This window comes from Pteronotus mesoamericanus, unplaced genomic scaffold, assembly GCF_021234165.1.
Source record: "Pteronotus mesoamericanus isolate MK-2021 breed Mesoamerican mustached bat unplaced genomic scaffold, CSHL_Meso_final contig_52, whole genome shotgun sequence".
Taxonomy (NCBI): domain Eukaryota; kingdom Metazoa; phylum Chordata; class Mammalia; order Chiroptera; family Mormoopidae; genus Pteronotus; species Pteronotus mesoamericanus.
The window spans coordinates 18,956,049-19,016,996 of NW_026555189.1; the positions used below are offsets into that span (position 1 = coordinate 18,956,049).

General features: G+C 49.2%; 2 protein-coding genes across 2 annotated transcripts; both read left to right on the plus strand.

Annotated features, from left to right (window-relative positions):
• Window positions 1–23,550: 23,550 nt before the first annotated feature.
• On the plus strand, window positions 23,551–41,556 carry GOT2 (glutamic-oxaloacetic transaminase 2). The gene is made up of 10 exons (XM_054579364.1): window positions 23,551–23,800; window positions 29,051–29,207; window positions 30,519–30,647; window positions 32,484–32,543; window positions 33,078–33,239; window positions 33,474–33,578; window positions 34,742–34,892; window positions 36,403–36,568; window positions 39,619–39,769; window positions 40,351–41,556. The coding sequence occupies exons 1-10, from the start codon at window positions 23,712–23,714 to the stop codon at window positions 40,471–40,473; spliced, it is 1,293 nt and encodes a 430-aa protein (XP_054435339.1). The 5' UTR covers window positions 23,551–23,711; the 3' UTR covers window positions 40,474–41,556.
• Window positions 41,557–44,623: 3,067 nt separating this feature from the next.
• Window positions 44,624–57,104, plus strand: SLC38A7 (solute carrier family 38 member 7). Its single transcript, XM_054579365.1, has 12 exons — window positions 44,624–44,666; window positions 45,162–45,379; window positions 46,669–47,046; window positions 47,701–47,899; window positions 48,138–48,282; window positions 49,158–49,256; window positions 49,882–49,939; window positions 50,157–50,271; window positions 51,744–51,891; window positions 52,412–52,611; window positions 53,416–53,470; window positions 55,280–57,104. Exons 3-12 carry the CDS (start codon window positions 46,777–46,779, stop codon window positions 55,380–55,382), a joined length of 1,392 nt encoding a protein of 463 aa, XP_054435340.1. The 5' UTR covers window positions 44,624–44,666; window positions 45,162–45,379; window positions 46,669–46,776; the 3' UTR covers window positions 55,383–57,104.
• The last annotated feature ends 3,844 nt before the right edge of the window (window positions 57,105–60,948 follow it).

Consider the following 60,948-nt stretch of genomic DNA (forward strand, 5'->3'; position numbering starts at 1 on the left):
CAAGCTTCTTTTCCCTCTGAACCTTAATTTCTCCATCTGTAAAGTAATTATAATGGTAACTATAATTAAGTGTTCTTCTAAATAATAAATGTGTTAATATATGTGAGGTGCCTGGTGCAAGGAGAGAAACACATTAGGTTGTTATATTATTGTTAATAAAATATTAATTATAAGAGTAATATCTCGTTGGCCTCGCTGATCTCTGATTTTGGTTCACATTTGTTGACTCCATTTTGGTCCCGCTCTTAGCAGCTTCTGCTTATTCAGACATGTTCATTGTGTTGGCTTGTCTCTGCTCTCTCTTCTTCCTGTCTAACCAATAGTTGCTGAGCACTATACTGTGCTTCAGACGTTGTGCTCACCTTACTCTATAACTCTGCTTTGCTTCTCTGAGCATATTTAGTGTTCCCCGAAGTACCAGAAAGTCATTGTTTGTATAAATACCACTCACAACTCACCCCTATCCCGCCCGCACCATGCGACTACTTTAGTCTTGCCATGCCACGTGGTGGAAATGCAGCAAATAGACCAGAGTTTACGTAAAGATGGGCATTGTTCCTCTTAAAGTTTCACAGTCCACCTCATCTCCCTTCTCCACACAGGCAGGCATTTAGGGAACAATACAGAGTTGGCACATAAAGTCTAATGAATTTGAAGACAAAAAAAATATTTTTTGTTTTATTTGTAGGTAAAAGCAACAACACAGAGGAGCACATAATGCTAAAGAGCACATCTTATTCTTCCTTTGCCACCCCCACCTCTTACCTAACCTAGTAACTTCCACTCAGTAAGTATATAATAAGTATTAGCTACTGTATTCAACCATTTATCAAATATTCTAAGCACCTACTATAAGTTAATTGATGTATTAAGAACTGATGAAGGACACAAAGGTAATTAAAATATGATTTATGATCTCCAGATCACTATGGTCTAACAGAGAAGGTAATAGTAAATGCCTCCACCAAAGGACCTTCGGAGAGTTTCATGAATGAAGATGAATTGAAAGGCGGGTAGGCCTTCAGTAGACAATAGCGTGGAAGAACGAATGCATCCCTGCTGGCGGAAATAGCACAAGCAGAGGCAGGGGACACTTAGGTACCATATTTTGCTGTGTATAATGTGCACCCAGACATTATACATGTTTTTGGCCCCAAATATTCAGGAAAAAAATCTTTCGTTGTAATTTTTTAATTCAATTTTTGTATTCATTTATATTTAGACACTTGTTTTTTGTGTTATAAAGGAATTTTAGCATTTACTTTTGAACATATTACGGTCCAAGAAATTTTATGGTAACAAATGATTACAAAACACAAGAATATTCAAAGTCACGAAAGGCAAGGACCTGCATCCAAGAGTACTCTATCCAGCAAAGCTATCATTTAGAACAAAAGGGCAGATAAAGTGCTTCCCAGATAAGGTAAGGTTAAAGGAGTTCATCATCACCAAGCCCTTATTATATGAAATGTTAAAGGGACTTAGCTAAGAAAAAGAGGATGATCAAAACTATGAACAGTAAAATGACAACAAATTCACAGCTATCAACAACTGAACCTAAAAAACAAAAAAGGAACTGAGCAAAAGACTAGAATAGGAACAGAATCACAGAAATGGAGATCATATAGAGGGTTATCGGCAGGAGGTTGGGGGAAGAATGGGGGAAAAGGTAGGTACAGGGAATAAGAAGCATAATTGGTAGGTACAAAATAGACAGGAGGAGGTTAAGAATAGTATAGGAAATGGAGAAGCCTAAGAACTTATATGTACAACCCATGGACATGAACTAGGTGGGGGGAATGCTGGTGGGAGGGGGGATGCAGGGTGGAGGGGGAGACAAAAATGGGATGACTGTAATAGCATAATCATTAAAATATACTTTAAAAAAAAAAGAACAGATACAAGGTATTTCAGGTACTACCCATGTATAATGCTCATCCTTATTTTTCCATCAAAAATTTGGGCAAAAAAAGTGTATATTATGCATGGCAAAATATGGTACATTCTAGGATAAGAGTATCCAGTAAAATGGGAATTTAGAGTATTCATCGGGGAACAGAAGAATAAGCTCCCACTGGCTTTTTGACGTATTATTTCCAGGTATTTATGACCTGATTTTGTACTCTTTTGATATTCTTCCACCCTTCTTCGTCTTAGTTCAACCATGCTTGAAGAGTATTCACTCCTTGAGTAGCACATAGTGATACTCGAAGCTGACAAAAACTAAGGGAAAATAGAAGGAAGCAAGGACAGAAAGAAAGGTCCTTGACAAAAAATGGCTTTCATTTGTGAGGCTGTCATAAATTAATGTCAGTTTTTTCTGAAGCACTCAAGTATCCAGAGAAGTTCGCTTGGTTCCAAACCTGAAGATCAGCAACAACAGCTGAAAAGCAAAGAGGGCCCAAAATTTGGGTAGGTGACATCTCTGTTCCCAAAGGGTCACCCAGTCACTGGGGGATTAAATCTGATATAAGAAACTGCAAAGGACCTAGGCTGGCCAAGGAAAGAAAGAAGAAAAACTTAATGCTGAAATAGGCAGATAAGGATTTGAAATGAGCGTGAAGAATGAGTAGACTACTTGGGACATTCTATGAAGACAGGTATAATACCAAAGGTACCTAAACATGATGTTAAAGCCCGCTTCCCATAAAACTTTTTTTGAGAAAAATGCAGCCTAAAAATTTGAAAAATGTTCATCACCAAAGAATTCTCGAGAGGAGTTGGAAAATCACCTGCCTGCAGCTGGTACTTTGCTCTGTTAATGATTTGTATACATGTGAACAAAAGGTTCAGTGCTCCTGTTAATTACCTAAAACATGATTAATCTCCTTTTCTACTATTGAATTAGGGAATCAAGAGGTAGGTCACCGAAGTCTTGTTGGTGCCACAGGTATCAAAAATAAGTATCCTTCCCTGCATGCTCACCACACGCTTCCCCCGTTCTCTCTCCACTCCCATCCTGTGCACTCGGAGAGAACATGGCGAAGAAATGAAATTCATGTTCACCTTGGTTTTGCTCAGAACCTGGAGGGAGACATGGTAGGGGGAGAAATTTTCCAACCCAGGGCACATATGCAGCCAATCATGCCTTTCAGATCGCCATCAGAATGCCCCTTCTCTTGGCAGTAAACGCCCAATGTGATATACAGATAATGTATTGTAGAACCGTAGTCTTGAAACCTATATAATATTATTAACCAATGTCACCCAAAGAAGTGTAGTAAAATGTTTAACAAAAAAGAACGTGCCCTTCTCCTGCATTCTCCCATGTCACTCCCTGCACAGGGATTTCACCTACATTTGCCACGGAATCCTGAAAGTTTCCACATTCTTTTTTTTTTTTTTTTATATACTCTAAGGTGTAACCTGCCTACTTTGTTTATGATTGGGGCCTTAACTCTGGCAGCCTCTAGCCTTGCAATTCACCTTCCCGCTTATGACCTCCACGCTAAATTGTAATTTGGACTTTCCCTATTTTCATTGCCCTGTGCAAACGTGTTACTGTTAGTAATATCAGAGGAGACCTTTAATTCTCCTTATTCTTCAAGCAGGAGCCATGTCCTCATTTGTAATCTGTTTCCAGGAAAAGCAAGTCCTGCCTTCTCTCAAAGATCCCCTCCAGCAGAGGTGGTCACGACACTCCAAACTCCTTTCCTAGGGTAACAGGAGGTTCTCTCTGATGTTTCTCGTGCGTGGGCCTGCTCCTCGGACCTCAGCAGGCTCACAGAGGGACTCAGGAGTTCAGGTAACTAAAGCAGAATCCCACAAAAGCTGCCCTGGCCATCTCATCGCCAAAACCTGTGACTGCAGAATGCAAGAGTCGCCATGGGATCACAGGTCAGGAATCAGGCTGACCAAGATAGCATCAGATTTCGGCAATAAAATTAGAATACTGTGAGGGATCTTAGAGCAGGGCCAGCAGAGGCTGATGGGAGAGGAAGCCACCAGAAATCTAGGAAGGACGGAGAGGGAAGAAAAGAGCCTCAACAGGCTCTGTTTCTCTGAAACCTTCTAACGAGCGTATGAATTAGGTGATCACATCCCTATTGTGCAGATGGAGCTACCGAGGATAGACTATCCCAAAGTAACCACCCCACGGCTGAAAGGACAGCCCCATTTTCCCAAGGCCTGCTGGATTCTAAAGCCCGGGCCTGTGGCATGCCAGTAGTTCTCAACGGACAGGTATTTTGCCCCCACCTCGGGGGATAGTCAGCAATGTCTGATGACATTTTGGGTTGTCACAACGGAGGGCAGAGGGGATGCAACTGACACGTACTGCATGGAGGCCAGGGATGCTGCTCGCCATCCTATACGGGGCAGGATAGCCTCCCACAACAGAGAACTGCCCAGCACAAAATGTCAGCAGGGCCAAGTTTACAAGGCCCCGCATTATGCCACGGAAGGTAAAGAAGCACAGTGTCTCCAGGAGAGCCTCTTCCCACAGTCTTGGTCCTGGTGGCCTGCCTGTCCCAATGCTACAGACAGAAGCCTGGGGTCACCATGCGTCTGATGTCTGCCCTTCGGAAAAAGGAGGTTGGGGCGATACAGAGGTGGCTTTTAAAAATACGCCGCAGGGTGACTGTGTTGAATTGAAAGAGGGATTTTAGAATGCGTGACCCCAGTTCAAGAAGGCGACACACGGAGCCTGTAACTGACGTATGGAGCAGCATGAAGCGCTGAGCTCCTGGGGCAGGGCAGGCGAGGGGCTGGGAATTAAGGCCCCATTATCCACAAAGTGAACATTTTTCTAACAATAACACGGTGATTTCAGAAGCAATTTAAAAAACAAGAATCTTTCCCCCAAACTCCAGAGCTTTTCTGATTTTTGTCAGCAGCAAAAGAGTTCAGCTTCCAAAAGCAGGCTGCATCTCTGAATATTAAAACTCCCACCTTGGGAAATTTTTTAAGCCTTCAGACAACCCCTTTTAAAGTTCTAAATGAAAGTCACTGAACAGATTATAGTGCTCATGGGCCCCTTTTATCTTCTGAAGAAAGACAACAGAGCGCAAGCTTAGGAGCCAGAGACCGTTACTGACCTTGAGCGACCTTCTGTGGCACGGTGGGCCCAAACAAGATAGGGAGTTAAAACCTTTAACTAGTAGCGAGAGCAAATGATGTAATCTGATGATATAAAGAAATCCATCAATGGAGAATAAGTGGACTAGATTGTATTATTCACAGAGCTCTTCGAGTTTAAAAAAAAAAAAATAACACGCTAAATTTGCCTTCCTCTAAGCCGTTTCATGCTAAAAATTAAACCATTCCACTTCCGCACCACCGCAGCTCCGTCCAGAGAACAAGCAATCCCAGGACCAAAGAACTGGCCCCTAGGCTGTCCTAATGGGTTTGTTAGGTATCTGTCAGGGGCTGCACAGGGGAGCCCCTGTGTCACTCCCCCAGCTCTGTGGCTCTGATTTCCTTCTTTTAGGATGGCTATTAGTATGCCACGCTGATGCCTACTCATCCACATCTCCAACAGGAGCCCCTGTTTCCTCCACCTGAGGCGCACTGCCCGTGCATCCCCACTGCAAAGCTTTCTGAATCACCCCTCCTCCATCCAAGCCCCAAGAACCTCACGCCCAGAACTGCCACAGCGAGAACGCCCCGCCGCGCTCCGTGGCGCTTTCCCAGCACTCACCAAACGCTCTCTTCGTGCTCCGATCTGCTTCTCCCTGCCCTATTGTCTCCTTGACTCCTGACTATAATCACTAACTATCCATTCTCAGGCACTCATCTCATAGTGATGAGATACGCTCATCTAGGCAGGGTACTAGGTGTTTTACAAATGCAGGTTTATTTAATCCTTGCAGCAACCCATGAGATAAGCATCATTACCTCTATATTACAGACTTAAAAAAAAAAAAAACCCTAAGAATAAAGAGTTTTAGTAACTTATAAAACAAAAAAAATAATTAGCAACAGATTTAGTCCTAAGTCTATCTGACACCAAAAACCATTTTTACTACACAGCATACAAGCTTTATGGAGAGGAAAAAGAAAATAATAGAAAGTATTGCTAAAATATAAGGTGATGGATAATTTTATGTCTTAATTACTGCCTGTATTTTTCAATATTTGAAACTGGGTATACAAGAGAGAGTAAGAGAATGGATTTACCCTTATATTTTAAAAAAAAAAGAAAGAAAGAGAGATGAAATGTATGAAACAAAAGACTTCAACGCACTGGGCATCAAGCCACAAGAGAGGAGTCCCTGAGAGACAGAAGGCAATTAGGGGATCCCTACGACTGCCTCTTGTTCCCTCTCAAGAATGTCCAGAACTGGGCAAAGGGAGAAGGAAGCAGGCGGAACCCGGCAGCTCCCCCAGTTGAGGAGGCAAATAGGAGCCCAGGAGACCAAAGCGGCAGCACAGAGAACCAGTGAGGAGTGAGGAACACAGAGGCAGACATCTGCAAAGGGTGCCCTTGCAGTACCTCATGAGTACTGATCAGTGCTCGGGTGTGGAAAACCACCCAGGTGCGGGAAAGGACGATTTGAAAAGATCAAAGTATCCAGTGTTCAGACAGGGCTGGGAACAGTGTCTATTCCCATCAGCCAGACTAGGAAACCACATGACCCAAGGTCACTGGGTAGTGTCCACAGTAGGGTCTTGCCTCAGGAATGGAAAATAATTATCCTTAGCTCTGTTCAAGCCTCACTCAGTATTCCCTAAAAGCAATACCCAAATGGACCAAACTACTTACGTCCAACAACTAAATGGGTACAACAATTGCGGTATATTTATACAATAGAATACAATAAGAAGAAATGAGCTGTTAACATAAACAACATGGATAAATCTCAAAATAATCATGCTGAGTAAAAGAAACCAAGCTAAAAAAAATTTTTTTTTAATTTTAAAAAACCATACTGCCCTAGTTGGTGTGGCTTAGTGGATTGAGTATCTGTCTATGAACCAAAGGGTCATTAGTTCAATTCCTAGCCAGTGCACATGCCTGGGTTGTGGGCCAGGTCACCAGCTGGGGGTGTACAAGAGGCAACCAGTCAATGTTTCTCTCACTCTTCCTCCCTCCCTCCCCTCTCTCTAAAAATAAATAAATAAAACCCAGGTCTTTAAATAAATAAATAAATAGCCATACTGTGCGATTCTGTTTCTATGAATTGCAGAAAATGCAAACTAATACAGTGACAGACATCAGATCCGCGGTAGCAGGGGTGGAAAGGCAGGAAGATGAGGAACAACAGGGGAAAATTACAATGGAAAATAAAAAAAGTCTGGGTCATGACTGACATATTCACTAATTTAACTGTGGTATTGGGTTCACTGGTATATACATAGGTCAAAATTTCTTAAATTGCCTACTTTAAATATGGGCCATTTATTGCATATCAATTATGCCTCAATAGCATGTGATTTTTATGATCATAATGCTTTAAAAACAGATCTTAATAAACCCAAAGAAATAGCTAAAGTAGTAAGAATTTCAGTTGCTATATTAGGGGGACATATTTTAGGGGAAATAGACTCTTCCCTTACTATAAGCTATTAATCAAAAAGTTCAACATGGCCAAAGTACCATACATGCCAGACCACAGCTGCACAGACCACATTCTAGCTTTGCACAGACAAGTTATTTAACTGAACATATTTATATAACAACCTCATAAGATATCATGGGATTCATTGAAATGGCAATATCCTCCTGTTGATTTCCCCCTTAAATGAAAACAAACAACAGAAGGAGGGGGAAAAATAAAACCTAAGCACCTACCATGTGCCAACTCTGAACTAGGTACCATGGAACTGATAATGACTTCATAATACAAAAACAGTGACAAGGTTCTTAGAAAATATAGCATGAGGTAACATTTGATAAAGTCCAGAAATAAGACACAGATAAAGGGTAAGGGAATTAGCAAAGGGACAATATTCTTTGTTAAATTCAGTACACCGAGACCTGTGAGGTGGGACCCTTGAGGTCTCAGAGCTCCAAGGCCTCCCAGAGAGAAGCGCCACTACACCGCAGCCATGTGAGGAGTGCTCCGTGTTCTGCCTTCTGCTCGGAACCTTCCCTTTTATTTCTCAAAAGCACCCAGGAGTGTCCTGCTCACTTCTTACAATTCCACAGTGGCCGCCCAGCATACCTTCTGTGTCTTGAGTAGAGCAGAGAGAGGCTGGTGTGTTTAAAAACAACTCCAATGACTACCAAAGTGGGGAAAAAGTCAGGGAAAGTATAATAGCAGAATGTGACAAATAGCCCAATAGCCAAAGTAAACATTTCTGAGCATCCAAACATCAGTAAAAGCATAAACACGCACGCGGAGTGTATGTAAAGCAGTTGTCATCGTGCCCGAGGACTAGGAAGCCTTCGCAACTGGCAGTTCCGGTTTCCTCAGAACAAACCTATGAGGCAGCTGTATTCTACAGGCGAGGAAACTGAGGCTCAGAATGCTCAAGAGCACGCTCCAAGGCACGAGGCCGGCTGCGGAGACAAAGTTCCAACCAGCGTCTGTCAGACTGCGGAGTCTGAGTTCTCTTCATTAGATGGAGCGGCCTGCCTAGCCCACTGTATTCCCCTACACATGTAACAGATTCTTCTTCTGATCGATACTACCTATTACCTTAAGCTATGCCTGGTAAATATTGATTCCTGCATAGCTTCAAAATGTTTACCTCTAACTGGCAGAGGCCGGCCAAGCTTCAGAAGGAAGATGATCCAAGGTAAATCCATATGCTCTGTGTATTGGTGTCTTTTGTGCCTGGCCCAGTTTCCTAATGCCCACACCTGAGTTACTCCCATGAGCGTTCTAACCTGGCTATTCCATGATGGCAGGGAAGAAATACAACATTGAGGTGCAGAGAGAGAGAGAGAGAGAGAAAGAGAGAGATTGATCTCACTTTGACTGAAATAACCCAAAGAGGGTATGGAAATAATGAGAGACTGTATTCAAAGCCCTATCTTAACTTTCCTATTCCCTGCCGTGTAAGATAGAAAACAGCGATTTCAATTCCCATCACAGAAGACAAAGCATAAACTTTGGTGTCTGAACCGGGAGTTAAAGCTTTGGAACTGAGGACTCTGTTTTCTTTTCTAAAAAAGGGATTGTTATGAGGATTCAAAATAATAAGTATAACTTACCCACAGCATTGCAAGAGAGGTTAAAGAACCGTTATCATTGTGAATATTTGTAATATTGAATATATGGTAGTAATTTTTTTTTAGCATATGGACACAGGTAATAATAGATGCATCTGAGACGTCCTTAATGAATTATACGAGCTCCTGAAAACCATTCCTACATGGGTTTTTCTCCCTTCAGCATGGGACCATGTACAGACAATTTAGACAAATAATCAGCGCTTTGACAAAGCACACGCGCAAAGACTCAGTACAGTCTCCTATTCCTCCTTGAGGGGCTACCAATCTTGTGATGAATGATGAGAGGGAGTGTCGGTAATGAGGCAGAGTGGTGGGAAGCGCTCCACATTAAATATTCAAATCCCAGCTGCCATTCCCAAGGCCCCAGAATCCACATACCCTGAGCTGAAGCAAATGAAAAATAAGAGAGCAAGTAGTAAGTTAACAACCCACTTCAGAAATGACTGCATTCATTCTACTGAGCAGCTACTTAAGTTCTGATGGTTCCTGCTCATTTGCCAGTGTGTAATTCTAATCAAAATGAAAGTCCTTAATCATAGCAACACTACAGAATCTTCTATTCTGAACCTATCAGGTCTCTTAGAAAAGTAAATACCTTGTTGCTAGCCTCCGCAAAGGGAACTGAGTCATCAGCTCAGCTCCTCTGTCGTCAGGCAGCTACTCCTGGTGCTGCCTGGCCACAAAGCAGCCCCCACCTCTTCCCTTTTATTTACTTGGTTTGTCTGACTATGACTCGACCTTCCCCCCGTGTCTTGTGACCAAAGATCATAAAAGTCCTCTCTCCTGCTGACTCAGGACTCTGTGTTGCGCTGGTCATTTAACTTGCTTCTGCCACGTTTTTCTTGTATGTAAAGCAGTTAGTCGAGGCATAGTGTCCCATCGAGCACCTAACACCCTGACACAGGGCGGTCTCCCTTAGGAGGTTAATAAGAGGACGTCAGGATATGGGATGTGGATGGGAGACACAGACGGCTAACGGGGCAAGCCATAGCAGTAACTGGGCTCCGTGTGGGTTTGGCTGAGAGTGTCAGTTCCTAGTCAGACAGAAACCTGAGTAAATTCCTACATCAGCACACCAGCGGGGTGAGCACGTGCGTGGCTACGGCAGAGTGTTTGAACAGAAAGCTACTGGCTGAATTCTTTCCCATTTCTTTATGAGGCTACTGTACCTGCAGAATCAAAGCCCAGGGAAGGAAAACATTAATACAATCTGACAAGATAAGGGCGGGGAGACCCCCATCTTAAAAAAACTATGCTCAACATCTTTGTTCAACAGGTCTCTTCCAAGACAAGCTTGCCTATCAGCTTCGAAGACAGAGACAACCAGGCAGCCTGAGGAAGGGAAGTGGGAAACTTGGATTTTTGGATTTATTGCACCAAGTCAAAGTTGCAAAGGGAAACAGATGGCAGATCGGATGTTCTACCCATTCATTCAGCGAGTGCTGCTCACCATCTGTCTTGGCTCTGGAAAGCTGGGTCCGGAAGCACTTGAGAGTCTCCTTCTGTCACCACGACAGGGTGATGCCAAACGTCTTTCTCAAGCTTAGACCTGGTCTAGTGGAGCCTAGCGCTGTCCCTTTAAGCCTGACAGCCGGTCCCCACCTCAGAAGGCCTAAAAAAGAGTCATCTCTGGCAGGTTTTTCTCTCTCAAGCTGCATCTTGAACCATCACCCTCTTACTTGGTTTTTGCCTCTGTTTTCTATATAGAATCCTGCACGTGTTCTGACTCTACTGGGCACCCATGGTTCGGATACCAAGCTCTCTGGAGCAACCAGGAGGGCTCATTTTCTCATGAACATCCTTCCTTCTTGTTCCTGTGGACAAAGGGACAGTCCCCACTCGCATGGCTGGGCTACAACATCCAGTGTAAACCCTCATAATCCCTGTAATCCCTGGGCACACACATGAGCTCTCAAATGAGGCCCAAACCCATCCGCTGGTCAATATTTTACACGGATCCTTTGAAACAAATGGAAAGGGAAACAAAAAAATATATATCAAGACTATGACCCTCCAAATCGAAGTAGATGCCAATGAAACCGAGTGCCAAACGTTCTTATCAGCTTTCACCCTGCTTTCCATCACGTGAGAAGTCACACCCTCTCCACTAATTTCTGTTAATTCCCGAGGTCCTTATATTCTCACTGTCACTCCTTGCTGCAATTTCCTGAATTCACGGAGCTCTTGTTCCTAATTTTAATTATGCCAGATGTTCATTTACTGAGTCTCAAATATCTTTCTTACATCATCAAATATTTATTGAGCCTTTCTATGTGAATGTAACAAAACCCAGTCACTGTTGTCTAGGACATACGCTCTAGTGAAAGCAACAGGAAAATTAAGAGGCAATTAAACACTGTGGTAAGTGCTCAAGTGCTCCTGCAGGAAGATTAGAATGTAAGCACCTAATCCTGGGGGTGAGCTGGGAGGTCAGGAAAAGCAGCCCAGGGAATGAAGGGGTAGGAGATACCTATATACTGGCTACTCAAAACGTGTGGTCCGTGAAAATAAACATATCCACAATTATAGAAAAAGAGTTCAGTGTCTCTCGCCCAATAATTGGTAGAATAAGTAGACAGGAAATCAGCAGGAAGTAGTCCTGTGTTCCAGCAGCAACGCCCAGGAGGCCACAGGATCTGAGCGAGGCCAGGCCCAAGGGCCCAGCTACACCAACGAGGACATGGGCAGGTTGGCAGAGTCCCCCGTCCTGAGCTTGCCCTGGAAGTGGTGGAGGACCACCTGAGGATGAGAGCACAGGCGCTGCTCAAAGATCCCCTGAGAGAAGGGAAGACCAAGGGTCCCCTCAGCAAACCACAAAAGTGTAACACGCAGCATGACTCTCGGGGGTAGGGGGAAGTGGTTATCATTACCACCACCCTGTCAAGATGGGGGCTTAAAACAGAAAATAATAGCCCAAATGGCAGGGTGGGGGGACACTCACCCCTCTGCCCCGTGGGTCCCCAAAGCACTACAGGCCCAGCAGGGAGACCCCATGGACCATAACATGAAGTTTGTACTCTTTTTCTTAAGGTTTTTGTTGTTGTTGTTTTAATACATTGTTTATACGTAATACATTAGGCATATACAGCACTTTGGTTTTAAAAAAATAGAAAATAAGTTTGTTTTTAAAATAAAGGCATATTTGTTTCACACCCTTGTGGACTGAGATTCAAACTTCCTACATATATACATGCTGAGCATTAATGTTAAATCTAGAAAGAACGATTTATATTGGCTTCCTTTGGGGAAGGAGACAGGGTACGAGGAGGGAAGCTTTATCTTCTTTTCATTTTATCTTATGTCCTTTCCAATCAACATGCCCATGTGAAAATTTTCAAACAGCAATGCATACACATCTGTATTATAAAAACCTAAAACTTTTCTCCAAGTTAACGCAACACAAAGCAGAGCGAAAGAGTTAAACCGGGGTTGGGATGCACGGCCCTAAGTGGCTTGGCATTTCCAAAAGTTGCCATGCAGTTAAAAATACATGTGAGGGAGGGTGTGATGAATGGGTGGAGCTCCGGGAGTTTTATGTCGGTGAAAACGCTCTAGGACATCACAGCGATTGCTACATTTGTGCAAATCCATGGAATGTAAAACACCACGAGAGAACCCTCATGGACACTATGGACTTTGAGTGACAATGACGTGTCAGTGGAGGTTCACCAGTTGTAACACACGTCCCATTCTCCTTGGGGATATTGATAATGGCGGAGGCTGTGCCCACAGGGCAAGAGATGTACAAGGGAAAGTGTCTGTACCTTCTGCTCAGTTTTTCTGTGAACCTAAAATGGCTCTAAACTCTTTAAAAATAAAATGTTTTCAGTTAAACTAAATATGATATATATTTTACTCCAGAATACATCCATTTTTTGTTCCAATTTATAAATGTTTTCAATTACTCTCTCCCAAAAGCAGAATGGGGACGGCTGAGGACCCAGGGCAGCGCCCAGCCCTCGCAGCGTCCTGCACGAGACATTGTCACCTTTACCGCGAGGCGGCGGCTTCTCCCCACAGGCGCTGCCCCAGCCTCGCCCACCTCTGCAACACCAGCGGTGCGTAAGGATTACCCTAGAGCGCCCTGAGCCCTTGCCACCTGCTGCAGAGGAAGAGGATGGTTCAGAAAACATCTCCTGATGGGTGAAGTCCTTTCCACAGGTACATACACACTCCTGCCCTCATTCACTTAGAAGTCATGTTGCCTTCTCTGTCCAGGTGTGGCTACTTTAAACACACAACACATGCACGCACACGCAAAGGCCAAGCTGAGAAAAGTCCCTGAACCACCAAATCTCAACGTTCATAGGGATCCTGCATCTGTCCCTTACTTCCTTTTTTAAACACAGAGGTTGCTGAAGAGGTAGCACATTAAATAACAGATTCAAAAATGATAACAGACTCACCACTATCAACAACTGAACCTAAAACACCAAAGCAAAACCTAAGCAAACCACTAGACAGGAACAAAATCACAGAAATGGAGATCACGTGGAGGGTTATCAGTGGGGAGGGGGGAGAAGAGGGGAAAAGCTATAGGGAATAATAAACATAATTGGTAGACACATAGTAGACAGAGGGAGGTTAAGAACAGTATAGGAAGTGGAGAAGCCGAAGAACGTACATGCATGATCCATGGGCATGAACTAAGGGGGGGGAATGCTGGAGGGAGAGGGGGTGCAGGGCAGAGGGGGATAAGGGGGGGAATGGGACACCTGTAACAGCATAATCAATAAAACATACTTTTAAAACATGTTTTTTTAAGTAACAGATTCAGTGTCAGGATATAATAGCCCTTAATGGCCACCAGGTCACCGCGGGCAGGGGCTGCCCCCTGCATAGCCAGAAGCTTCAGGAAACCACAGGTGAAAAATCACTGGCACTGTGAAGGGGCTTCATTCCCTTTATTTCACCTCAGGTAACTGAGCTTCGGTGCAGTTTAGTCCCTTCTCCATTGTCATACACTGCCTAGTGACAGAGAAGACCCCTTCTGTCTGCCGTCGCTTTATTGTACTTTTTACCTACTTCATTGTAGTTTTTCCTACAATACTGGGTGGGAGACAAGACTATCCGGTGGTCTGAAGCGAACGTAGTGTTGGCAGTGCCCTTGGCGGCCCCCCAGATCTGCCTCTTGTTTCAACAGTGTTCGGACAGAACAGACCCAGGGTCGCCCCTTCTTCGGGCCTCCAACCTCTTTTCCGGAGGCCACCTTCAGAATCATCTCAATCGTCCTCAGCCTCCAAAACCAGCCAACACCATTTTTTGACCTTAACTCCTTATTGCCAAACAACCACGAGCTCCCAAACTCATCAGAATTATTCCACCGAGGTGGAGCCCCGTCAACCGCCTGGTCACCCTGCATCTGCGGGCCTCCAACACCTACCTGTCTCTGGGCTTCTATTTCCACAGAGACAATGTGACCCCGGAGGGCGTCGTCCACTTATTCCACGAGTTGGCAGAGAAAAAGCGCAAGGGAACCCAGCGTCTCTTGAAGATGCAAAACCAAGGCGGTAGCCGCATTCTCTTCTAGGACCTGGAGAGGCCTTCCCAAGATGAGTGGGGTGATGCTCAGGATGCCATGGAAGCCACCATGTCCTGGAAAAGAACCAGACCCAGGTCTTTTTGGACCGGTGTGCTCTGGGTTCTGTGCGCGCGCACCCTCAGCTCGGTGACTTCCTGGAGAGCCACGTCCCGGATGAGCAGGTGAACCTCATCAAGAAGATGGGCAACACCTGACTCCCCTCCACAGGCTGGCCGACCCATAGGCTGGGCTGGGCAGGTGTCTCCTTGAAAGGCTCCCCCTCAAGCACCACCAAGAGGCCTCTGGAGCCCAGAGGCCTTTGAGGGGCCCCTCTGCACCCCCTGGCATCTGGCTTCTGCCTGAGCCTCTCCTTGCAACCACCCGGCAGCCTTTAACCACCCTGGAGCCTTGCCCATGCCTTGAACCAAATGAAAACAATAAAGCTTTTTGCAGCCAAAAAAATTTAAAAATTAGCGTCACTGGGGGTTTTTCCTTTTACAAATAAAATCCAACTGAATTAAAGAATTTTGCCAAATACTGAACAGAAGTTTTCCTACTACAGACAAGTCATAATTAAATGGAATAAAATGTGGAATTCTAGTCAATAGGAATTCTCACAGGCATTGCATAAAGCGCAGCTTTCCGTAATCACAACAGCACCTAATAGCATTCATCACCGTGTCCACAAACATCCAAACCTATAGAAAAGTTTTATGTGAGTTATTTGAACCAAATTTTTGAGAACATGCCCAGAAGCAAGATCTCAACAGATTGAGAAAATGCTCCGGAGAATGGCAGTTTCACAATTGCTTTGCTGCATTTAGAATCAAAGGAGAAAAATGTAAGGAAAGTTACAGGAAATCCATTGGTGATGGATTAAAGAGGCAGAAGAAAGCAAAGTGGGGAAATCTCTGGGATTGGATAAAAAGTAAAATGGAGAGGCACACACTTTCCTTACATTGGTGGGTGCGGGGCAGTTGATAATTAGCATTCACAGCACAGAAAGATGGCGGGCAGGAACAAGACAACAATGAGGGGCTCTGCGGTCCTGTGCTCCGGCGCCAACGACTGTGTTTTTGAGACGCCTAGAAAAGAAAACTACTCTAACATTTCAGAGGTGCAATATACTAGATGCAGAACAATGGGCAGGGCTCACTCAAGGTTCAACAAGGTTGAACCTTTGCTAAGGAAGCTATGGGCCTGGGGCGCTATGGGCCTGGGGCTACCCGCTATGACCTGCCCGGTTAGGAATTTATGATCACACCGCCCTGTGTGGTTACCTTCAGTCACTGAGCTCATCAGGCCTGCCATATGGCCCATGGATGGCTTGCCTTTCCAAAGGTGTTTGTAACCCAGCACCATTTTTGCTCACAACCATGAAATTTTTTTTAAGTTATATAAAAACAACAAGACTTGATCTCAAAAGTGTTAACATAGAGAATAAAATAAATGATGCATTCACAGTTCGTAGTGAGATGTTACGTAGCTCGGACCTAGGAGTCTTTTATATGCCATTGCCGACCACAGGGCCATTATAATCATAAATAAAAGAATAAGGTTCTAAACAATGGAAGTGAAAGTCACACTCTACATTGCCTTGGTCTCCTTAGTCAACCTCTCCTAATGGTTCTAAGTTCATCCTGACATTTTACGATGGGTTTTGTTACCCTGAAGGGTGAGTTTTTATGCCAAGGAATCATTACATTTAAGGTGAGCAACGTTCATCATAGAGGAGGGGTCGGGATGGCCAGGGCTCCCGGTCAGACTCCCTCGTGTCCTCCGCTGCTCCGCCTGCCATGGGGAACAACAGCACCGGTGCGTGGTCAGACCTTCCTGTGTGGTCACTTATTTATATTTAACTTCACAGAAACTTTACAAAACGCCCAACCACTTCAGGTCACATACCCTAGTCCGTATTAAACCTTTTCCTCCTATGCATTGTATTTACTTAAAAAAAAAAAAAGGTATAATTTTGATTCCTTCACACCAGGTGGCTATTGTTGTGTTGGCTGGTGTCATTTTTTTGCCTGACAATCTGAGGGAAAAGAGGTCAGTGTCCCTGAATAACTAGGCAGGTATTGCATGTTTTAAAAATTCTTGTGGTGCACCGGTTGAAAATCGCCACCATAGACACAAAAGTCTGGAAACCTGCACCTTATGTACCTCCTCCAGAAATGTATAATGCACATAGTAGAAATTCTGAGAAGCTCTGCAGAAAGAAACCTGTTTTATTTGAATTAAGCCAACGTTTCCAAGTCACGTGACCACGGGCCCCTTTTCATCATCCCATAGACAGGAAATGCGGAACCAGGTGATCCGAGGAATCCTTTCAACACTACGATCGTTTTTCTCTCCTCCATCGTTACCTCCATCGAATGTTTCTTTCTGTAGTTTCAGGCTCGCGTGTGAGTGGGGATGGCCTTCTGGTTGTCACTAAATCACACGGTGTGGGCAACGGCCAGGTCTGCATGGCACAGAGCCTGGGCAGTGACAAACACACTGGTCAGCAGGTGCACAAAGAAGACAATGATACTGGAAGTTTGCAAATGCGCTTCCCAACATTCTCACTGCTACCAACACCTCTCGTTTTCTCACCGTTCCCGGGAAGCCTTTTATTTAGTAAACTAACTCCTTTTTTTCTCACCCAGATGCAAAGAAAAACTTGAAACCATACGTCTTTGTCTTCTAATCCGCCAAACCCAGTGAAAGTCATGGTCTGGAATCTGGAAGATTTGGATCCTATTTCTGCCTATACCATGAAGTCACTCTTGGTCAGAAGCAAGTCGTCCTCCTTATCAAGTCCTGCATTCTTCCATCTGGGCAGTGAGGCAGTTGGGCCCGGTGGCCCCCGGGTCCTCGCGCAGCTGGAGATTGTTTCACTCTGAATCAGTGGCGTGTGAAGGCGGCTTCCGGTCCCCCGACTCCGAGGTCTGTCAGCGCAGCTCTGCAACACGTGGTCCCTTGGGGTGCGCAACAGGCTCTCTAGCCTCCAACCAGCAAACGCTGGAGCAGGGAGCGGTGCATGCCCTTCTGAGTGTTTTCAGGGAGGCCGTGCTGCCTCCCTCAAGGTCAATGGCCACCCGGATGTCACCCTTATGCTTGGGGGAATGCTCTCTCTCGTTTTGGGGACAGCCTGCGTCCAGGAAACCAATGGCTTGAACTGCTATGGTCCTGATTGTTTTCTTCCTTTTTAATAATTCAAAAAATCAACAATAATCCTCACCTAAGTTATGTGAAGGGGTTTACTTCAACCCGCAAAAGCAGTGAGAGCTACACCTGGGCTTGGAAGTGGGGCCAGATCAAGGCAGGAGAATGGCTTCAAGTCTCAAGTTCAAGTTTGTTCTCACTTCTGCGGCGGTGTCAGGTCCTTAGCGTGACTCAAGCATAACTTGTGAATGTGTACACCAGCTTCTATTTCTCCAAACCAGGCTTAAGAGGCGCTCAAATCCTCTTAGCTGCTGAGCACAGGGAATCTCTCCCCAGGACAGCTTCCAACCTTGGCTTTGAGGTCACTGGCTGCACCCCCTCCCCCTGCCCTCAATACTACCCGTTGAGTGAGGCCTGGGGCTTGTCTGAATCCCCTCAGCCACCTGCTCAGGGCTGCACGCCTGCAGGGTGAGGAGTAGCGAAGATCTGGTTGGCTCTGACTCTTCTGATCTGTGACCTTGAGCCAGTCATGTGACCTCTCTGGGCCTCAGACACTCTCTTCCTCTGTACAATAGGGCGGATCAACCTGCCTTGAAAATCCCATCAGACTACTGGTGGGACCTCTCCCTCCCCTCCCCAGCCTGTGCCGTAATATCTGGGAGCTCCTTGCCTTTGTCTGACTCTGTACCTCGTTCCCTGATGTCTTCCAGCCTCGACAAGGGCCGCGTCTCCAACCTGGTAACAGCCTGTCTTTGATCGCTCATTCTTCTAGACTCCAGTGAACAGTTGTCTCCTCCAGGTGGTTTTGTTTGACATCCCAGGCTGGATGTCTCCGTGCTGCACTCCTTCATCAGTGGCACATGCATTCATGTTTGTCACTGCACTTAATGAACCCAAAATCATGGTTCCCACCTTCAGGATGCTCACAGGCTTGTGGCAGATGCACCGTGTTCTCTTATAATTGCCCTTTGCTGCAGTGTCCCCCTAGGGTGGCTAACACCACCCTGGGTGCTGAAGGGCTAAGTGCTGAGAGTGAAGGCACGGGGGCAGCAGAGGGTAAGAAGGCAGTGGAGAGACGCAAGGGGTGTGGGGGCGGGGGGGGGGGCAGCGCTGGCACTGTCTGCGATGCGGGAGGAGGCCGGCCTGCAAGGCAGCCTCAAGGGTTATACGAAGGGGATTGCACTCTATCCCGAGGGCACCAGGGAGCCTCCGAGGGGCTTTAAACAAGGGGAAGACATGGCTGGCCATATGTCCTCGAAGGATCCTGCTGGCCACCCTATGGGAAATATTCTGGAGAGGCAAGGCTAGAGTCAAACGGTCCAGTGAGGGGCTTTGGGTGTGACCCAAGAAAGGGCTGATGGTGTGGCCATGTGGATGGGAGAGGGGCAGGTGGCTTCTACTTCCTGTGGCGATGAGAGAGAGCTGGGCCGAAATCCTGGCTCCCCCTCCCTGGCTAGGGACTGTGGCCACCAACGTCACGGCATCATTGTCAGAATCAACGAGGGAGTAAGGGTTTGGGTAGTACTATGCCAGACACGTCCTGGCGGTAAACTGGTGCTGTCGGAGGTCAGGGGGAGCTAATCAAGGATGACTCTTGCCCTGGCTGGTGTGGCTCAGTGGTGTGCGTGCTGTGAGTGCAGGCTGGCAAACCCAAATGTTGCCTGTTCGATTTCCCCAGTCAGGGCACATGCCTGGGTTACAGGCCAGATCCCCAGTTGGGAGTGTGTGAGAGGCAACTGATCCGTGTTTCTTTCCCTCTCTTTCTCTCTCCCTTCCCCTCTTTCTAAAAATAGATAAAATCTTAAAAAAAAAAAAAAAAACGGATGACTCTGGGATTTCTGGTTTAAAGAAGTAGATACAAAAGTCAGAAATGACTCAACGACGGGCAAGTCAGGTCTTGAGGTGGGTGGAAGGAAGGCCTACTTGGGATCGGTGCCTGGAGCTACATTCAGGCCCTCCCATCTGAGCCGTGGCCTGCTCCAAATCCTGGCCCTCACCCCATGGGCAGGGCAGGGTGGGTCCAGCATAGGCAGTCACAAAGGGTGGTACTGACTAGAAGAAACAACAGCCTAACTATGTGAAAGGCGAGGCCCAATCAGTGGTGCTCTGTATGCCACCTTACCATCTGGGACCTGAGCTCACAGACGTGCCAGGGCTTGGCCTCCTGGGCACTGAGAGCCAGGAGGTATAGACGGTGATGCTGAAACGCCTCCTCCTCCTTCGAGGTTCCACTCACATGCTACCTGCTCCATATCACCTCTCCTGGCTCCCCAGCTAGAAGCAACCCCTCTCCACTCTGGGTTCCTGGAACCTCCACACTCTGAGCACCGGCGTGGGGGCTGTGCCTGGCCTCGGGCCCCACCCCCGCAGGTGCTCACTGCCAAGTGTGCAGCTCTGTGCCCCGCCCCCCTTCCCCTGCGAGCAGCCAGCACAAGCCCAGGGCTAGTCGGGAACTCAGGGCTCGGCTCTCCTGGTCCGAGCCCGCAGAGGAATTGCAGCCCTTCTGCTGAAAAGTCCAAATGCGAGGCAGAAGAAAGGACTCATGACACACCAGGGGCTGCATGCAGGGAGCCACAGATGGACACCGTTAATAAAGTATTTTTTAATCATTTATTAAAATCTTTAGAGTTATCACTTGGAGGCAGGCAGGTGTACTTTTCCAGAGTAGTTTCACACACACACAAGTGTATTTGGAGACACTCTATGAGCCAGGGGGAGATGTTTCCAGAGAGTCTGCTAGCCAGAGACATGTATGTTCCATTGGGGCTTGGGAGATGCTCTCCTACACGGAGGTGGGTAGTCACCAGGTACTGTCCCCTCTGGCCCCTACTAGGGAGAGGCTGACTGAGGCAGGGCAGTGTCTGCCTCCAGGCCTCCCCCAAGCTCTCTTCTAAGGCTGTGCATTCCTCTGGGGCAGGCTGGCTGTGAAGAACAAGGGTCGTGGGGATATAAAAGGCCCCGGTCAGTCCAAAGAAAGGGCTACCTCGCCACCTGAGAGTGGCCCTCTCAGCCAGCACCACCTCCTCCCCACCCAAGGCCACTGACGCAGCCCAGCACCCCCCGCCTGGCTTCAGCTAGCCTCCCCTGCCCTCCTCAGTCACAGGAGGGCACAGGGCATCTCATCAGATGGGCCTGGAAGCTGGCCATCATCCACTCCCCAGCACTCCCACATACAGCGGACCCACGTGCAAACAGGCACACACGTGCACATCTACACGAAGACACATACCACCCACTGACCTCCGCATGTGCACACAAATGCAAACATGGCAAGGTCATGTTCAAACACAGTCACTCCAAGTGCACATGCATACACTCCATAGACAAAATGCAGTGGTAGCAGGGACAAGGGAGGGAGCATGGAAGGGCACAGGCCATGCCTTTTCATACCTTCCTCCTCCACCTGTAAAATACCATGTGTCCTGCAAAATTCAGATCAGCAATGCCACCTCCCCCATGAAGGCCTCCCCAATTTCCCGCCAGAGCACTGAGTCCTCCCTCCTGTGCCATCCCCTGGCTCTCTCTCCTCCATCTGATCTTTGCCACATTCTGCCTCCACCCATTACAGTTTCCTGAAAAAATAGCTGGTGTGTATCCTCTGCACTTTATCTTTTGCCCATTCCCTTAGACTCTTGCTGGAATGAAGATGTGGTAACTGAAGCTGTGGCTACCATCTTGGACCACTGGGTGAGGGCCACACATCTTAGAGAGGGTGGAGTCACAGGCTGGAAGGACCTGCCTGAGCACTTTGTGGGCCAGAAATGCCATGCCAGTCCTGCACTGCCTATCTCCAGATTTTTATGTGAAAGAAATAGATTTTATTTTGGTGGAGCCAATTATTTTGAGTCTCTATTACTCGCAGGCAAGCCCAATTGTAACTGAGAGACTGGGAATTATTTCCAGCTCCTTTTCCACTTCTCCCTGCATCTTTTCACCAAACCCTTTGGATTCTACCTCCTTGATATGCCCCAGATCTGTAAACTTTTCTTCATCACTGCTACTTCTACCTGCACTCCAACTTTCAGAATTTCTTGCCTGGGTTACTGTGTCAGCCTTCTTTGTACCTAGTCTCCCTACCTCTTAGGCTCATCCTTTCGTTCAGACCAGTAACTCAAATTAGCTTTCTTACGGGAAAAGTTAAACATATACATTACGGAGAGCAACATAACAAATACCCACATCCAGAATGGAGACAAAAAGTGTTAATATTTGTAATTTTTTATGAAGCAAAGATGACAAAGTTGTGTCGTTCCCTCCAGCAAGGGCCCTCTCTTGCCCTCCTGATCCCATACTAAACTGCATCCCTAGTACCTTTTTCAAGTTTTCACGTGCCTTTATGAGTGAATGTATGGTATGGTTTTGTGTATTTTAAATTTTTATCTAAATCATGCCATATTATACCTATACTTCTGCAACTTGCTTTTTTATATGTTTTTGAGGTCTATCCATGTTGACACCTCTAAACTGAGTTCATTCATGTCCATAGCTCTATAACGCTCCATCATGTGACTGTAACAACACATCTCTCTGTTCCCCTGATGGACAATTAGGCAATAAACAATGCTTCGCTGACATCCTTACACATGTGAGAAGTCCCTAGGGTCTATATCTGGTATTATAATTGCAAGGTCTAAATGACAGTGAATGTTATGGATCGAAATGCATCTCCCCGAAAAGATATGCTGAAGTTCCAACCCCAGTTACCTACGAATGTGACTTATTTGCAAAGAGGGTCTTTGCAGGTACAATCAAATTAAGGTGAAGCCATTAATGTGGGCCCTGATATGACTGATGTCCTTTTAAGAAGAGAAGAGACACACAAGGAGAGAACGCCATTGAAGATGGAGACAGAGATTGGAGTGATGTGTCAACAAGCTAAAGAATTGCGAAGGACTACTGACAACTGCCAGAAGCTAGAAGAGAGGCCTAGAACAGAGCAAGTCTCAGAGACTCCAGAAGGAACAAACCCTGCAGACACCTTGATTTTGGACTTGTAGACTCCAGTACTGTGAAAGGAGAAATTTTTGTTATTTTAAACCATCTAGTTCTTGGTAACTTGTAGGAAATGTGTACGGCAGCTGTGGGAAACGTGAAGTGGAAAGTTGTGGACCGTGGGAGCATAAGATGAGGTCACAGGGAGGACATATAAACTGGAAGGGGCGCCCGGCAGTGTGATGCCACAGAGCGTAAAGTAAATCAACAAGGGTCACGGTTCTGTTCGGGCTTTAAAGTGCCAGAGAAATGGCCGGTGTTTGTTTGAATTATTCAGTTTCTAGAATCTCAAATTCATTTGCTTTGTCCTTTAAAGGTGACTAATTCCCTTTCACGCACACCTGCAATAATTCGACAAACACAGATTTGTCATTAGAAACCACGGGTTATTTTGTGCTTTCTAAACCAGGACGTTTTTAGACGTGATCGCTAAACTCACTTAATCCTCCCAAGTGCCCGCACGAGGCAGGAACGAGCCAGAAATGTTATCTTCACGGCTGGGATAGGGAACATTCAGCAAGGTGAGATGATTTGCACTTGGTGTAACATCCGACTGAAGGTCTAGGGTCGGCCACCGTGTTACTGGCTTGAGGACGTAAGCAAATTACTTCACCTACATCAGCCTACCTTTTCCCATCTTTCAAAATGCTATACTAGCCGCTACCGCTTCCGCGCAACCCGTCGTGATTAAATTGGCAGTGTCGTCACCCTTTTCTGGGACCACGTGGCCCCAGCGGTGCAGACTCGCCGGCTGGCCGACCACTCGCTCCAGCCGCCAGGGTCCGCTGTGACGCGGATCGGGCCTGGCTGCTCTAGCCTCACCCGGGGAAGTCGCTGTCCTTACCTTCAGCAGGAGCCCGCGCCTCGGAGTCTGCGCCCGCCGGCTCTCCGCTCTGTCTGCAGCCACCCACTGCCTGCTTGCCGCCCACCATGGCCCTGCTGCACTCCAGCCGCGTCCTATCCGGGGTCGCCGCCGCCTTCCACCCAGGCCTCGCGGCCGTGGCTTCTGCCAGAGCCAGGTAAGCAGGGGAGTGGGAACCGGGAAGATGGGCCTGTCCCCGGAGCTACGGACACCGCCAAAATACACACACACACACACACACACACACTCACTCACTCACTCACTCACTCACAGTTGCACACACTTTCTCGGATTGAGCGGCCGCGCCTCACAATGACCCCCAGTGTCCTACATCTCCCCCTCCCCTGTCCCCAAGACCTCGGGAGAGCGTGCCAACGCGCTCCCCCAGGGTAGGAAGTATGGCCCTCTCCGGCACCCGGACTTCCATTCAAGGTGGGGGTCACGGTGAAGGGGGGGCGTTAGGGGCTCAGAGAGAGCCCGCAGCTGCGGCGCCGGGCAGACGTCGCTTCCATTGGCTGCGGGGCCAGGGATGCCTCGCTCCCGTTGGCTGCAGCGCGTCTCGAGGGGTGGGGGGTGGACCGCGTGCGCCACGTGAGTGCCCTTGACAGGCTACCCTGGGGGGCTGCGGAGCTCACCTGTCGTGGCCCCCCTGGGGCCTGACCGGGCTTGGCTGGCCGTCGGCTAGCGGCCATTAGTGTGCCCGGGAGAAGGAAGCGCGTGGGGAGAAGGTACCAGCGTGGGACTCTGGCATTGAGGCCCGGCTATCCTTCCTGCATCTCGTGACCTTGGCGCACGGCATCTTCCCGCCAGGGTTACCGCCTGAGTCACCAGTGATTCCGCCCCTCCAACTCTGCCGTTCGGCCTTTGGATAAAGGAGAGTTGGAGTGCAGCGCACCTAGGCTCTAGGAAAGTGGCTGTTCTTCTCTCCATCTCACTCTAATCTTTCACTTAGTAAATATTTAATCACCCGAGTCTCACAGAGGCAGGCACTGGACCAGATGCTGGTGATAGGCACGGCTGAGAAAGGTGTCACTCAGACAGCTGCAAATATATTATTTTAAACTGTGTGAAAAGTGTTGGCAAAGGAAAAAGTACGGCATATTACACTAATTAATTCCTTTTTAGTAGAGACCTGAGCCAGGCAATTTAATTCACTCAAGAAGCTGATTGGGGACAGTGTCTTAAATGCTCCCTAATCAGGAACCAAGTCTCCACAACCAGATATTAACTCCAAGGAGCAAAGCCTTTATTTCTTTTCCATGCCTTGGCTTTTTGTTTGAATGTTTGTATGATACCTTCAAGCCCGCTGAACAATTTGACCTTTACAAAGCCCTGCATTCTTGGCAGTATTTTTCCCAGGCCTTTACACTTTAACTCCTTGATTTGGTTTCTTCTTGGCTCAGTATCAAGCTGTGCTCTTTAAGTCAGCCTACCTACTGGACCAGAATTTGGGAGGGGTTATTATTAATGCAGCAAATGTGGAGAACAGAAAAGAGTGCCTAAAATTGTGGGCAAGAGAACGTTAGTTTCACCATTGTAGTCATAGTAAAATGATCCATTATACATTTTGGCTGGGTGATCTACAGCTCTACTTATAGTACTTGCTGAAAATCCCTATGGGTGTGACCTTTTAGTCATGCTTTCGGTTTGGGGGACTGACTTCTTCTTTTCTTTTTCCCATTAGAATGTGAATTTCATGAAAGCAGAGACCAGACCTACTTGGTTCATTGTTATATTTTGGCAGTTAAAACAGTGCCATTTTACTACTGTATCTTACATCATAGTCTGAACTCGGGGGAACTGCAGTTGCAAAATGTGTACAAAAAATAGTCTTAGCCTCGGCTGGGTGCTCAGTTAAATCGTGGTGGCAGTAAGCCAAGGTTGCGGGTTTGATCACAGGTGAGGGCATGGCCAAGAATTAATCAATGAATGCATGGGTGGAACAACAAATCGATGTTTTACACTCTCTTTTCCTTCCTCTCTCACTCTACAACCAATGAATTTTAAAGAAGAAGAAAAAGGAAATCTTACCTTTAAAAAAATATATAGTCTTAAAATATTTGAGCACCTGCAGTTGAGGTACTATTCAGATTTAAACAATGACACGTGATAAGGTGCTAGAACCAGATGCCATATCTGGCTATGATTGTTAGGTGTTCAAAAAACAAGGAAGAAAGAACCCTCACTCCCACCACTGTAGAAGTGTTCTTTACCTAAAAAAGCCAGATGTTAAAAGTGCAAAACATTTAAAATAACTCACTGAAGTTTCTTTTTTAAAAAATAAAAAAGTTTATTTTTTTATAAATACAATAAAGGGCTAATAAAGCCCTGGCAGTTGGTATTCTGACAAACTGAGGGTTTATCCTATGAAATACTTAATGTTCATACTTAGGTCATTTAAATGGAAATCTCTTAAGTTCAAGTGTTCTGTTTCACTGCATTTAGAAAACAGCAATAAACGTTTAGCCTTTTCTTGTTGACCTGTTCTATAAAAGCATAGTAACATTAAACCAGACATAGTCATAGATCAATGAAGAAAGAAAATATGATGCTCTATTTTGATTTATAATGACCTGTTCTTAATTAATTCTGATTATTTAATTTTTAGTGAATTAACTGAAAGAGTTTCATGAGACTATTTAGAAAGTCACTGTGCATTAGTGGTACAATGAGCAGCAATGAGAACATCAAAATTGGAGGGTGGTTTTTCTTTTTTCAGTTAGAGTTGACATTCAGTATTATCTTAGTTTAGCCCTGGCTGGTATGGCTCAGTGGACTGAGCACGAGTCTGCGAACCGAGGCGTCACTGGTTCAATTCCCAGGCAGGGGACATGACTGGGATGCTGGCCAGGTCCCTCACTGGGGGTGTGCCAGAGGCAACCGATCGATATTTCTCTCCCCCCGCCGTCCCCTCTCTCTCTAAAAATAAGTAAGTAAATCTTTTCCAAAAAAATGCTAGTTTCAAGTGTACCACATAGTGGTTAGACATTGGTATAACTAACAAAGTGATTCCCCCCGCCATAAGTCTAGTACCTGCCTGACACCATAAACAGTCATTGCAATATAATATTGACTTATGTTCCCTCTGCTGTACTTTATTTGACATCCCCGCTACTCAAAAATGTAGAGTTGTGTTTGCTGTTTTTAGCTCTGTGGTCATGAGCAAGTTAATTAACTTCTCTTATGATAAAATAAGAATGTGAGGGAAAGTACTAGTTAGGCCCCCAGGGAAACTGCAAGGCATTTGAATTGAAAATACTTATCTGAATACATTGTACCTAACGTCTTTTGTTGGTCAGTGTTGCTCAGTGGCGGAGGCTTTGAGTTTATGTCCAAAGTCCATTGAAAGGAATCACTCTGTAGGCCACTGGTTGTCCACATGAACTTTGTCCTTAGAGCCAGGTTGTTTTTATCTAGTACTATCTCTTTGAGGACTTTATTTTTAGAGAGATGGGAAAGGAGAAAGAGAAACACAGACATGTGAGGGAATACATCGACCAGTTGCCTCTTGCACAGCGCCAACCGGGGACCTAGCCTACAACCCAGGCATGTGCCCTGACTGGGAATCGAACTGGCAACCCATTGGTTTGCAGGACGGCACTCAATCCACTGAGCCACACCAGCCAGGGCTCTCGTAGTATCTCTTTAAAAACATTAGAATCCTTACAGTGTGGCAGAGTCTTTACCCTTTTATGGAATGGAATAATGAAGGGCATGCCGGACCTGAACGAGATTACTGATGTAGAACTAATCCAGCTGCATATCCCTGCTCCCATATTGAGAATTTTGAGATTCAGTATTTTCAAGCTGCTTTTAGAATTCTTCTTAAAAGATACTGCTCTCCATTATATCCCTGCCAGAAGACTCAAGGCTGTTTCTGAGAGAATTTCTACGCCAGATAAACTTTTTGAAGAACGTGACAAATAAGTGTTCTTCCCAGCATTTTAACAAGGATGCCTTCTGTCCTTGTGGTTCGGGTCAGCGCCTGTGTCATCACTGATTGACAACCTTGGAGACAGAGCCATCTTTTCAAAACTGAGAATTGCTTACTAGAAGCTTTCTATCATAGGTCCCTGACATTCAGAGTTTTCCTTTTACTCATCAGCTAACGACAGTGATGTCGATAGGCAGGTGGCTCCGTGTTTTCAGGGTCCGAACTTTGGGTAGGAAATAACGAAAGCTTTCTTCAGGCCCAGTTCCGAAGTTGCTTCTGAGGTATCTGTTTCTTACTGTTGCTGAGATACTGGAAGAACCAGGAAGTCCAGAACAATGAAAAAAGGAGAAGGGCTCTGAGTTCTGGCAGTAGAACTATTGAGGAGGAAGAATGATAATATCTCCCGAAACTCTAGAAAAAACTAAGTAGTAATAATTGAAAAACAGGAAAGACCTGTATTTGGTCATAAAGACTTACGACCATGTGCTCCTTGAATTCTCTCCATGCTTGCCTCACCAGGCCTCATGCTAGTGGCACAGTGGTTATAAGTAAGAGTGTAGCCCTGGCTGGTGTGGCTCAGTGGATGGAGTGCCAGCCTGCGAAGCATAAGGGTCACCAGTTCGATTCCCAGTCCGGGCACAAGCCTGGGCTGCAGGCCAGGTCCCTGGTGGGGGGCACCTGAGAGCCAACCACACACTGATGTTTCTCTCTCTCTCTCTCTCTCTCTCTCTCTCTCTCTCCCCCCCCGCCTCTCCCTCTCCTTCCCTCTCCCTCCCCCTCTCTCTAAAAATAAATAAATAAATTTTTAAAAATAAATACGAGCGTAGTGTGATCATTTACAGACCGGCTCTAAAAATACAAGTATATTCATGTCATTCCCCCTACCTGATCACCAACACCTACCCACCCCCGTCCCCACAAAAAGTAAGAACTCTACATATTTTCACTATATCTGAGGTTGGGCCAAGGAAATTATTTTGAACAAGCTCTGCAAATGATGTCCGTAGCAAGTTTAGGACCAGGATCAAAACCCAAGCCCCTTGGCGTGGATGGGGGCAGGGCGTGAGTTGTCGCATTATCCTCTTACACTGTCCCTTGCTTGCTTCTCTAGTTTCATCTTTTACCACTCTCAGCTTCTCACTGCCAAATTGCTTGAAATGTTCTTTGCCCGGAATCCACGTCAGGTTTGGACTGCTTTGCAAGCCTGCGCATGCATCCTGCCCTCCCCAAGGTGATTCTGAGAGGTGCCTCCTCCTGCTTCTTGCAGGATGTGTGTGGAAACTATGGTTCTTCTCCACCCTTCTGGGAGGTGCTCGGAAGCCTTACGCATTACTGAATTATGGTGCCTATTGCTTTGCCATGTTCACAGTAAACATGCAACCATTTGTTGACATGGATCTGTGGCAGATCCGAGATGTCTCTGGCCATGGAAATCTTGCTTCTGTAACTGATGTCTTATATTTCCCGTTTCAGCTCCTGGTGGGCCCATGTGGAGATGGGCCCCCCAGATCCCATCCTGGGGGTCACAGAAGCCTTCAAAAGAGACACCAACAGCAAAAAGATGAACCTGGGAGTTGGTGCCTACCGGGACGATAATGGAAAGCCGTACGTGCTCCCTAGCATCCGGAAGGTGAGTGTGCCGTCTGCCTCCCGCCCGCTGGGATGAAGAAACGGGAGGGAGCTCCCGGAGAGCGGCAGAAAGGCTGCTGGACCAGGGGTCAAGAGACCGCGCTTCAGGTTCTGGGCTGTGGTCTCCGTGGCTGTAAAAGTGAGCAGCTGGAACTACGCAGTCTTTTCCAAGATTGAACTTCTGTGATTACCCGTAAAAGAGGCATAATGTCATGTTTAATTCTGAGGATGCACAAAAGGACCAAGAATTTCAACATTGTCTCTCAGTGATAGGAATAGGTCTTTGTGGATGAGGGTTACTCTTGTTATTTTCCATTTCTCTCATTTAATTGCCTCAATAAAGCCCACCTTTCTACAGAGACACACTCTGTCCTTTCTTCCTATCACACGATAGAATCGTTTTCTTTATTTCTGTAATGTGTGTATTAGTAGTCTTTCTGTTGGTTATTATAATTTAATCCCCTAAGAACAACTTTTTTAAAGAAAATATGTTTTCCTGTGCATCTCTACCAGGCTTCATACTGGTGGCACGGTGAAATACAATGAACTATGAATGTGCTGCTTTGCCACTTCCAAAGTGGGGCGGTGGCATGTCTGCCATTCCTCCATCCTGCAGAGCTAGGCACCGTAGATGGCAGCTACGGAATACTTTGGGCTAGGAGTGAAGCATTCTCATCCTCTGAACTACACGCCGGGCAGCAGACCGGCTCAGGGCCTCGTGAGCCACTGCAGTAGCAGAGCGTGGGCTGGATGAACCACCAAAAGGAGCAGTTTCTGAGTATTTGATAGGAGTGCACATTAGGTGTCGTCTCTACAAGTCTCTGAGTAGCAAAAAGGACTCAAGAAACAGAGTTTGCTTTTGGTCTCAATAAATCAGTTTAAAGGATTCAGCACGTATTAGCTATTGTTGTAAGCTAGAACACCACCACACACTTTTGCACATTTGCTCATCAGCTCTTCCCCTCAGTCATAAGAGGTATGGAAGCCATTATTCCCACATTCAACAGGTGAGGAAGCTGAGACTCAGAAAGGTTAATAATTTGCCCAGGATCAACAGAGCTGGTAAGGGACAGCCAAGCCTGTGACTCCAAAGCATGAAGGCCTGTGTCTATTGCTGTTCATTTAACACTTTGAAGTTCTTAGGCTGGCATATACTTTTAAATACTTGCTTTTTATGTATTTAGATTGGCTTTTGTTATCGTGTGTCTGTTTTAAGTGTTGCTCTTAGACCTCGTTCTTGTGCATTCCCAGAACGTCGTTTTACATTACATAGTAAACAAGAGACACTACACCCGTGTTTCCTCTTGTCTAGGCAGAGGCCCAGATTGCTGCAAAAAACCTGGACAAAGAGTACCTGCCCATCGGGGGGCTGGCCGAGTTCTGTAAGGCCTCCGCAGAGCTGGCTCTGGGCGAGAACAGCGAAGTCCTGAAAAGCGGCCGGGTAAGCCGAGCAGGCGCTGGCATCCTCCAGCGTCTGTTTTTAAATTTAATAACTTCAACGAATTTGACATAATTTAAACAATTTAAAACAAAAGAAAAGATATACCACTTTGTGTGCGGTGATTGTTTTGAGGTGGCCACACACTTGCCAATATCTCTTCTTTAGATAGTAAATTGGTGCTCATTAAAGATTTACTACAACAGCAATTCCAAAAAGGTAGTAGTAGTAATTTGATAGATTTGACGCCGCTTTTCTGTTAGTCTTTACATGCTTATGTCCACTTTATATTAAATAGGCTTTAGAAACTCCAAACGATGCCTAGTTTTAGGCCCACCTCAACGTCCTAAGCTTCCAGCTTAGCTGGAGGAAGAGGCAGGAAACAAGCCACAGGGAGCCTGTTGTGGCTGCGCCCGCCGGGCACCCCACTGCTGCTCCCTCACAGCCAGTCTGGCCGTGGGAGGAGAGCGGAGCATGCTCCCTTCCTGCCGCATCCCTCCTCTCTCAGATGTCCAGAGAGTTTTGCTGCAGCCACGCGTGTCTCTTAGTTGTCTCCTCCTTCCAGCTCCCGGGGGGCGGGGGGGCCTTCTTGTGGGAAAGAGATGGCCCTAAAGGTCACTGAACATAAGCTCTTTGCACACAGCTTCCTATATGCACCTGCAGAGCGTATGCAGACCCACACTTGTAGGAGAAGATGAGCATCATGCAGGTGCAATGCAGCCGGGCCACCAAACAGCCGGCCGGACATAGTTTACTTTCTTTTGAAACAAATTTTAATGACTACATTTGTGTGTTTGTGTTTTTCTTTTCCTGTGTAAGTCTGGGGAAAACACAAAGTAACAAACCCAAGCCAACATTCCTTTCCTCCCCACCCCTCCATGGCCAGAATAAATACATTTTATTTACAAGACTGGTCTAAGTCCACAGGCACAGGTTCATTTGTTGACTCAGAAAAGCGCACGGCCTTGACCCCGTGGTGATGCAGCAACGGTCATAAGTCATGGACAAAATATGGTTTGCTTGATGTCTGTGCAGCCAGCCACCTGTTAACCCCTCATGGAAACATCTGTATTTTTCTGTGATTTTTGCGTAGTCTGCGTACACCTAGTCATTTGTTACTAAATGTGAGACTGACCTATCTTAAAATAATATCAGCATGTCTTTTATAAATTGCTGTGCCTTTGTGAATCACTAGTATTATCAGATCCACAGTCAGGTTTTTATTTCTATCATGCCAAAGTTTTCGTGCTTTGCTTTTTAAAGAGTTTGTTAGTTGGGTTCTTCCCATTTAATCCAGTGTCCGCCAGTCCAGAAAATAGGCTTATGTTTTGTAGAGCCTTGTTTTTTATGGTGCCTTTTAAAAAAAAATCTCTGTTACCCAAAAGATAAATATTTCAGATTATGAAATCTCATAAAAGGAGCCTCATCTTAGACAACCTTTAACATGTAGTAACGTTATTCTGATGTCCTTATTGGCTTGCTTTTCAAGGAACTGTGATGTTCAGAGAGTCATTTGATTTTGTAATTCTACAATAATAGTTAACGTAGTGAGACTGCTCCTGGTGTCTTCCTTCTCTGCATAAACCACTCCTTTTTCATTGGAGAGGTGGAGAATTAGCCGTAAGGAATTACCTTTTGCAGCAGCAAAGGTGTTAGAAACGGAAGAGAGGCTTCTTTTGGCAACCAACAAGGACAGTCGAGTCATTCTGTCGCTTAGCAAATGGGAAAGTGAAAGAGTACTGTTCTCTCATTTCCAATACTCATTGGGAACGCGGTCGCCAGCCTCTCTGTTGCCAGGAGAGTGTTGCACCTCACTGACCGTGGGTGTCTCTCCTTCAGTATGTCACCGTGCAGACCATTTCTGGAACCGGGGCCTTAAGGATCGGAGCCAGTTTTCTGGTGAGTCTGAAATGCCTTCAGCAAAGAGCTGCAAGGCAGCCTGGAGGGTGAGGGTGAGGGTGCGGGGCTTCCTGGTGCATGTGTCGCTGACCCAGAAGTAGGTTTCCTCCCTCTACGAAGTGGGAGGCTTTCCTGTTCCCTGATAAGTGGACTCAGGGGGCTAAAAATGAAAGTATTTAGGAGAAGTTACAAAGAAGATAGTGTTATAATTAAAGCAGATAATATAATATAATTTATTGAGCACATACTGTCACTAGGAGCTTTTATATTTAACTCGTTTCATCTTTATGAAGGAGGTTCAGCTCACACCGTTTACAGATGAAGAGAGAGAGGCGCAGACGGGCCCTTGGCAGTGCGGCCACGTAACTCTCGGAGCCTGGATTTCAGGCCGGGTGGTCTCGCTGTCGAGGCAGGACTGCCTCTTAGGAAAGGAAGCTGAGTTTCAGGAGAGATGTCTTTTCAGTAAAATATACCAACTTTTTTTGGCCTCTCTTTTCATTGTTTCTTTTCATTCCCTTTCCTCCCATCTCTCAGCAAAGATTTTTCAAGTTCAGCCGGGATGTCTTTCTGCCCAAACCGTCCTGGGGGAATCACACGCCCATCTTCAGGGACGCGGGCATGCAGTTACAGGGCTACCGATACTACGACCCCAAGACGTGCGGCTTTGACTTCACAGGCGCCATGGAGGACATTTCAGTAAGTGGCTTCCTGGGCAGGAGGGGTGAAAGAGCCAGGAATACACCCCCTCGCGGCGACTTGACTGACTGGCCTCTGGGCCAGGTCTCAATCCCTGACTTAAAATAAGGGGATGAGCCGACTCCCAGACCTCAGGTTGTTTTTGTTACTTACTGAGTAATAACGACCCCATGGCATTTCAGGTAAATTGTATTCTTTGGAAGTTGCAAAGCAGTCTCTTGGTTGTCTTTTCAGAAAATGCCACAGCAGAGCGTGCTCCTCCTGCATGCCTGCGCCCACAATCCCACGGGAGTGGACCCTCGCCCCGAGCAGTGGAAGGAGATAGCCGCGGTGGTCAAGGTGAGGGGCAGGACCAGCTGGTGACCGTTCTGTGCGGAGTGACTAGCCTCAGGTGCCCAACCTGGCATCCTAACAGTGACGGTGCATTACCTCGAGCCCACGTGCACTTTCCGCGGACTATTCCCGGCCGGGAAAGCGCTCCGCATTTGCATGCATGGCAGCTCTGTAATGAATGATGCGTGCGCAGGGTGGAAAAGGTGTTTGTCCCTCAGCCTGGATCTAGGGAGTTCTGATGAAACATGCCATTGGCTGTCCGGGTCGGTGGTTACTTGTCCACCCATTACCCGCTTTTTCTCATTCCCTCCTGTCCTTCCCACTTTCCTTGGAATTGCCATTGTCATTCACGGGGCCAGCTGGCAGAAAAGGCACACGTCAGAATCTAGGGACGAAGACATTCCTGAGCCCCCGCTTCCACTCCTCTTGGTTTCCCTTCCTTTACGTTCTGTTCAACCTCAGCTGCAAACAAAACGAGACAGAAGCAGCATTCAGAGAACACTGCCAGAATGAGACGGCTCCCGCGCGGCCGTCCCACGAGCCTGAGTAGAAGATGAGTCTGTCAGAGCGACATTGGTCCCAGGGAAGGCTGGTGCTGCTCCTGCGTTGACCAGACCCGAATAATTACCCAGACCACCGGGCCACTGCGGGCCTGAGGAGAGCCTCCTGTTTGACTGAGGAGCCTTCTGGGAAGACTGAGATTAAGAGTCTCCTTAATGTCTTTTTTTTTTTTTTAATCCTCACCCAAGAACGTGCTTATTAATTTTTGAGAGAGGGAAGGGAGCGGGAGAGAGAGGGAGCGAAATGTCAACGCGAGAGAGAAACACCAGTAGATCGCCTCTCACACACACCCCGAGTGGGAACCAAACCCTCAATCCAGGCATGTTCCCTGACCAGGAATCAAACCCACAACCCTTTGGCTAACAGGACAGCAGTCCAACCAACTGAGCCAAGGCTTAATGTCTTCTTGAGGGATCATACCAACCAAAGTAAAAAAAATATGTTAATACCTCAGCTCTTGGGAAACGTAAACATTACCAGACTGCCATCTGAGGAGAAAACTGTCGGCTCTGTTGTGTGAGGCAGGCCTGGTCCCAGTAAGCACAGGGGGCCATCTGGCATCTGGGGAAGGGCTACCTGAAGCGTTGATCTTCTCCCTTCCTTCCCAGAAAAACAATCTCTTCGCGTTCTTCGACATGGCCTACCAAGGCTTTGCCAGTGGCGATGGTAACAAGGATGCCTGGGCTGTCCGCTACTTCATCGAACAGGGCATTAATGTTTGCCTCTGCCAGTCCTATGCCAAGAACATGGGCTTATACGGTAAAGTCAAGGGCCCGGTGGGTGGTGTGTGTTCCGATCGCGGAGGGGTGGAGGGGAGGCCACGCAGGTGTGGAGTTTGGCGGGGGTGGTGTGTGTGCTGTCGCGCTGCACGGTGGCACGCCACAGGGAGCGCGGCGCTCCCTGAAACCTGAGGGAAGCCGGCCGGGGCCAGCTGAGGGGGGAGCAGGGCTCTGAAACCCACAGAGCCCGTCCCGGGGTCCTCACGGATGAGGGGGATGAAACACAAAACATCGCAAACACTTCTCTGTTTGCCAGGAGAGCCGATGGGGGCACTTCCCTCTCACTGGACCAGGCCGTGGCGCATCCCCCTAGTGGGGAAGGGCCTGTCACCCTTTGTTCCAAGGCTTTTATTGAAAATCTTACCAGTGGGCTAGGTAACAGGAATGCATACGTTATCTCATTATATTAGTATATTAAGGTTCACAGACAATAGATACCTTTAAGAAAACAAGTGAAAGGGATTCGCTGATATACAGGGGTCCAAGAGGAGATTAGAATCAACAATAGAGCCTATAGATAAGGGGGAAGTCGACTTAAAGGCACCTTGAAGATACAGGGTAAAAAATGTAAATAAAGTAAATGTCTCAACAGTACCAGGTAAGGGGTGTAAACGAAGGTCCTTTGCAGCCTGAACGGATCAGAGATTTGAGGGAGGAACAGAGCGCACTCCAAAGAATTTCCCTCTAGGCCTGATTACCCTGGGGCCCACCAGATCTGATTTAGGCTGCATTGTTCAAAGCCTGGTGGGAGGTGGGGGGGTACCACCAAGAGAGAAGGAGACTGCTTCTTGGCTGCAATGAGGACTCTGGCCGTGCCCAAGCCAAGCCGAGAGGTGCAGGGGCCTTTTTGCCCCTTCTCTGTGTCCCCCAATCTCTTATCTGCTGTCTTTATTGGTCAGTGCCTGTCTTAGGTTGCCCCTCCCCCAAAGGGTCTTGCCAGTCCTTGGCAGGGACCATCTCGAGGCAAAGCAGAGAGGGAGGGGCGCAGCCCCTGCCAGAGGCGGACCGGCCAAATCCCCTCAGGAGCCTGTTCCTCCGAGGCCTCCTGATTATTTCCAGCCTGTTGGCAGGGTTATAGCTTCTGAAACCAGGCCAGGCGTTTCCTGACAGTGTATGTTGTCCTTGTCCCTCTTTACCTGGAGAGGAAAGACAGGTAAAATGGATTCTACCAATCTTCGCCACATCGTCTTTTGCGTCCCTGAATTCCTCCCGCAAAGAAAACTGATTACTGCTTCTCTAAACAATAAGTGACCGCTCCGTGAGCCAAGAAGATGGGTACAATAAAAAGAAACCTTTGAACACTCTTGAGTACCCAAACTTTCTGTTGTACCTAGATTTGCCATCCTGGTTGTGAAGAACTTTTTATGTATAACCAGGGGTTATTTCTGTGGTGTTTCTAGTAGAAACAGCTAATGTGTAACAAATTTAATCATGATTTGCTTTAGCCTGTTAGATTGAACTAGAAAACAAGACCCATTTTGTCTTTTCAGGTGAGCGTGTGGGAGCCTTCACGGTGATCTGCAAAGATGCTGATGAAGCCAAGAAGGTGGAGTCACAGTTGAAGATCTTGATTCGTCCCATGTATTCCAACCCTCCCATCAATGGAGCCCGGATTGCATCCACCGTTCTCAACAGCCCTGATCTGCGTAAACAATGGTAAAGGCCCATGGCTCGCTTCCCCCGGTCCCCTCCGCGCCGCGTGCCCATCCACCCTCAAAGCTTGTTTATAACTGGCCACTAGTGCCATTCGGCATCACACAGCTTCCATAAGCGGAAGGGAAGAAGGGAGAAGTACATTTTGTTAGCACTTTCAAATAAATACATATATCTTTCCCTACAAGAGACAAACATAGTTCAGAGGTGGGAGTTTGTTTTATTCCATTGTTTCCAGGTTAAATGAAATCTGCCTTCTCCTAAGTTTAAGTTCATACTGAGTACCTTACATGGGAAAACTTTCTTTAGAACATTGCATTTTTTGTTTTTATTTTAAGAATAGTTAGCATTGAATTCGTATTTCTGTATCTTTTGGGTTTTTCCTCTGTACCATCTGAGTCTCTTGACACCTGAGCTCTAAGTTAGTGTTACTCAGTCTTTTTACCCACAAGCCACGTAACATGTATTCTACATGATGATCCTGAACACCCATTACCTGTATATGTGTGTATGTAACTGGAACAGCTTCAGTACTTAGGCATGTGCTATACACCAATGTTTTTTAAATGCCAACTGCCTCCAACTACTAGAATGTGTTGCCTGCTAATGGGTCATCACACACTTTTAAAAAACATTTGCTCTGGATCAGAGGTTGGCAAACTGTCCTGCAGGTCAAATCCAGTCTGCCCCTATTTTGGCAAATGTTTCATTAGCACCCAACCACAGTTATTTCTTGATGAATTGTATTTGGCTGTTTTCATGCTCTAACAGCCGAGTTCAGTAGTTGTCACAGAGTATATGGCCCATAAGACCTAATACATTTACAGTCTGGCCCCTTATAAGAGTTTGCTAACCCCTGCTTTATCTAATTTAGAGTTAATAAAAAGCCAAGCCGCCCACGGATGCATGATGTTGTGCAAGAATGTATCCTGCGGAGCTGGTTCGCCAAGCGGGTAGATAGACCTCCGAGCCCCGTCATGGGTAGGAGAGCTAAGCCTGCAGGGCGCTTCACCTGCAGCTCACCTAGCCATCATGCGGCAGCTATTTTTCTACCTTAAAATAATCCTATGAACATTGAAGTAAACGGAGTCTTATTCGAGAGTTTCTTTTCTGCACAATATGTCTATGCTAGGCTGACCAAAAAATCAAGTACTGTACTTCTAAATTACAGATTTTTTTTTCCATTATAAAATTCATGTAAAGTACATCTCAGAAATTTTGGGGAAGGGAAAAATTAACCATAATTCCAGTCACTATAACTCAGCTTTTTTTTTTCTTTGCCTATTATCATCCATAGTTTTAACATGCCATATATCATACTGCTATATATGTATGTGTAGGGTTGGTTTTGTTTTTGTTACTTAGCTTTTTTTCTTTTTTTGCTTAATAGTTGTTTTGTTGGGTTTTTTTTTTTTTTAATATTTCCACATTCCCAGGTGGTCAAGGTTTGGTTTTTTTAATGTGTGCATTTCAACACACATTCGAAGCCTGTGGCGTACAAGGATGACGAGAGGACTGTGCCAGGTGCCTAAGAGACCTCCACTCTTGGGGAGGTATAAGCTAGTGAGAGAGACCCACATAGGCATTGATGTGAGACAGAAGAGACTACGTGCTGACTCAAGGAAGAGCCGTTGATCCCAGGGGGGAACTAGGGAGTGTGTTGCGAAGATGGCAGTGTTTGAGCTGTGCTTTGAAGAGAGGTCTCTGTTTCCCCAAAGGCGATGAAGGGGAGGAGAAAAGCTGGACAGAGAGATGTGCGGTGAGGAAAGGCACGGGTGTGCGGTATGCAGGGTGTGCTCCCGAAGTCCCGAGTGGTTTCTGTGGCAAAAGCAGAAGGGCGGGGGCGGGTGGGTGAGCAGATCGTGAAGCGCCCTGGCTGCTACAGTGAGAAGTCAGAACTTCATGACAGGAGCACAGGGCGGGTTGCTAAGGCCCCCGCGGATCTAGCCGTGGTCATCCACGCAGTGCCTTTAGGGCCCAGACCTCGAAGTGAATGCAGAGCTGGGTGGATGGGACTCTTATCCCTGGAGGGACCAGGGGCTCCAGCTCCAGCCAGTAATCGCGCTGCTGATGCCGTTTTTGCAGACAGACCACAAAGCCACGTTCTTAGAGGCACGTGCCCAATTTTAAAATGTTTTACCGCATCAAGTGAAACATGGCTAAGACTCTTAATTTGACCTTAATTGGCAGCTTGTAACCTCCGTTTTAACTGTCACATGGATGACGTCATTGTAGAGAGATGGTTTGGAAACTGAACATGTTAGAACAGGGAGACAACTGTAAATGTTTTACAGTCATCTCGTCGATGAGAACGGACAGGAATTGCCCATGAGCCCACCATAGGAACTGGATGGAAGGGTGGATTCCGAAGGAAAGGAAAGGTGTTTCCAGAACCAAGCCAGCTGTGTCCAGTCACAGGCCTGCCTTCCCAGCCGGTTCCTTAGAGAAAGTTAACCCTCTCTTCTCCGGGCTATCTTGGCACAGCTCTATTCTGTTCATTCTCACCTTGTCCAGCCTTGTTCCGTAGTTGCTTGTTTACAGGTTGCTTCCAGCCTCCATCGCAAGCTTTCAAAAGCAAAAACCATGTCTCAGTCCTCCCTCCTCCCTGTCCCGTCAGCACCTAGCATGGAGCGTGGCCCGTGGTGGGTTCCCTGTGCACTGTCTTCATTGTAAAGGCAGGGATGTTGATTCCATCCATGTTAAAAATGGGCCATAGTTTACATAGCTTTTGTTCCCCACATAGAAGGTGGAGGGCCTTAGCCTTCACAAGTTTTAGCATGATTCATTCATTCATTTTTTTCCTAGTAGGTCAATCATGTTAACAAATTTGGTGGTCTAATCAAAATAGTGTTCTGACATAACACAAAACACTAAAAATAGTTTTCGTCCTGGACCAGCATGTGACTCGGGGAGTCACAGCTCCTGAGCCTCGTCATGGGCAGGAAAGCTAAGGGACACGCTGGGGGCAGACTCGAGGAAGGGAAAATGCTGTGCGCTGTGGCGTGTCTGTCAGGGCGTGGCCGGAATCGAGCTGCATCCTGGGCTCTTTACAGGTTGCAAGAAGTGAAGGGCATGGCCGACCGCATCATTAGCATGCGGACCCAGCTGGTCTCCAACCTCAAGAAGGAGGGATCCTCCCACAACTGGCAGCACATCACCGACCAGATTGGCATGTTCTGTTTCACGGGACTGAAGCCCGAACAGGTGAGTGGGCTCCGGCTTCCCTGTGGCAGACCAGTGAGGCAGTCCTTGCAAACCCAGATTCCTCCTAGGCCACCTGCCTGTTCAGGGTTCCCTAAAAACAGTCATATTGGAGGCTTTTTTACATAAAGGAAGCATGTAGCATTCACTCGGTTTCAGCTTTTATTGGTGCCTTGCCTGTCTGTATTCTCCATGAGGCTGCAAACGTCCAAAGGGCAGAACTTGTTTTGATTGCATCTGGGACCACTGCTGCTTCTCTGTGGAGAGAACGGAGCGAGCACAGCCTGGCGTTAGGAAGAGAAACAGCTCATCTATAGCTGGGTCCTCCATCTGTTTTTTCCTACAAATGCTGGGTCTTAGATTTCTCTTTTTTAACCTGTTTCCACCTCAGAATTCATCACCCTACTTTAAAATAGATTTTTCTCTTCTCTCAATCTAAGCTCACACACCACATTCTGGGAATGGGGGTGAAGTGAGAAGATAGAGCCCCTGTTACTTTACAGCCTTAGCATGAGGCTGCGGTGCCATGCCAGGCCCGGGGACTCCCCGGGAGAGGGCAAGCCCAAGCACTCTTCTCTCTGCAGGTGGAGCGGCTGACCAAGGAGTTCTCCATCTACATGACAAAGGACGGCCGCATCTCGGTGGCAGGGGTCACCTCGGGCAACGTGGGCTATCTTGCCCATGCCATTCACCAGGTCACCAAGTAATTTCTCTGACGAGAGGAAGCAGAGACGACCTTCCCGGCAACCTCTGCTGTTGAGAGATTCACGCGGAGGAAGAGGGAGGGTGGATGGTGGTGAGCAGATCATTTCTTTCAACCACGGACCTGAAAACTCAGTGTTTGAATGCGTTGCTCAGAAAAGAACGTGTAGGGAAACAGGCAGAGGCACCTGTGGCCAGTGCGTGGGACTTTGCAGCTCTGAACCAAACTCTCCCCGATCTTTGTACCTCCAGCTTTTCTGAGAGTTTACATGTACAAGAAAGACGGCCAAAAAAACCTGTCGATCACACCTTTGCAACATTTCTGAAGCTTTAACTGAAGCAGTGTATGGTGTTGATTCAGCATGAACATGCCACTTGTTAGAGGCTTTGTGAGAAGAACTAGTCCTAACAATAATAGTCAGCCCCATGTTTGTCCTCCCGGGATTGAGCAACCTTAACGACAGACCACGTTACAGAAATTATGTTTTGTGGAAACCAGCAAGTCGGCTGCCACTGCAGCGGGAAAATTAAAAGATGCTATTTCCAGTCTTATTTAAGAGAACAGAGAAAGAAGGCTCTCCTTCTTGTAGGTACTTGCAGGCATTTTAATCTTCCCCTCTCCTGTTTTATCATTGCTGTTCTTTTCCTTAGGCACAGAGATCTGTAACTAACCTAGGTTTTCATCCTAGTGCTTGATTGACCATCAGTCCCATCCAGTAGCACTTGCTCATTTGAAGAATGAAGAACATAATTTACCGCTCACCCCATACCCTCACCTTCCTCAGCAAAGAATAGCAGAGAATGGTTAACAGATTATTTCAGCGTCGTCTTCAATGATTGTCTTCTGCCGGGATGGCGCCTCTGCCCTGTCGGACCTCGTACCTCTGCTCGTTGCTGTTGTGTAGCCACTCGTCTCACACGATGAGCCGGGCGATGCAGGCTGAACCAGCCAGAGGATATTCAGGGCTTGGTTTTGACCTTCGTGCGCTGGGTTCTGGCTGCACCCTTTGGAAAGATAACCACCATCTGCTCTAATCATGTAGACTTACCGCAGCCTGGTTTCTCTGTTACAATAAAGTTACTGTAGACCTGACCACTGTCTACGGTGTTACCTTTTTCTTTAATGGGCAGCAAAGGGAGGAGTGGATGTATATCCCGGAAATCCGAAGTCATATGCAGCTGACCGGAAACCAATAGATGTGTTCGCTGTTCCAAACGTAAGCTGAAGCCGCACCTTTGCCTTTGTCTTGCTGCTCAGCTTGTCCAGTCCAAAGATGCCGAAAGTGTAGGTACCATCCATAGGGCCTTGCGGGGACGAGTGGAGACCTCAAAGGGTCTTGCGGATGTAGGCAGGGCGCAGAGGAGATGGAGGGGCGGTGGCAGCTTCAGATGTCAGTAGGAGCCAGCAGGGAATATAAACAGTGAGTGTAAAGAGAGTCATGCCACCTGGATATAAGATGATCCTGTGTGACCAACCCTCATCCTCAGTGATGAGTCATCGGCAAATGACAAGCGCTGTGAGAACAAAAGTCCAGGATTGCAGGTCTTTTTTTTTTTTAAGATTTTATTTTATTTTTTAGGGAAGGGAAGGGAGGGAGAAAGAGGGAAACATCAATGTGTGGGTGCCTCTCACGTGCCCCCTAGTGAGGACCAGGCATGTGCCCTGACTGGGAATCAAACCAGCGACCCTTTGGTTCGCAGGCTGGTGCTCAACCCACTGAGCCACACCAGCCAAGGCTATTTTTCAAATAAAACCCTGATTTTTATGGGAAGTCTGTTGATGCTTCAAAGGTGGCAACTAATTCAATTTTTTAAATGATTTACAAACAATATGTAAACAGTATAGGTCGCCAGCCTGCAACCTCTACCATAAAGCCATATATCCTAACAGCAGACATCTAGCAATGGCACCTGCTTGGCATCAAGGCTATTCGATCCCCCTCTGCTTCAGGCTGGGAGCCACTCACAATGAAACAGGTATTGACCCAACAGACGAGGGAGCAGGAGTCAGGCCAGGAGCACGTCCACAGTGTGTGGAGAGTCGTTGGGAGGCGGCAGCAGGCACGGCTCGCTCACTCCCCCTTCCTCACACCCCGAGGGGCATGGGCACAGCAGGCTTGCTCCTGACCCTGACTCTTCCATGCCCCTGTCGAGAACGGATACGCCAAAGTGGTGGATGGGTGAGTGAGTGAGCTTATCTGAAATGGACTTTGGAAGTCTTTGGAAATGTATCTTAAAAGAAAAAACAGGAAGCATTATTCAGCTGCTCCATAAAGGGCCTGACTGCTGAGGTCAAGAGAAACCACTTTAAGTCCCCCTGTCTGGAACCAAGAGGTGGCAAGCTGGCTGCCAAGACAGCTGGCAAAGGAACCCAACCACCCTGCTGACCCCATTATTTTTAAACACACGTTGCCACCTCGCGGTGAACTAAGTCCCTTTCCTCGCCAAACACAGTCACATGGAGGGTATTTTTCTCAGCAGTTCAAGTGGTTTGTCTTCAACCCTTTCCTAGTTCTCCAGTGTGGGTAGAAGATGGTAATGTTCATCCACCTGAGGGAGGAGGTAGTTTGCCTGCTCGGAAAGAACAGGCGTGCCTTTGTTTTATTCTAATTTAAGGTAGGAGAGTTCCCAAATCTGAATTTTTTTCTTTTTTTAATATTGGTTCCCAGGCCTTACTGGGCATTCTGACTCACTATGCCTGAGGTAAGGCTTGGGAGTCTTTTTTTATTTTATAATACTAAAAAGAGAAAAAGTTCTAGGTGGTTCAGCTACAGCTGACCCACTGACTAACCATTGGGTACTATTCAACTAAACTGCTTCAGTCTTGCATCTTAGTGACCAAGGTCCAGCTCGCTCAACCAGTTTGAGAATTTTTTACTTTTTTCTTACGCCCTGTGAAATCGTATTCATAGAAATTACTGGTTTATATCTAATAAATGAAAGACTCTTTTTTACAATGATAATCTTATGAAAATCTTGAGAAGCACTGGCTGGGTAAGCTCAGTTGGTTAGAGCGTCATCCCAATACACCAAGGTTGCAGGTTCAATCCCTGGTCAGGGCACCTAAAAGAATCAGAGTGAATGTATAAATAAATGAAACAACAAATTGATGTTTCTGTCTTTGTCTCTCAAATCAATAGATAAAAATCTTGAGAATCTTTTAAATTATATATCTGATAAGGGATTTGTATCCAGAATATATAAAGAATACACTTAAAGAATAACAAGAAAGATAAGTCGATTAATAACTGGAAAAAGTGTCTGAATAGACATTTCTCCAGAGAAGACACCCAAATGGCCAATAAGCACGTGAAAAGATGCTAACGTCATTAGTCATCAGGAAAATGCAACTCACAACTACAATGAGAATCACTTCACACCCACTATAATCAAAAAGACAATAACAAGGGTTATGAAGGATGTAGAGAAATTGGAACTGTCAGTGTTGATAGGAATGTACAATGGTGGAGATGCTTTGGACAACAGCCCAGTAATTCTCAAAAAGTTAAACACAGGGTTACCATTTGACCCAGCAATTCCACTTCTACCTACATACATACCCGAGATAAATGAAAATACGCATCCACACAAAAACATGTACGTGAATGTTCATACCGGCATTATTCACAACAACCAAAAAGTGGAAACAGCCCAAATGCCCAATCAACTGATGAATAAATAAAATGTGATATATCCCTACCATGGAATATTATTGAGCAATAAAATGGAATGAAGTACTAATATGCTCCGGCATGGATGGACCTTGGTAACAGTTCCTCCAAAACACTAAGAAGGTTAGTGGTGCCAGGGGCCTGAAGGACGGAGGAATGGGGGTGGTGAGTGCTAATGGGGGGTGGGAGGGCGGAGGTTGTGGAGAATGGGTGACGATAATGCTGAAATTAGTGGTTATGGTTGCAAGACTCTATATACTGAAAACCACTGTATCGGACACTTTTAAAGTATCGATTTTATGGTAAAATGCATAAAGTTCAAAAAAGCTATTAGGTTTTTAAAACCTGCACACAGCTCTAATGTCCTTCAGCACGTGATCAGCTGTACAAACTAGTACATGCATACTTTGGAATACTAGCTGCGAAACTACAACTCCCAGCGTGCCCCGCGGCCCGCCCTAGTCCCAGAGATCAGGTGACCGCTGTTCACGTGTCTTCGCAGCCGGCTGAGGCATGAACCACCGAGGGTAGGTGGCAAGAGGTAGAAGCGGTGGAGGGTGGAAGCCTTAGGACCCCGGGTACCCAGACCCCCGACCACAGCAGAGCCCTACCCATTCCCTGCAGGGAGCTCCGAAGCCAGGCGTCCTCCGTCACACGCATGCCCTCGGTTGGCCCGTCTCTGCCCGGTCTCCACCCTGCCCTAGGCCCGGATCGATTTGCGAAGCCCTTCCCCAGTTTACCCTATAGCAGCCCACTCTTCTCACTTCAGGCCTGGGGCTCGTCGCCTCCGCTCTGGGTGCGCCCTGACCCACGTCCCAATGCAGCCCACCCTCATAGTTCAGGGATCCGGCCCCGGTCGGGATCTGAGGGGCCTACGGCAGCGATTACAGCTCTGTCCTGAGCAGGCGGGCATCAGGTTTCTAGTTCTGGCTCTGCCAGCCTCCTGCTGTGCCATCGTCTAGCGTCTTTCCCTCCGTGGGTCTGTTTACTTAACTGATCTGGTGCTCCCTTCTATGACATAGAGTGAGAGCCGCTCAGTGCCCTGAACTTTGCTGACGAGCACAGAAACAGCTCCAACTCTTCACTCTGCTGACAGCACATTTTAAGTAAAGCCTTGAGGAAAAGGAAAAAAAAAAAAAAAAAAGACAAGAAAAATTTGGGGCCAGAGAGAGAAGTGAGGAAATCAGAGCCCAGATCTTTGCAGAGATCCTCCACCGTAGCCGGTCAGGTGGAAGAGCAGGTAAGCGGGGGACAATGGAGCTGAGTAGTGTGGGGGCGGGGCGGGGGGGAGGCGGGGAGGGGGCGGGGTGGAGCGGAGACGGCGCGAGCAGGACTGAGGAGGAGGTCTCACAGCTCTGGCAGCACGAACTTTGCAGGGCTTTCTCCGGAGCAATGCTGGAAGCCTGAGAGCTCAAGACTCTTGCTCCGCTCAGCGCTGCTTTGATTTTTTGGCTGAGTTGCTGGCTGGGTGGCAGGCTGCCTAAAAGGAAGTCCTGTGACACGCGGCTGATGTGTCTGGCGTTGGAGCCAGCAGAGAGTAGCAGCTGCCCCCGGAGCTGGTCCCATGGTTGCACGTGTGATGACCAACGCCTAGGAGCATCAGAGCGCTCTTCTTCCTTTGCATGAGTGTACCATTCCCAACTTTGTTGGGCCCTCACCAGCAGGAGCAATGGGAAGCTTCTGTCTACCCAGCGACCCTCCTTTGCCATGCGAAAGCCCCAGGGTGTTGAGGGCATCAGAAGGGATGCCCCTGTAGTTCAGTGGTCCCCAACCTTTTTGGCACCAGGGGCTGGTTTCATGGTAGGCAGTTTTTCCACAGACTGGTGGGAGTTTGGTTGCAAGGAGAACAGGAGGTGGAGTTCAGGCAGTAATGGTTACTCACCTGCTCACCCCCTGCTGTGGGGCCCCGTTCCTAACTGGCCACGGACTGGTACCGGCGCTTAGGGACCCCTGCTGTGGTCAGGTCAGCCATGTGGGAGACGAGTGAGAATTGGCCCGAATTTTGAAAGACTTTGAAAGCATGCAGAACTTAAGCTCTGGGCAGGAGGGAGGGACGCGGGGCTGTAATACGTTGAAATGCCCTCAGTTCTGAGTGAGGCCTGCTCGTGGGTCCTGTGGTGTAGAAACAGGCTGGGAAGGCAGACAGATCTGTATCCACATCCTGCTCTACAACTTGCTGATATGTGACCCTGGGTCATTGATTCGATCTCTCCGGAACGTGTGGACGCTGGTGAAAGGATGACGTGAGATAGGTCCATGACACTCCTGCCCCATACGTGGCCCGTCTCTAGCAGTGACGTGTCTTATTTACCCTGCAGGTGTGTGAGTCTGAAGCGAGCAGGACTTGCCCCTGGCCTATTTCTGTCTGTGCCATCCCCCTGTCCCCCCCATCCCCGGCTATGGCACCGATGCAGTGTTCCGCACAAGGGTGCACCTGGGTTTGAATCCCAGCCATCTGCTCTTGGGAACGTTGTTTCACCTTTCTGTGCCTACCTGGGGATAACAATAATACCTGCTTCTCCTGTCCAGGCTGAGAAGAGCCAGAGCCCACAGGCCTCCCAGGCAGACAGCGCCGAACAGGGGATGTGGTCGTGAGGCGGAATCTGCAGGCCCTGCAGAGAGGGGGCTCTCAGGACCATGGCCCAGGTCAGCATCAACAGTGACCTTGGCGAGTGGGGCTTCAGCGCGGACGCTGGGGAGCGGGCCCGTCTGCTGCAGAGTCCCTGTGTGGACTCGGACCCTAAGAACGAGGGGGAGGCCTCTCCTGAGAGTCCGAGCAGAGGTGCCACATCCGCATTTGGGGCCATCTTCATCGTCGTCAACGCCTGCCTGGGTGCAGGATTGCTCAATTTCCCGGCAGCCTTCAGCACTGCCGGGGGCGTGGCAGCCGGCATCACCCTGCAGATGGTGAGTGTGCAGGCCCAGAGGGCAGAAATGCGATTGAGCTGGCGAGCCTGGCCTCTGGGCCTCGAAGGGGAGGCTTTGGATCAGGGATGGTCAGAGCCGCCCCCGTCCCTGCCCTCACACATGGCAGACTCACTGATCTGTTCCCTCGTTCATTCCTCTGAGCCCAAATGAGGCTTCCAAAGCCTTCCCAGCAATCAGGGAAAGTTGACATCAATGGCATATAATCTCGTGGTCATGTTTAAGGAGTAGTCCCGTGTCTTTTAGAACTACATGAAGTACTGATGGAATGATATGAGGACTTGTTTGTTTGTTTGTTTGTTTTTCCTTCAAAATAATCCAGAGTGGGGAAAGGAATATATGAAACTAGATTGGCAATGAATGGATCATTTTTGAAGCTGAGCGATGAGTACATGGGGGTCCATTATATCATTCTGTCTACTTTTGTGTGTGTTTGAAACGTTCCACAAAGCTGCTTTTGTTTCTAAAGAAAATCTGAAGTCAGCAACCTCTGGTAACCTATTAAAATTGCCCTACAAGAGGAGGCGTATTTGCCAAACCAGCTTTGATCATTGGCCCAGTAACTGCTGAGCAAGACCGGGCTGCCCTTTGCTGCCAGGCTTTTCCCACACCCTCTTGCTCTGCCCCTGCCCACAGGGCATGCTGGTTTTCATCATCAGCGGCCTCGTCATCCTCGCCTACTGCTCGCAGGCCAGCAATGAGCGGACCTACCAGGAGGTGGTGTGGGCCGTGTGTGGCAAGGTGACAGGCGTGCTGTGTGAGGTCTCCATTGCCATCTATACCTTCGGCACCTGCATCGCCTTTCTCATCATCATCGGGGACCAGCAGGACAAAAGTGAGGTTCCCTCAGCAGCTACCTCATCCCTCCCCCTCGGCCATGGGGATCCTGGGGGTGGAGGGAAAGGGCACGGCACAGCTGCCCAAGGCCTCGCCTGGGCCCGGCATCCACCTGGGAGTCCTCCCTCCTGGCCACTGAGCCCATGAGACAGATGACGGTCCAGAGGCCCAGCAGAGCAGGAGGGCCGCCCCCTGCAGTGGCCGGGCGTGACGCTCCCTCCTTCCTCCCTGTGCAGTTATAGCTGTGTTGGCAAAGGAGCCCGAGGGGGCCGGTGGCAGCCGCTGGTACACAGACCGCAAGTTCACCATCAGCCTCACTGCCTTCCTCTTCATCCTGCCCCTTTCCATCCCCAGGGAGATCGGCTTCCAGAAATACGCCAGGTTTGGAGCCCCCCCCCGCCAAAACCTGGGCCAGACAGATGCTCTGATGGCAGGCAGCTGGAGACCCAAGGGCTGCTAGGGTACCCTGTCCTCTGCACCACCGCGCCTCCTGGGGCAGCAAGAGCGGGCAAGGGAGACAGTGGCCTTTGGCATCTGTGGGGTATCCAGTTCCAACATCCTTGTCAGAGAAGGGACAGGTGACAGTCGGGAGGGTGAAGGTGACAGGAGAGTGAAGGCAGCCCCCTGGCCTGGGCCTGGGCTGGCCCAGAGAGGACGGGATTTTTGATCAGTCGGGATTGTCCACCGGGCTGCATCTTCCATGCAGCTTGTTATGATGCGGGAGGACTGGCTTCCTGGCCCTGGGTCTGAAAAACCGTTTCCTGTGATCCACCATTGACAAGGTCACACTCAGCTGCCTCCCACATCCCCTGTAGTGTTAGCATTGCACTATGTGTACCTTCAGCCCTTCCAGCTCCAGAATCTCCTAGCTGGAGATACTGTCTCCCAGTATCCTAGTTGGAGAGAGGGTCTTACAGCCCTGCCTGCAGCCCTCGCCAAGCGCGGGCTGGTCTGACTGAAGCAGGAGACGTGCTTTGAAGCCCAGGCCTCCGAGCTGTGGAGCTGAGCCAGTGCAGTTCCTAATGGTCGGAAATGTCAGTCTGGCCCCCCGTTGGGGTCCCGCTCCCTCCTAGCTGTAGCCAATTTCTCCAAAACGTATTTCTCGTGCATTTCTTGAGTCTTTCCCCGAAACAGTCTCCCTGTTCGTTCAGTAGACACTTGCGGTCACCAGAGCTGAGGGTAGATGGCCCTGGGGTAGCATCAGAGAAGGGCAGCTGGGGCTGGGAGGGAGGAGTTCAGTACCTTCTTCTCGGCAGCTTCCTGAGCGTCGTGGGCACCTGGTACGTCACTGCCATCGTAATCATCAAATACATCTGGCCGGATAAAGAGATGACCCCAGGGGACATCCTGACCAGGTGGGTGAGAAGCCCCCAGGGGACACCTGGGGCAGAATCTGCTGCTTGGGCCCCAGAAGGTGCTGGGTCACACATCCAAAGGCCACACAGCCGCTTGTCTCAAAGCTCCTTAGCTCATCAGGGCTTGACTCCCTGGTCACTGTAGGAAGGAGGCAAGAGGCTCTGGCCTCTTCTTACTGAAGGGAAGAGCGAGAACCAGAGATGGGAGAGACTTTGCCACTAACATCCAACCAATGAGCCAACGTGAGAGCAGGCCTCAGGCTGCAGGTGTACACTCTTCCAACTTGTGATTATCTATAATTTTTGTGTCTTCTCCGTGAGAATGAACCTGTGTTGTCATTTTAAGTTTCCTTTTTCCTTCGAAAGGAACAAACGAAAAAAGCAAAAGCCCCGGTGTGGGAGCCAGACATTCTGGATTTCGGTCCCAGGAGGGCCTTCCAGGGCCTCAGTTTACGGGCCTGTGAACTGGAGGTGCACGCTCCCCCCGTCGCCAGGCGGCTGTGGGTTGACTGTGCGGGGTGCTCACTGGTGGAGGCTGTGGTGCACCGGATGAAGGGCAAGTGCGGGGGGTGCTGGGCGGCTGCGGGGTGTCCCAGGCAGCCGATTCTTGTGCGTTTACCCACAGGCCAGCTTCCTGGATGGCTGTGTTCAATGCCATGCCCACCATCTGCTTTGGATTTCAGGTGCCAGTTGCAAGGTCCCTGTCCCCGCCCACCCCGGGATGGGGCCCACATTACAGACCGGATGGGGGTCTAGGGAGGAAGGACGGAGTGGGGACCCCAGGACTTGCCTTTTGAGGCAATGGTCTTTCGTCCCTGTGGTCCTTGTCCCCGAGGTACCTCGCTCTGGAAACAGGGCGAGGCCACGTCGCCGCCGTAACTATGCCGTTCGCCCTGACAGTGCCACGTGAGCAGTGTGCCCATCTTCAACAGCATGCGGCAGCCCGAGGTGAAGACGTGGGGCGGGGTGGTGACGGCCGCCATGGTCATAGCCCTCGCCGTGTACATGGGCACAGGTGAGCGCGCCCTCGGGGGCCGGGCTTGGGGTGCCCCCGCGTGCCCCCTTTGTTCCCAAGTCCTCTGGCCCAGCTTTCCTGCGGACAGCCCTGCACTCTTAGCGTGTCAAACCCCGCTGTAGGCACCCGCGTGACCCTGGGCGGCCTTGGGCCGCCGCGGCCCAAAGGAGAGAAGCGCGTGCGTGCATTCGTTCAGGAGCTGTTCTCAGCACGGGGGGCGTGGGGATCGAGAGACCTGGCCCTGCCCGCGTGGAATGGACAGCCTAGTTGGAGAGACAGTCTCACAGGAGGAACTCAGGACTCAGTAAGGACTCTCAGACGGTAGTGAGGGCCGCAGCGACTGTGAAACAGGGCAGATGTGAGTGCGACTGGGAGGGGGTGCATCGGGGGAGGGTTCGCCGAAGGCTTCTCTCTGAGGGGGTTACGTCTGGGGGAGGCCCACGTGATGGAAGGAGTGAGAACCTGAAGGGCTGGAGGAAGAGCATGCCAGACAGAGGAACCAGAAAATGCCCAGTCCTTGAAGCAAGGGCAGGAGAAGGGTCTGCAGAGCTGGAGCCGAGCAAGCTGGGGTGGGAGACAGGGACCCGGGCCAGGTCCTGTTGGGCCTTGAGGACTGTGGGAGCCGTGGCAAGCGCGTCCTAAGCACGTGTGTCGGTGAAAGATGGCTGTGGGTGCTGTGTGGGGAACGGCCGGGACAAGGCGGCAGGACGGGGTAGGGGGCCCGGAGAACGGCCCTGTGATCCCTCCCGCAGGCGGCTCTGGGGCCAGCCCTCTTCTCCGCCTGACAACACCACGAGGAACAAGCGAGGCAAATAAGATGAGTCCCTGCTCTCCTGGGGCTTGTGTTCTGGTTGGAGACACAGATGCCAGACAAGTTTAAAAAAGAAAAAGAATTCAGCCCTGGCTGATGTGGCTCAGTGGACTGAGCGCCAGCCTGCGAAGCAAAGGGTCACTGGTTCGGTTCCCAGTCAGGGCACATGCCGGGGTTGTGGGCCAGGTCCCTGGTTAGGGGCATGTGACAGTCAACCGATTAGTGATCCTCTGGCACATCAGCGTTTGTCTCCCTCTCCTCTCTCTGAAAATAAACAAATAAATAAATAAAATCTTTTTTTTTTTCCTTTTAAAGAAAAAGAATTCAGAGAGGCGAGCTGTGGAGGGAAGGACAGGTTGATGTGCGCATGCCCGGGGCTGGGGTGATGGTGGGCGGCTTGGTGGGAGCGATGATCTGTAACAGGGAGCCTGTGAGGCCTGAGTGATTGGATGGCCGCACGAAGAGCTGGGCAGACGGAACGTTAGTGCAGAGGTGCCAAGACAGGAGCCTGCTGGCCGAGGGCAGGGTCAGGAGGCGCCTGATCCCTGCCCAACACCCTCTAAGCCTCCAGAGTGGCTCCAACACCCTCGGTGTCTTCTGTCGCACCAAGCGGTACCCTCCTGGGGTGGCCCCCACCCAGCCTCTCTATCCCTGCCCTCAGGCGTCTGTGGCTTCCTGACCTTCGGCGCCTCCGTGGACCCCGATGTGCTCCTGTCCTATCCCTCCAACGACATGGCCGTGGCCGTGGCCCGCGCCTTCATCATCCTGAGCGTGCTCACCTCCTACTCCATCCTGCACTTCTGCGGCCGGTGAGCCCTCCCCGCCCCTGCGGGGCATGCCCTCAGGGGCCCGAGAGCCCTGTGAACACGGCCCTTCAGCCCTGTGTGGAACCCGTGTTGTAGGAGAAACTGAAGCCCGCAGGAGAGTCAGTGCCCAGTGTGGCCCTATCAGTGTGCCCAGCGGGGCTCAGGCCCCCTTTGTCCCAGGGTCCCCAGAACATTCTGTGAGTCCTCTGAGAACCTCTAGCCCAGATCCTTCTCTGAACACCCAGTCTTCTGGGTGTCTCCGACCCTTCGTTTTCAGAGAACGACAGAACCCGTCCCCACCAGTGGGTGACCCCGCCCTGGGAAAGTGGGGTGCTAAGCCCTCCATGTCCGCCCTCTCATCCAGGCCCCGCGGCAGCCCCAGCAGATGCTGCTGGGCCTGCTTTACACAACAGGGAGCGGGCCGCCTGCCCACCATCTCCGCCATCGGGGGGTCTGGCTCGGGGGCCAGAGGTGGGGACAGGTAACAGGGTGCCCTGAGCCCACCATGTGCGTGCGTGTGCAGGGCGGTGGTTGAAGGCCTCTGGCTGCGCTACCAGGGGGTGCCGGTGGAGGAGGACGTGGGGCGGGAGCGGCGGCGGCGAGTGCTGCAGACGCTGGTCTGGTTCCTGCTCACCCTGCTGCTGGCCCTCTTCATCCCCGACATCGGCAAGGTCATCGCAGTCATCGGAGGCCTGGCCGCCTGCTTCATCTTCATCTTCCCAGGTGCGGGCCCTCGGCACCCCCACGGCCCCGCCCCCTCCGGGCCTCAGCTCCACACTCGCTCACCTGCTGCCGGGAGCCACCAGCCTTTACTGTCACCCAGCACAGGCTCTGGGCTAACGCCTGTGCAGGCGTCACCTGAAAAGCAGCTGTCATCCTCTCCATTTTACTGCCAAGGAGACGGGAGTTTCAGGGAGGGTAACGCTTGCCTCCATGTGAACAAACTCAGCTAATGAGTAACAACCCTTCCAACCCCACGTCTGTCTAGATCCCCAGCCTATACCTTTACTCCTTCACTCAAGCATCTGTTGCCCCTGGCAATCAGGGATCTGGCTGGTTCAGTTCCCGGAGGGCAACAGGGTCTGGTGCCCTGATGCAGAAGCCAGGACAGCTGAGTGTCAGTCACAGGCCTGCCATCAGATCTCGGGATATTGTCCCATCTGCTCAGCCATGAGTTCTGCCTGTACCCAGCTTGTTTCTGTTTAGGGCGCCATCTTGAAAGCCCTGGCCACTTGGCTTGGAGCAGGGGGGCCACACCTGCTCGGCAGCACACTGGGAAGGGCCTGGGTGCGCTGCTGCTTTAGCTCTGAGCCTCGCACGCAGCCCCAAGTGTTCCTGGCAGGTGCGGACCGCTCATGGGAGAGCAGGTGCCAGGCCTCCAGCTGGGTGTCGGGGGCGGGGATGGAGTGTCCGCAGGTGTGAATAGGCCTCTCTCCATCCGCTACTACTGCCTCTTGGTAAGGGGGAGAGGCTGGGCCTGAGGGAGGCAGCCCCCCAAAGCTCTTGGTGCCCCCTCTTCTCTTCCAGGGCTGTGCCTCATTCAAGCCAAACTCTCTGAGATGGAGGAGGTCAAGCCAGCCAGGTGAGGCAGGGCCCAGCCCGTGGTCCTCGGTGGGGGGTTGGGGCGGGCACTAGATCGGGAGGTAGCATTGCGGGGAGGGGCCCTTAAAATCATAGGGGCCGGGAGGCTCGCACACTTTAAAAAACGGGAGTTTTTAAAATGCTTTACTTAAAATGGGTAACATGTTCATTCTGACAGTTCAAACACTCCTGAAAGACTTTAGAGAAAAAAGCGGAAGCCCCTCCTCCCTCACAGTCCGGATGTCATCCTCCTCCATCCCCAGCTCCTTGTCACCAGCTCAGTCTGTGGCTTTCCAGACGGTCCTGCGCACGTGTGCCTGTCTGTGTACACAGTGCTGTATATACATATGCACCACCACATGGGATTAGGGATCTAGGTTTTTTTTAATGTTTTTATGCCATTCACACTTTTCTGCCACTTGCTTTATTTTTCCCCACTTAACCACGTATCTTGGCAATCACTCTGTCAGCCCAAGAAAACCCACTTCTTCCTTTTTCAATGTCTGCAGAATATTCTGTTGTGTGAATGTGTCCGGAATGTGAACACTCATTCATACACATCTTGGCACACCTGTTCAAAGATCCTGGTAGGATTTTTTTTTAAGGGTTTTCGTTTTGGTTTTTTTTTAAGATTTTATTTATTTATTTTTAGAGAAGGAGAAGGAGAGAAACAACAGTGTGCAGTTGCATTTCATGTACCCCATGCTGGGAACCTGGCCTGCAACCCAGGCAAACCAGCTAGGGCATTATTTAGGGAGAGAGGAAGGGAAGGAGAAAGGGAGAGGAAGAGAAACATCGATGTTTCGATGATGATGAAACATATCAGTTGCCTCTTGCACGCCCCCAAGTGGGGACCTGGCCCACAACCCAGGCATGTGCCCTGACTGGGATTCGAACCTGTGACGTTTTGGTTTCACAGGCTGGTGCTCATTCCACTGAACCACGCCAGGTAGGGCGATCTCAGTAGGATTGATTCTTAGGAAGAAATTGCTATATCACAAGGCAAGCTCATTCTTATTTTGTCACGTGGGTTCAAATTCTCCTCCAAAAAGGCAATACCAGGCGGAGTCCCAGCGGCGATGAACGTTCCCCACACCTCTCCCAGCACTGGGTATAACCGCCTTTTAAATTTCTGTTTAAATGGATGGATGTAAAACACTACACTGTTTTAATTTGCACATTTCCTTAAATATCAAGAGAGGTTGAGAACAGGTTGTGTGCTTTTAAAAAATGATCTTGCAAGTAATGCTTATTATAGAAAAACTAAAAAGAACGCAGGTAAGTCTTAAGGAAGAAAATAGAAATCACCCTTAATCTCAATACCTCCTTCTAACCCTGTTTGCTGTTTTTGATACATACATTTGATTCAAACATACATACATTTTCATACATTCACTTTACATACATTATAACCTTATTACTATTTTTGATACATACATTTCCATTTTTGATAACACATATTTACAGATGTCTGTTTTTTGTGTGTTTGGTTTTTTTTTAAATGAAATGGTTCGCACTCCATGTGACCTGCTTTTCCCCCAAACATATCTCCACCAGGAGACATCCTGGTCCTGCCCTTGCTGTGACCAGTCAGTCCCATTTGGTCTTGGCCTTGCCTGTCTGTGGGTTAGGGATCATACACCTGGCCACACATACCTTTGTACAAAAAGGCCTTGAGACCTAGGAAGTGTTCTACCCACAGGAGAAGTGGTTTAAGTGGTTATGGTCATTGACTGGTGTGTGCGTGTTGAAGTCTGTGGAGTCACCGGTGGGGTGATTGACCAGGTCCCTCTCTCCCTCTGCCTTACAGCTGGTGGGCGCTGGTCGGTTATGGAGTCCTCTTAGTCACCCTGGGAGCCTTCATCTTCGGCCAGACCACAGCCAACGCCATCTTCGTGGATCTGTTGGCATAACCGCAGCCTCCCAGGGAACACATGGCCTTTGCCCTTGCACCCGGGAAGCCGTCTCTTGGAGCTGCAGGGCCCCCTGACCCTGCCGTCGTTCCCCTTTGCTGGTGGCCTGACAGCGGGACATCCTTTCCCAGGCATGGAGCTGGGGCGAAATCAGGCCCCACCCCTCTGGACCGCCCACACATGGCCCCCTGTCCTGGCAGTGCCGTGGATGGTGGAGTGGTGTCACAGAGGGAACCCCCCTCAGCTCACAACGTCTCCATGCCTGGGACCCGTGGGTGCAGGGGGTCAGCAGGTCTCGGAAGAAGGAATCCAGCCTGACTTCGCTCTGGAGGAGGGCAGGCAGGAAGCTGCTGTCCCCCTCAGAGCAGCCTGTGCCGAGCAGGCACTATGCTCCCTCCCCGGGACTCAGCACCTGCTCCAGGCTGTCAGCAGACCGGCCGGCAGTGGCTTCCTCTGGGATCTGGCAATTTCCAAAGGTAGCCCTGGATTCACACAGAGGCTCAGAGGCAGATAGAGTTCACACCTAGTCCACTCCCTCCTGGGCCCACAGTGAACCTACAGCCCTCTTTCCCGTGGGTACGTGACATTGGGGCCTCGCCCAGGGTCTTCCCCTAAACCTGAGGGTCCAGGCATCCTTCTCTTCCATCCCCAGACATCACCAAGTCTTATGTTTACAAACGGTGCCAGCCCGGCTCAGCCAGGGGCCGGGGCCAGGGGCCGTCCGTGCCACGGTGCTGTGAGTACTCCTCCTCAGCTTCCCCCATGGCGGGGAGTCTTTCTCAGATTCCAGGTGGGCCCCTCTTTTCAGAGGTTCAAACACGGGTGATGGAGAAGGCTAGGTACCTTTTAGACCTGTGCAGGCTGGGCTGGTCAGGCTCAAGGCGAACCTGTCTGGTATCTACTCCTTCAGTGTCTGCTTCTCTCCGCCCTCCTGCCAACCCTAGCATGGTAGCCCACAGACAAGCAAGGCAGCTGATGGGTCGCTGGGCAACGCTGAGAGCTGCAAACGCCAGCCTGGACGTTTTCCTTTCCATCTGGATCTTGTCTGCTCCTTCTCCCACCCATCGCTCTTCCCCTCCACCCCGTTTTTCAGCCCTGCTCACTAAGTATTGGGGAGGGGTTGACAAACCTCTCGTCCACCTCCTCAGCTCCACACACCACCAGGTTTGGTCTTGGTGGCCTGTCGGTCACATTGAGATCACACCTGGATTGTGCCCCAGGAGGGTGAGGAGGGACGCTACTCTCCCACTCTGTGTTCTTATTCTGAACACCTGGGCCCCTCACTGGCCAACACCAGGCACCAGCTGAGGCCGCCTCCGCCCGGAACACCCAGCGTGCCCCTGGCCCCTCTTCCCAAAACCTCTGCACTGGGGCAGTGGGTGAGGGACCCGACCCAGCAGCCCAGCACTCAGGACAGCCAGATGTGAGCCGCAGAGGCTGGATGGATTCTGCCCAGTCCCCAGACTAGGCGACCTGCCTTTCCTTGCCTCCGGGCCCCTGGGGCCAGAGCCGCTCTGCAGCTTTCCCTCGGCGCCCCCACCTTCCCCGGGGCTGGGCTTCCTGGGTGGAGGGAGCTGAGGGCGTCGACACAGAGGCCGGACCAGTCGGGAAAGGGGCTGGGATTTGGCCCGGCCCACACTCAGGAGCCCCTACCCTCCCTGCCAGGGCATTTCACTTTCTTTTCTACAGTCCAGGGAAGATGGTAAATAAAGAGGGACTTGTGCTGCTGAGCTGTGTGGCCTGTGTCTGGTACTGGGGACAGAGGCCAGGCCACTGCTGACAGGAGGGTGGGGCAAGGCCTTCTCGCCTTATGGTCTGGGACCCTTGTCGGCAGTGGGCACCGCCATGTTCCCCTTACCAAGCTGGAAACCTGCAAGCGGTCCTTGACACCTCCCTTCTCCCCCATGTCCTATTAGCCCTGTCCCACCCATTGGGGAATCAGCCTCGGTCCCTGTCCTGCCCCCGCCTTAGCTCAGGCCCTCCCCTTGTCTCCCCTGCACTGCTGTGGCCTGAGACTGGCCCCCACGCTGTCCGTCACCCCCTGACCTCAACTCTTCGGGGAGCTTCAAATTCCTGCGCATCCATCCCTGCCTTTTCAGAGGTGTGCAGAGCAGGTCCGGGTGTGGAGACCGTCACTGTGCTCAGTGCTCGCAGGAAGACCCAGAACGAACGCAAGTACTACACTCAGTCCACTGGGGACACTCCATCTACTGGAGACAACTGATAACAAAGCAGGCGGTCACACAAGTATATATAAGCAAATTGTGATATGGGCCAAGGAGGAACATACAGAACGTTCTACTTGGGGGCCTGGAGTTTGGGGAGTCAAGGAAGACTTCCTGGAAGAAGTAACATTTGAGCCGGCCCCTGAAGGAGGGGCAGGATTGAAGTGAAAAGAGGTAGGGAGACCTTTCCAGGCCCCGGGAACTGCATGGGCAGAAGCCCTGGTGAGGGAGGTACGTGGTTTGCAGAACTGGAGAGCGGCCACTGTTGGAGCAGCACTGCCTGGCCGCTCTTCAGGACGCCGGCGGAGCGTTCGGGGCGGGCGGCAGTGGCTCCCCTTGTCCTTAGCGTAAAGTCCAACCGCGCATCTTCCAGTCCACGTCCCCTCCCTGCTCCAGTCGTAAGTCAACAAAGCCCCCGCCTCCCTGGTGGGGGCAGGAATTCTCCAGGGAGGAAACATTTCAAAAGGCTAGAGACGTGGGACAGCGTTGGGCTGTGGTGCCCGCTGGCCACAGGCTCTGGGCAAGTCGCTTCAGCGCTCTGGGCTTGTTTCCCCGTGTCTAAAAGGGGAATGGTCGTCCAGGATCACTTCCTGGGAATCGGTGTTTCCTGAAACTGCAGTGTGCATACTGAATTTTTATTGGCGTAGGGTACAAACTCCGCTTCATTGGGTCTGGGGTGGGACCCGAGATCTGCGTTGCTAGCTCCTGTGTTCCCCCTCTCTGGTCCGGGGACCACACATCAGTAGCAGGGGACTGGTAGGCAGAGCAAAGGCTCTGGCCTCGGAGAGACCTGGCTGGGATCTCACACTGCAGGGACTCAGAGAGCCACTTCGCTCCCCTGAACCCCACTTTCCTCAACTATAAAACGGGAATGAGGGTGTCCACCTTGTAGCTGTCGGTATTACAAATCCGAGGACAACCGGCATCATCATCTACGGGAATGAAGTGCCTAGAAGAAAGCAGGGCTGGGTTAGTTCTCTGTACCCGGAGGAGAATGCCCCTGCAGTTCCTTCCTTTTGTCACTAGAGGTCACCATTGTGTAACTTTTGCGTAGGGAAGGCAGGCGCCTTCAGCCTCGGAGGAGGCTGGGGATTGGACTGCTGCCTGGTACTTCTAAGTTAAACGCCTACCAGGGGCAGGGCCGCCTCTAGATCCTGGCCAACAGCCTAGTGGGGGAATCCGACCAAACAATCACAGAAACTAACAGTGTTGGTCCGTGTGTGCTAGATGTAGATTAGATATTGCAACTCCAGATTTGATAATAATTCACTGCTGATGAAAAACATTTCTTAAAGGGGAGCCCCCCCTTCTACTTGCTAGATGGGATGCTGCCAGATTCACAGATCGCTCAACAAAGCCAATTAGATCTTCGAAATAAATAAAATAAAATGTTCAGTAGGTGTGGAGGAAGGCCAGAGACGGTGTAACCAGGAAGAAAGTAGACACCCTGTCCCCCAAACACGGTGTTTTCCGGAGGAGGGTGGTTAGAGGAGGATATGGGGGATGGGCAGGCGGAGGAGCCATCCAGTTAGTCATTTTTATTTTTATTTTTTGTTATTGTTGACACTATTACAGATGTCTCCCATTCCCCTCTTTGTCCCCCTCTACCTAGCCCCGCCCCCCACCCTGAGATCTTCACCACATTGCTGTCTGTGTCCATGGGCCATGCATATATGCACATATGTTCTTTGGCTAATTTTTTCTAGTCCCCCACCCCTTCCCCTCTGAGATCTGTCAGTCTGTTCCAGGGATCCATGCCTCTGGTCCGATTTTGTTCATCAGTTTCTTTTGTTCATTAGACGCCACATAAAAGTGAGATCATACGGTATTTGTCTTTCTCTGACTGGCTTATTTCATGTGGTTTAATATTTTCCAGGTCCATCCATGCTGTCACAAAGGGTAAGAGTTCCTTCTTTTTTATAACCGCATAGTATTCCATTGCATAAATGTACCACAGCTTTTTGATCCACTCATCTACTGATGGGCACTTGGGCTGCTTCCAGATGGAAGTTATTGGCTATTGTAATGGCCATTTTTTCATTAAAAATGAAGTTGGAGTGTTTTCCCTCCAGCATGTGAGAAGCATGGAAATGCTCACTCCATCCTAACACCAAGCTGGAGAGTCATCAACTATTAGATCTGTAAGATAAGGCAGGTTACAACACACACCGCTGCCCCCAACATAGGAAAGAGTGACAAATAATAGAGTGGAACCTCACAAGCGGAAACTTGCAGGGGAACCGGCGCCACAGAAAGCTGACCATTCATCGATGAATTGCCACGGGCTCCACGGGAACGAGCCTGAGCGAGAACAGCCCCAGGCACGCCTCGGTGCGCTTGGCCTCCCGGAGCTCTGGCAGGGTCCCCCTGTAACAGAACAACCCCTTCCTGTTTCAGCTGGCAGGGTAAAAGGAACTACTTCAAAAAGTGCCAGAGCATGTTCTTCTTAACAAGATCTGCCCTCAGGAGAAACTCAAAGGTTAACCAGAGCCTAACCAGCTGGGGCTTTATCACCACCTAGGGGACCTAGCGGAAGGGAAATGCCCACCAGCTCTGGCCCTCCGCGTGGAGGAAGGGAGATGCACAGCTCCAGCAGCGCACCCCAACCTCCTGACGATGCCAGAGGGGGAGCTGAGGCGCACGCTGAGGTCCACACAGGCTGGCTAAAAGACTCATCCGACCACAGGACGACAGAGCACTGCCCCTTGCCGCCCCATTGCCAAGGGCTCAGCAGCTCCTTTTACCCAGCATGTTATGTCCAGCCATTCAGAAAAAATAGCAAGACACACTAAAGGGCAAAGACATACCAAAGACCAAGCATCAGAGCGAGACTTATGGCAGGGATGTTGGAATTATCAGACCAGGAATTTAAAACAACTGTGATTAATATGCTAAGGGCCCTGGTGGGTCAAGTAGATGGCCTGTAAAACCAGGTGGGCGATGTAATCAGCGAGTTGGGAATTCTAAGAAAGACTCAAAAAAGAAATGCCTGACATGAAAAGCACTGTTAGAGAGATGAAAAATGCCTTTGATGGGTTTCTTAGTAATCCTGGATACGCCCAAGGAAAGAATCTGAGCTTCATGGTATCTCAACAAACACTTCCCAACCTGAAAAGCAAATAGAAAAAAAGGTCAAAAAAGAACAGAAAAGAGAATCCAGGAACTGTGGGTCAGCTACCACAAGCGTAATATATGCATAGTGGGAATACCAGTGGGAGAAGAGAAACAGGAACAGAAAATATATTTGAATCAATAATCACTGAAAATTCCCCCCAAGTGAATGTCAGACACAAACCACAGATCCAGGAAGCTCAGCGAAAACCAAGCAGGATAAATGCCCC

Coding starts and splice junctions, on each gene's coding strand:
- GOT2 (XM_054579364.1), top strand. CDS start 23,712: ATGGCCCTGCTGCACTCCAGCCGCGTCCTATCCGGGGTCGCCGCCGCC. Junction 32,544..33,077: donor GGATCGGAGCCAGTTTTCTG/GTGAGTCTGAAA, acceptor CCCATCTCTCAG/CAAAGATTTTTCAAGTTCAG. Junction 33,240..33,473: donor GCGCCATGGAGGACATTTCA/GTAAGTGGCTTC, acceptor TTGTCTTTTCAG/AAAATGCCACAGCAGAGCGT.
- SLC38A7 (XM_054579365.1), top strand. CDS start 46,777: ATGGCCCAGGTCAGCATCAACAGTGACCTTGGCGAGTGGGGCTTCAGC. Junction 49,940..50,156: donor CCATCTGCTTTGGATTTCAG/GTGCCAGTTGCA, acceptor TCGCCCTGACAG/TGCCACGTGAGCAGTGTGCC. Junction 52,612..53,415: donor CTTCATCTTCATCTTCCCAG/GTGCGGGCCCTC, acceptor CTTCTCTTCCAG/GGCTGTGCCTCATTCAAGCC.